At 35.1% G+C, this 72,089-nt stretch overlaps 2 protein-coding genes and 1 long non-coding RNA gene across 6 annotated transcripts; 2 read left to right on the top strand and 1 right to left on the bottom strand.

Moving 5' to 3' along the window:
• The first annotated feature begins 3,673 nt into the window (after positions 1 to 3,673).
• LOC103489742 (uncharacterized) lies at positions 3,674 to 6,813 on the top strand. Its single transcript, XR_537680.3, has 2 exons — positions 3,674 to 3,857; positions 6,046 to 6,813. It is a non-coding gene; the product is annotated as an uncharacterized LOC103489742 (long non-coding RNA).
• Positions 6,814 to 32,931: 26,118 nt separating this feature from the next.
• On the top strand, positions 32,932 to 49,012 carry LOC103489741 (uncharacterized). Of its 2 annotated transcripts, none has more exons than XM_008449039.3 (13): positions 32,932 to 33,681; positions 35,803 to 35,977; positions 37,612 to 37,695; positions 37,778 to 38,019; positions 38,126 to 38,342; positions 39,130 to 39,209; positions 39,453 to 39,537; positions 46,407 to 46,538; positions 46,636 to 46,749; positions 46,843 to 46,890; positions 47,534 to 47,618; positions 48,308 to 48,364; positions 48,454 to 49,012. In XM_008449039.3, the coding sequence occupies exons 1-13, from the start codon at positions 33,458 to 33,460 to the stop codon at positions 48,582 to 48,584; spliced, it is 1,674 nt and encodes a 557-aa protein (XP_008447261.1). In that variant the 5' UTR covers positions 32,932 to 33,457; the 3' UTR covers positions 48,585 to 49,012. The 2 variants fall into 2 exon arrangements, with proteins under 2 accessions (XP_008447261.1, XP_008447260.1); XM_008449038.3 differs by having other exon boundaries at positions 47,531 to 47,618.
• A 4,805-nt stretch (positions 49,013 to 53,817) lies between these two features.
• LOC103489740 (uncharacterized) lies at positions 53,818 to 71,116 on the bottom strand. 3 transcript variants are annotated; one of them, XM_008449034.3, is made up of 8 exons: positions 70,893 to 71,103; positions 70,730 to 70,803; positions 66,116 to 66,196; positions 63,601 to 63,693; positions 62,885 to 63,004; positions 55,390 to 55,461; positions 54,700 to 54,777; positions 53,818 to 54,220 (listed from the first exon to the last, which is right to left on the bottom strand). In XM_008449034.3, exons 1-8 carry the CDS (start codon positions 71,065 to 71,067, stop codon positions 54,029 to 54,031), a joined length of 885 nt encoding a protein of 294 aa, XP_008447256.1. In that variant the 5' UTR covers positions 71,068 to 71,103; the 3' UTR covers positions 53,818 to 54,028. The 3 variants fall into 3 exon arrangements, with proteins under 3 accessions (XP_008447256.1, XP_008447257.1, XP_008447259.1); XM_008449035.3 differs by lacking the exon at positions 55,390 to 55,461 and having other exon boundaries at positions 70,893 to 71,116; XM_008449037.3 differs by lacking the exons at positions 70,730 to 70,803; positions 70,893 to 71,103 and adding an exon at positions 69,187 to 69,386.
• Positions 71,117 to 72,089: the final 973 nt, after the last annotated feature.

Genomic DNA, 72,089 nt, shown 5'->3' with positions numbered 1-72,089 from the left:
GTTTTGAAGTCTACCTGGAAGAGGATCGAACTAATGCCACGGGTGTACTGACTACTCCTACCATTGACTTCGCTACCTTTAGCGCTCGATCCTCAAATCATGATAGTGACAAGAATAATGGGAAGTCAATTCCTGTGTGTGAGCACTGCAAGAAACAATGGCACACCAAGGATCAGTGTTGAAAACTCCACGATCGTCTCCCAGGAGGTAAGAAACGGTCCTCCAACGAGAAACATAACTCAAGACGTGCCTACACTAGTGAGACTACCCCTGCCAGCACTTCTCAATCAACTGATCCTACTGCGAGCCAATCCAAGACTCCAACTCTGGGTGGAATTGCTCAGTCAGGTATGCCTCAGTCCTTTGGACTTATTAGCGTTTATGGGAAGAATCCCTGGATCTTAAACTCGGGGGCTACAAATCACTTGACAGGTTCTTCAGAACACTTTATCCCGTATGTCCCGTGTACCGATAATGAAAAAATCCGAATAGCCGATGGCTTTCTAGCTCTAATCGCTGACAAAGGACAAATAGTTTCCTTTGACAGTTTTGCTCTCCAGAATGTAAATTGTCTTACAATTTGTTATCTATAAGCAAGATCACTCGTGAGTTGTATTGTCAAGCTATCTTCTTACCTGAATCAGTTTATTTTCAGGACATGAGCTCGGGGAGGACGATTGGCACTGCCCAACATAGCAGGGGACTTTACATCCTTGATGATGATACCTCTTGTAGTAGTTTGTCTAGGATTAGTTTACTGTCATCCTACTTTAGCACTTTAGAACAAGACTGTATGTTGTAGCATTTTCGACTGAGCCACCCAAACTTTACATATATGCAATATTATTTTCCCCACCTTTTTTCTAAACTTGATGTCTCTTCTCTATCTTGTGATGTGTGTATTTGAGCTCAACAACATCAGATCTCTTTTTTCTCACAATCATATAAACCTACACAACCGTTTATCCTCATCCATAGTGACGTTTGGGGTCCTTCCAAGGTCACCACCTCATCGGGAAAGCGGTGGTTTGTAACTTTCATCGATGACCATACCTTTCTTACCTGGGTCTACCTTATCACACATAAATCTAAGGTTTTATCCATTTTCTAAAACTTCTATCATACTATTGAAACACAATTTCATACAAAAATTGCAATTCTTTAGAGTGATAATGGTCGGGAATTCCAAAACCATAACCTTAGTGAATTTCTAGCCTCCAAGGGGATTGTTCACCAAACCTCGTGTGCCTACACTCCTCAACAAAATGGAGTGGCTGAACGAAAAAAACGTCACCTTGTGGAAGTAGCTTGTTCCCTTATGCTTTCCACTTCCCTTCCATCATACCTGTAGGGAGATGCTATTCTTACAGCCTCTCACTTAATCAATAGAATGCCTTCTCATATCCTCCATCTTTAGACTCTCTTAGATTGTCTTAAGGAGTCTTACCCCTCTACTTGTCTTATTTCTGAGGTTCCTCTTCGTGTGTTTGGGTGTACCGTTTATGTCCATAATTTTGGCTCTAATCAGACCAAATTTACCTCTCGGGCTCAGACTTGTGTGTTTGTTGGATATCCCCTTCACCAGTGCGGTTATAAATATTTTCACCCGCCGTCTAGGAAATACTTTGTCACTATGGATGTTACTTTTTGTGAGAACCGACCCTACTTTCCCGTTAGCCATCTTCAGGGGGAGAGTGTGAGTGAAGAGTCTAACAGCACCTTTGAATTTATTGAACCTACTCCTAATACCGTGTCTGATGTTGATACTCATCCCATAATCTTACCCACAAACCAAGTTCCCTGGAAAACATATTACAGGAGGAATCTCAGAAAGGAAGTTGGGTCCCCTACTAGTCAACCGTCGACTTCAGCCTAAGACTTCGAACCTTCTCGAGACTAAGGTATGGAAAACTCTACAGAACCTTGTACTAATAATATGATGAGTGAGAATGACAGGTCTGATCTTGATGTTCTTGAAAATATGGAAGAAAAGAACCGTGGTGATGAGACTGAGGTTAGAATAGAAACCAGTAATGATGAAGCAAAACAAGATCATACAAGGAAACTTAATGAGTATGATCTCTCTATTGACATTCTCATTGTTTTGAGAAAATGTACCAGATCCTGCACTAAACATCCCATTTGCAACTATGTTTCCTATGATAATCTCTCTCCACAGTTTAGAGCGTTTACAGCAAGCCTTGACTCTACCATAATACCGAAAAATATCTACACTACTCTAGAGTGTCCTGAATGGAAAAATGCTGTTATGGAAGAGATGAAGGCTCTTGAAAAGAATAGAACTTGGAAGATCTGTGCTCTACCCAAGGGACATAAAACTATAGGATGCAAATGGGTATTCTCTCTTAAATACAAAGCAGATGGTACACTTGATAGACACAAGGCAAGGTTAGTTGCGAAGGGATTTACTCAGACCTATTGTATTCACTATTCAAAAACCTTTTCTCCAGTTGCTAAGTTGAATACTGTTAGAGTCCTGTTATCTGTTGATGTGAACAAAGATTGACCTCTATACCAGCTGGATGTTAAGAATGCTTTTTTGAATGGAGACCTTGTGGAGGAAGTCTACATGAGCCCCCTGCCAGGATTTGAAGTCCAATTTGGTCAGTAGGTGTGTAAACTCCAGAAATCCCTATATGGTCTGAAACAGTCTCCTAGAGCATGGTTTGACAGATTCACTACCTTTGTCAAGTCCTAAGGGTACAGTCAAGGGCACTTTGACCATACTTTATTTACAAAGGTTTCCAAGATAGGGAAGATTGCTATTCTAATAGTTTATATGGATGACATTATTTTGACTGGAGATGATCAAACAGAAATCAGTCAACTAAAACAGAGAATGGGTGATAAATTTGAAATCAAGGATTTAGGAAATCTGAAATATTTCCTTGGAATGGACGTGGTCAAATCTAAAGAAGGTATCTTCGTGTTTCAGAGAAAATACACCCTTGATCTACTAACCGAGATAGGTATGTTGGGATGTCGTCTTGCTGATACTTCAAGTTCAAGTTGATAAAGAACGATATCAGCGCCTTATAGGTAAATTAATTTACTTATCTCATACTCGTCCTAATATTTCCTTTGCTGTGAGTGTTGTCAGCCAGTTTATGCAGGCTCATTTTGAGATACTTGAAAAATACACCTGGTAAAGGGTTGATGTTTAGAAAAACAAATAGAAAGACCATTGAGGTATATACTGAGTCGGATCAATTTTGAGGAGTAAGACGCAAAGTGTTGGCCCCAAAAATGATAATAAAATCGCTATTAGTATTGCTAACAACCCCTATCTCCTCCCTCCTTCCAAAACTTAGGTGCCTTAAAGGCCCAAACCCATTTATCAATATATGAAGAAGTCTCCACATTCCAAAATAATCAATGTGGGAATGCTTGAGAGGATAAAATAATATTATTTTTTCTTTTCACAAAATTTTCACACCACCAGAATTGTACATATTATAATAGTTCATTACATCCCAAATTGCGAGGGAAGAAAAAATTGTCATAAAACGTCAAAATTCGCGTTTTTGGCAGTAAAAAACGTTGTTTTCGGATTTTAGTTCTATGTGACAGTTATTTATTGTCATAAAAATCTAGAAAATTAAATAACTAAATTTATTTTATTAAAATAAAAAATTTCCCCAAATTTCACTTTCCCCTCTCGTTTTCTCACACAAACCCTTTCACTCTGCCCTTTCATTTTCTCACGCACGGCTGATGCTCCACCACGACGGTCGAAGCTCCACCACGAACGTTGGGCTTTGTGTGATTCTATCATTATCTCTGCTGATGGATTCTGTGGTGACCGACTTTTTTCTCAAACAACGGTTTATTGCAAGGTATTCTATAGACATTTTTCCTTTCTTCCTTCCTTCGATACTCTACTTCGACAATAAAGTTTGGTCTCATAGATGCTAATTTTCTACTTCTAGCTGATCTATTTTATCTTTCAATCTCATAATCTGCTCTTCTATGTTCAGAACTTGTTTCTTTAAATTCATAAGCTTTGATTTTGTTTATTTCTTTAAATTCTCCTATGGTCTGGCTTCTCAATGCACTACGCCATTTTCCGAACAACCCCATTTTACCGGAGCTTGAATTGAAATTAGGGGAAATTTTGAAGGAGTGATAGTTGGGGAGCATAATGTTTTAGGGCTTCAAGTTTGGGTTTAGGTTTGGTGGGTAATTGTGAGTTTGAAAATTCTTGAAGGAAGAGATGGTGAGAAGAAATTGCAGGAGATAAGATTGAGATTATGCTAGGCCTCCGGTAACACAAGTTTATCATAGGAAGAGAAAGAAGGGCAGGAAGGACATTTCAGAGTAGACAAAAGGGTAGTTGAATTGGTCAATGGTCCCCGGGGGGCACGTGGCAGTAGGGGAGGATGGATATATGGTGAAACAGTAGCTAGGGTTGGGATTATGAAAAAGAAGAATGTTTTGAGTGGACTTCCTAGTTCATTGGAAGGGAGAGAACAACCTCCAGACTTGGCTGAACTTTATTTTTGTGAAGGACCCATTTTGTATTGAATGCTCTCCACTATATATATATAAACTCTATTTGATCTGAGTATATCTATTCTTGTTGCTATTATTATTGTCGTGTGTATGTTGTTGGAGTGTATCTGTGTGTATTGGTGTGTGTTGTGCATTATATACGTTGACAGGAAAGAGGAAGTCTAACAGATTAGTAATCATGTTTGAATTTGGAAACCATGTAATTGCGCCGATTTATTTCTATTTTGAGAAGAAATTGGAAACCAAAGCCATAAACTTATTTTATATGGTCTCATTTAAGATTTGAATTTTTGACATGTTGGTTGAAATTAAAGATCTCATTCATGTTCTAATTAACTATTTAACTATGTTGGAACTAGTTTTACATATCTGGTTTATGGTTATTCCTTTTTAAAAAAGTTAAGTCTAAAATGGTGTACTTCTAAAGAACAAGTCCTTCCATTCTACAAAACTATTTTTCCCTTCAAAAAAAAAAACAAAAAACAAAGTCTTCCACATTAATAAAAAGCCTTCCTCACATACTGTAGAGCAGTAAGATCCACACAAAGACTTTAGACCAGTCTATCATTTAGTTGTATTTGTTCAATTTTGATATTAGTTTGGAGAGAGTTTCCTTTGTGTTGTGGCTTGACAGGTAACTGATTTGTTTGTGTATTGTAGAATATTACCAAAGTTGATTATGAAAGAGAGGTATGCTTTTTTTTCTTTTTTGTATTGTAAAATATTAACTTGCATCCGTTGGATTTGGCTTCAGTATGCTCTTATTTCTTAGTAAGCTTGGAACGTATACATATCTTTCTTGCTAGCTTCTGATTATTAACCAAACCAAGACTGTTTGAACAACTAGACCGTCTATGCTATATTTTTAATTAGTCTATCAGTTAGTTATTAGATGATTCTTCAGATCTTGTGTCAGAATGATTTGATATACCTATGAAAAATTGAATCATTAATTTCTTTATGAATTCTTAACGAGTGGTATTGTGCCATGTTAGTTATTATATTAAATTTACCCTCACCTACTAGCTTAAGCTTTTGGGTTGAATTTATAATTTAAGACTCCATCATCAAACATTGACGACATTCAACCACTAGATGAGCAAAAATTCCAAAAATTGAGGTGTATTTAATCCTCCAAGTGAACAGCAGGCAAAGAAAAAGGAAGAAAAGTAGAAAATACCTCCTTTTGGTTGATAGAATTCTGTCTTCTTGATTGCTAATTGCACTGCACTGAAGGAAAATATTTTGGAAATTGCACCATAAAATCTTCAATCAGGACTTTTGTTCTCCAAAAGAAAAAGGAAACTACAATGAAGAGGTTAACATCTAAATTGTCAATCACATCAACTGCGTTTCAAAACATGAGTCTATTCTTGAGAATTGTTCTATTTTGTTTGTTATTTTGCAGGCCTGTAGCACTTTCTGTTGGGTTTATTTCTTAGTATGTTTTGAAACCAGCTCTTGGTGTATTAATAGTAAGAGCATTTGGGATATCTACAATGTTCTATGCAGGATTTCTTCTTACAGCTTGTGTTGGAGGGGCTCAGTTGTCAAGTTATGCCAGTTTCTTGAGTAAAGGAGATATTGCCTCAAGTATTCTCCTTACCAGCTTCACCACCATCTCTTCCGTGCTTCTAACACCTTTATTGACTGGCATTCTGATTGGTTCGGTTGTTCCAGTTGATGTCATTGCCATGTCAAAGTCAATACTGTAGGTAATGGTACTTCAGTGAATGATTGTGTAGTAGATGTGATCCATGGATTTCAAACAACAAAGTCGAGCACGATTGTAGTACATACTTCTTTCGTTAATTTTGTTTAGTAAGGAATCATTTCGTAGATAAAAACTTTAGTTGATGTCTGAAATTATGAATGCAAAAAATTAGTGCAGAAAGATCTTGATATTTTGGGTTTCTCATTATTTAGGCATCTAATTGTACGAGGGAGTTGTTCTAGTCGTCATAGAAAGAAACGCTTCTTAGCAAATGAGTTAGTTAAACAGAAACTTCTTTTATGGAGGTTTCTTGTGTGTGTTCTTTTCCTTCTCTAATTCTCAATTAAGTTTTGTATCGTTATTTCACATATTTTCTTCTTGCTGAGTTGTAACTAAATTTTATCTCCTCTTGCTACGATCAAGAAATGTTGTCTTTTTAGATTTCAAGGCAGTCTGAATTTTACTGACAAAATCATAAATGTTTGGTTATTAATGTTCTGGCATTGTTATAGGTTGTTCTTCTTCCGGGTTGAAAATCCTAATGATAAGGTAAAATTTACATCTCTTTACTTAATATCCCATCTATTTTGATAGGCTTAGAGGCTCAGATGATCTTGGGTTAGAATCCACACCCTCAATCTTTAGCTTTAATCAATTGCCCTAAATCATTTTATAAAAGTGTCAAGGCATTTGACTATATAAGGCTTTTCAACTCTTCATTCACATGCAAACTATCTTCTGCCATAATATTACTTCCCTTACTGTTCAAGTGGGTCGTAGATAACACTTCTTTCTATAGTACATGAATAGTCTTGTTTGGGAGCTGTTGAAAATTATTTTAAAGCCTAAATATCAAAAGTAGAAGAGTTTGTTTGAGACAACTTTAAAAGGAAACAAAGGGAAGGATGTTCAAGAATATTTAGAATAAACTGATCACGGTAAGAAAACTAAGGAACTATGACTACGGTAAAACCAAGCTTTTTCTATGTTGTTGGTAAAGTGTTTTGGATGATTTTCAAAGTAATAGAACTTTTCAATTTTCATAATATATTTTGAATAAAACCGGCATGGTGATCCAATAGCAAATAGTAAATATTGTTATATGAAATTTGAAGTAATTACCCTACGGATCAAGGTCTTTGTAAGTAACCTAGAATACCCTTTATTATTATTAATATTGAAATCAAGATTAATAGAGATGTGGTAGCAAATGTCTATGAACGTTATAAAATTTGAACATTGACCATGATGCATTTATTGCATTTGTTGTTTGTTTCTATGGAAATGCGTATTATTTTTTTAACTTTCCTGCATTTCATTTGTTTCATACTATCTAGATGTGGGTAGAGTTCGATGCCAAGATTATAATATTTTAAAAAAATATTTATGCTGTCACTTTTATTTCTTCCTCTTGCAATTGCAAACGCTCTCACAGCAACGAGTATATGGTTAAGGATTGTGTAGTCTGTAAAGTTGGAATGCTATATAATCTATACCGACAATAAAGTTTTGTAAATCCATGTGACATGGTACCTTTTATTGATGAAAGTCTGGTTGTTCTTGGTTATAGTCTTTTTACTAGTAGGTTTATTTCTAACAATTCTCCCCATACTACCCCTTTAACATTCATAGTTCAATTAATATGCTTTGAAATCATCAGATAGATCTGTTAGATCTACTCAAATTTTACGTATGTGCTGGTCATCTACACCATGGTTGAATTATGTTGTTATTGATTTGGTTTCAACTCCCTAATTTATTTAGGCAGCATTTTTTGAAAAATAGTAGAGTATAATCAAGGACCCTTCAGTTACAACTGCAATTAATAATGTTAGTAATAACTAGTGAGACAGCAGAAGAGAATAACACATGAGACTTTGATAACCCAGTTCGACCAATATTGCCTATGTCTGGGGAGCTACGCACAGCTCAGATGAGTAATTTTATTGATAGTCACCATAAACATCAAAACATCAATATAGCTTATGTATACTTTTCAATACTATAACTATATGACATGTGTATTAACATCAGACTCCAGGCTCCCCCTGGAATAAAGACAACTCCCGCCAACAGCGTCTAATGGTCAGGCTTCCCCTGAACGTATGCGTGACTTTATTATTAATCAAACCAATCACAGATTCATTCTGTATATTACTCATTCGCAGAACTCTACTTTTGGTAGTCATGTTGTTTCAGAAGACATAACTCAAGCTACCTTTCGTTGCGGGCGCTTCAATGATAACCCGGAAGTTCCTTCTTAGTATAAGCAACAAGACTTTTCTCACTGTTTCTGCGCACCTTACCACAATCTTCAAAACTCATATATATACATATATATCCCGATATGTATAAGACTTGTATCTTTAATAAGATCCTTAAAGAATAGGAACTTATCATATTCTTGGAGATCATTAGAGAGATTCCCTAAATATAGGAGAATCAAATATTCATTGATTATCTTCTCTTTTAAGTATATCTTCTCTTTTAATTTAAAAGATATTCTTTTAGACAAAGAACACTTCAACACTTTTCATGATTTCTGCCCTTTTTCTATTTCTGCAAGTGCTTTGTATTTGCACTTCGCAACTTCAGTCATTTATGAGATCACCACTTGTGAATCTATTGCTTCAGGTGAGAAGGAAACTTTTGGTCACTGCTCATTAGGCTCAAATTTGAATGTTTCACATTTATGTAGCCTTCTACTTCTATATGAGATTGACAAGCTAGAATTATGAAATACCAATCGAAACTGACTTTAATGTAGTGAACTAATTTTGGCATAATATCAAAGATGGATTAAGAGATAGTTCAGGATAATTATAGATATCAACACTCTAATTGAAGTGATTCCAGTGATAAGAGAAAAAGTATTATTATAAAAATAAAAAATATATAATTTTGGTACTTTTAAAAGAATCATTCTCAGATTTGTCTGAAGATAATACGACGAACTCAGCCTTTTGTTTTAAGTGAAATATAGATCAATGTTTACGTTTGAAAATGTCTATATACTTCTAACGGGTTTGTTACATTTAATTTTGAGTGTTGTCATATCATTATCAACTATCATTATTGCCATTTTTCACCACTAGGAATAATAAATTTCTTGCACCCTAAATCCTATTTTGCTTACTTTCAATTTTTTAAATGGTTTCTATTCTACCACTACTAAAGTAAAACTAAAAGTTTCAATTTTTTAGTTAGTAAAGTCTTTCTATTTTGAAATTTGTATGTTTATAAAAGTACATTTTTAACTTTTTAATTTTGTATTAAAATTAAAATATCGTTTTGGCCTTCCTCAAATTCATTTAATTTTAGTCTCTGTATTTTCCATTGTCTAAATTTTAATATCTCTCGTATTTTCAATAAATAATAAACCTAATCTTTGTTGTAGAAAATAAGATATGTGAACATGTTTTCAAAATTTGTAGTAATAGTGTTATTAAATAACAAAAAAATTAATAATAATAATAGTAAACTAGCATTGAATATGTGAAGCTCAAACAAGGATAAAAGATACAATAGGATATGACAGATACGTCAATTTCTAAAAAAACTAGGTTACTAGTACGTTTGAAGATGTGTTCTTTATCTTTTAAAAATCTAGGATATAGGTAAGTTTAATATAAATATACTTAATGTAATTTACTAAATCTACAAAAATTCATAAAATGTCAAATTATTTTGAGGTCTTTTCAAAAATATAAAAAAGCGCCAAAATATTTACAGTCTATAGAACAATTCCAAAAATGGAAAAAGCCCAAAGGCCTACCGTGTAAAATATCAAAAATGCTCCGTCAACCATGCCGTAATATATTTGCAATCGTTTAGATTTAGTTATTGTTTGATACGTAATTGTTTAGATATGGCTACAATTTATACGCGATCGTTTAGATATTATTCAATATATACGCGATCGTTTAGATATGGTTCAATATATACGCGATCGTTTAGATATGGCTACAACGTGATTGTTTAGATATGGTTACAATTTGTACGCGATCGTTTAAATATGACTACAATTTATCTTTTCAATTCCATCGTTTAATTTTGTCACACGATCGTTTAGATTTGGGGACCCAAATCTAAATGATTTTTTTTTTAATTTTGGTAAACGATTTTTTTTAATTCTTTTGGTACACGATCGTTTAGATTTCTTTACACGATTGTTTAGATTTATTTACATGATTGTTTACTTTTTTACACGATCGTTTTCATTTGGCTACTCCAATCCAAATGATTTTTTTTCAAGATTTTTTATACACGATCTTTTATTTTTTTTACACATCATTTATTTTTTTAAAAATCGTTTACATTTGGCTACTTCAATCTAAATGATTTTTTTTTCAAGATTCTTTATACACAATCTTTTATTTTTTTTTTACACAATCGTTTACATTTAGCTACTCCAATATAAATGGTTTTTTTTTCAAGATTTTGTATACACGATATTTCAGATTTTTGCTATTTTGTTGTACAGTCTTATACACAGTTATTTAGATTTACTTATCCTAATGTAAATGCGTAAAAAAAAAGAAAAAAGAAGAAAAGTAGAAAGACGATGGAAAGAAATCGAAGCGAAAAAAACGAAGAGGAAAAGAAGAAAAACAATGGAAAGATTAAACGACATAAATAAAGAATTGAAAAATAAGAAAGATGATGGAAAGAAATCGCATAAAAGAAAAAGAGAAAAGAAGAAAGACGAAATCGTAGGCGAACACTGTAACGCCCCAAATTTTGAGGTAAGTTTTAACATTTTATGTTTTTTTTTTTCGGGAATTTAAAATTTTGGGTGTTAAATTTTGTTTGGTTTAGAAAAGAAAAGAAAAAGAAAATGAAGGGTATAAATTTTAATAATATGATATAATATAATATAATAATAATAATTTGATATAAATTATATTATATTATATTATATTATTATTATTATTATTATTATTATTATTATTATTATTATTATTTATTATTATTATTATTATTATATATATTAAAAAAAACCCTAAACCCATCTCCCTCCCGCGCCGCCAGCCCCCCTCATGCCTTTTTCTTCTTCTTCTCTCCACGAAGCCGACCGCCGCCCCAATCGTTTCTTTCTTCTTTCTCGACAACGTCAGCATACACGCCCTTCGTCCCAACATTTTCCTTCGTTCAGCTGACAGCATCGTCGTCCCCTCCTGTTCATTTCAGCATCTTTTCTCCGTCGCCGCCGTCCGCGCAGGCTGCGTCCTTTCTACACCGACAGTGTCGGACGATTGCGAGGGAGTCGGCCGTCTCTGCCTGCAGTCAGTCGTCCGTCAACTCTTCCATCTTCATCTTCTTCGTCCCAGAACCGCCGTCGCTATACCTCTCACTTTCGCCGCCGTGCGTCCCTCTTTCGGCTGTCGTCGCGTGAAGCAGAAAATAGTCGTTCGAGTGTGCACTGGTTACAAACGATCTAGTCGAGCCGAGTCAAGCAAGCCAAGCCGCGAGCTGAACCAAGCCACGCCGCGAGCTGAACCAAGCCGAGTCGAGCCGAGCCACTTAAGTCGTGTCTATTCGTGCCGAGTCCTGGTGAGTCTTGGTAAGGACAATGTAAGGAATTCCTAACGTTTTCAATAGTCAATGTGAGTTTAAATGTCAAATTAAAATGTTGAACTTATTGGTTGAGTTAACTGTTGATCCCCTGAAGGTGTTAGTAAGGTAACGCTCGGGTTCTGGAGTGTTACGGTAAGTGTAGTTGGAGCCAACTCCCCTCTTTTTGGGTAAGCCGGTAGATGTTGCTTTGGAACGTTTTGTAATGTGGATTTTTGGTGATGTCATTGTTAAACCCTAATGATTGTGTTTAGGTGGATTTGTTTGGATGTCGAATTGAACAATGATTTTACCTACAGTTCAGGTAAGGGATTTCTTACTACTGGACCTCAGACCGGAACTTGAAACGTAGTAACCCACATGGGAATTATACGATAGCAACTGTACTGAATTGATTGATGCATGTTTACCTAGAAAACATCACTTATACGCACTCTTGACTGATTAAAGGTGACGTGATCGTTAGTTGTAGCCTATGTACTTATTTACGTTAATGAGTTGTTCTGCTGATGGGCACTGAAGCCCTGATGTTCTGTGTATTATGGTTATGTTGAGGGGCTATGTTGTTAACTGGAATAGTAATGTCGATGGATTATGAAAATCTTAATGTTATGTAAAATTGAAGTCTGTTATCAGGATACTGGTTATGGAGTTATGTCGTGGAGGGACTAAGAGTTCGAAAATCTCATGTGTAGATTGTGTATACGCCGTTGAACTGTGCTGTAGACTGAATACGACTATTATGCATAATATAGACGTTATGCATAACATAGATTTCCTGTAGATGTGCTAGGGTTTGAACAGAGACGAAGTACCGTCAGGTGAATTTACAAAGTGATGATTTGACTAGTTGACTGGATTTAAGGCCCTAATTGTGGTTATCTTAGTTACAGGGGAATATGTGTCAAAATAGTCAATGCCTTGTTTCTGGGTATATCCTACTACCACTAATCTAGCCTTGTATCTTTCTATTGATCCATTTGGTTTTGTTTTTCTTTTGAAGATCCATTTACATCTAATTGGCTTGTTTCCCATAGGAAGGTCCACTAGGTCCCATGTATGATTCATGACCAGTGAGTCTAATTCACTATTAATGGCCTCTTTCCACATACTTAAATCTACAGAGTTTAGCGCTTCTTGGTAAGTTTTAGGATCCTCATCTATTAAGTACAAGTTTGTGAAGTTACGGTCAATTTCATCACGCCTTTCCACTATGAAAGTGCTTAGGAAATCTTGACCGAAACTTTTCTTAGTTCTCTGTCTTTTACTTCTCCTAAGTTCTAATTCACATCTTAGGTTTGAAGTATCAACAGTTTCAGAAATAGGTGTTTCACTAATGATTGAGGGGTTTTCAGGATCATGCATTCTTTTAGATAGGCTAGGAGCATACAATGATTGCTTTAACGGAAATACATGCTCAAAGAATTCTGCATCTCTAGATTCGTTTATAGTTTTGTCATTTAAACACATAAACCTATATGCAGCACTATTTTGAGCATACCCGATAAAAATGCAGTCAAAGGTTTTAGATCCTACAGTAGATTTCTTCAATGCAAGAAATGGTACCTTAGAAGCATCCCCAGACCTTCAGGTAGGAAAGATTTGGTGCATGTCCTTTCCAGAGTTCGTAGGGAGTTTTGTCTAGCCTTTTGTGGGGAATCCTATTAAGAACAATACACGCAGACAACACGGCTTCCCCCCACATATTATCAGATAGACCGGAGCTTAATAACATGGCATTCATCATTTCTTTAAGAGTTCTGTTTTTTCGTTCTGCTATGCCATTTTGTTGTGGTGAGTAAGGAGCAGTAAATTCATGGATGATACCATTTGACTCACAAAATTATTTAAGAGTTTTATCAGAATACTCACCACCTCTATCTGATCTTAATCTTTTTATCTTTTTTCCTAACTGATTCTTAGATTCTGCCTTGAATTTTGAAAACATACTACCAGCTTCATTTTTTGTTTTTATCAGGTATATCTTAGTGAATCTAGAGTAATCATCAACAAAGGATACATAGTAGTTTTTACCACCTCTACTAGTAGTGGTTCTAAAATCGGCTAGATCCGAGTGAATTAATTCTAACAGATCAGTAGTTCTATATTCAACTGGTTTGAAAGGCTTCTTATGGAATTTACTTTCTACACAAATGGGGCATTTACCAGTTTCATGCGACTTAGAAGTATTAATAAGTCTCAAGTCTTTAAGTTTTCTAATTGATGCAAAGTTCACATGTCCTAGTCTACCATGTCATAAGTTAGCAGATTCAATCACGTAAGCAGAACTAGAAGCATTTGCATTCATGGAAATTGTGTTTAGCACAAATAGACCATTAGACAGATACCCCTTACCGACAAAATCTCCATTTTTGGTGAGGACAACTTTGTCACCTTCTAGTACAATTTTAAGCCCGATCCGATTCAACAGACTCCCAGACACCAGGTTCCTACGTAGGGAAGGGACATATAGAACATTACTTAAAGATAAAGTTTTGTCAGAAGTTAACTTTAAAATAACCTTCTCTTTCCCGATTACTCCTGCAGTGGCTGAGTTTCCCATGAACACGCATTCTCCATCGGTAGTGTCTTCGTAGTCATGGAGAAGTTCATGATTGGTGCACAAGTTTCTCGAGGCTCCACTATCGAGAATCCAGTTCGTTTTATTTTCTATCAGATTGGCCTCTACTATGGCTGCTATGATCTCACTGTCTTGTTCTGCTAGATTGACTTGAGGTGTTGGTTTCTGACTTGGTCTCCCTTTCCTCTAGTTGCATTGATATGATTTGTGTCCTTCCTTTCCGCACACGTAACAGACCAGCTTTTTCTTCTTAATTTGTCCCCCATGAGTCTTGAACTGTCTCTTCTCTGAGTTTTTTCCTTTATGCCCTTTTTCCTGCTTGGTTCTGTCTCTGTTTACAATAGACGATTCGACTAAGTTAACATTAGCTGAATTTAAATTTTGGGAGGCTAACATATCTTTCAGTCTATTGGCTTCTTCCGTGCGCATGTGACTGATGAGTTCCTGGAGCTTTAGATCCTTCTTCTTGTGCTTGAGATGATTACGATAGTGATTCCAGGATGGAAGAAACTTTTCCAACAGGACATTTGCTTGAAGTATTTCGCACATCTTCATGCCTTCAAACAAGACGTTCGCCAACAGAACATTTGTTCCATGACTGGCTTGTCGTCAGTCATTTGGAATTGTAGCCATTTTCCAACCACATATTTCTTTCGTCCAGCCTCATCTCCTCCATACCGTGATTACAGGGTGCTCCAGATGTCCTTGGCAGATTTTTGGACTACGAACAGATCGAACATCGGGTCTGACATATGGTTTAACAGGTGTCCTCGAACGGTCTTGTTATCCTTTGCATATTTTTCAGGGTCGATCACTTGGTCCTTCTTTACTTGATCAGCGACATCGAAAGTAGTAGAAGGCCCCATAGATGATCCTGGATCAGAAGATGTTGAAGTGGTAGTTGGGGTGTCAGAGGACGGCAGATCTAGAGTGAGGACATAATCAACTTCTAGTTGCTCAAAGAAATTAACAACTTTTGCGACCAACGACGGTAGTTCGTTCCTTCAAGTAGCTCAAGTTTAGATAGGTTAGGTAGGATTTTGTTGGAGGTCTTGATCGACATGATTGCTTTCAGATTGTTAGAAGATAAGGTCGATCAGATATTTGCTGTGCCGTGACGAACCACTGCCCTGAAAGCAATTTCGACTGACTGTGGTGCTAATCGTAATGTCGTTTGCTCCCCAAGGTTAACACAGCTTCCCAGTACGAACGTGTACTTGTAAGTACAGGGAATAGAAACAAAGGTTTATGTAAATGCTCAGAACACAGGGCTAAGACGAGAGGGGAGGAAGAGAGGAGGCGATTGAAGCGAATACGTTTTCTGTGTGTTTTGATGGAATGAGTTATCTACAATTTATAGAGGGGCAAAGGAGGCAGTGCGTGGAGGAAAGCGTTTATTGGGAAGAAGAGGACGCGAGCGATCTTCACAAAAGTTTGGCAGAGAGTGAACGACTGAACACGTTTCACGAACGAACGTTTGAATTGCGCGAACGTGCGCCACGTACGTCTAATACCTTGACTGTCTCAATTGCCCGAGCCCGCCGGCCCCCCGTCCGACCAGACGATGGCGCGCGTGTGGGACAGGGTTATACTATCACCACTTACTTAGTTTGTAGTCCCCTTCAATGATAGAAGTTTATATTTCCTCATCTCACTTCAAGTTTTATCCATGTGGGACAAAGGCAAATAGCTTTGCTATTTAGGCCAAGCCCAATAAGTCATTTCCAATATGTTTCTATATTCATTGTATATATTTCATTGAATAGTTTATATTAATTGTTTTTACAAATAGATGGTAAGAAAGAAACAATAAGCATCATGTAGCAAATCAATAAAGTCTAAAGTAAAGACAAAAAAAAAAAAAACAAGAAAGAAAAAGAAATAAAGGTAACAAACTAGAATATGAATATCTGTCTGTATAGCATTATATATTTGTGTATCTTTTTCTGAATAGCGCTCTGTATTTGTAAATTTGTTAAAACTAGCCCTTATTTGAAACATATTGTTTATTATGTCTTTCAATAGGTAAAACACTATCCAAATAACATTATCATGGAAGATGAACAAAAAAAATCTTAGAATTTCTATATAGTACAGTTTAAAAACATTAAATCAGATCAAGTTCAAAATAGACCAAAGAATTTCTTTTCGAGTTTTGATGAACAATCCTTTTCGTCAGTTCCTTAACATTAAAATGACCAAAATACCAACACAATTCCTAAATTTTCTATTAAGAAAAACAATGTCATACAAAAAAAACTAATGTCCTTGCTTTCAACTTCAATGGACATATAGCAAAATTTGCTCTGGAAGAATTTTGTTTCATGATTGGACTAAAAGGTCACAAATTTCCAGAGTTAAAACTAGGAGAAAGAAAAGAAAATGGTCTGAAAAATTCCCTTTTCCGTCATGATGACTTTATAACAATAAGAGATATAGAAAGAACTTTCAAAGTGTTACGCAACGAGGAAGACTCGTTGAAAGAAAAACTAGTTAACCTCTATATATTAGAAGCGTTTTTATGTAACGATCCAACTCTTTATACTAAGCTGAGGTCATTACTAAAAAGAAACAATAACAGTAGACACTTTCTTGAAAGGAGGGAAACTAAATTTTCATTTAAAAACAGAATGTTGAGACACTGATACATATACGCGGAAGCAAAACTGAGTCCCAATGGCATGTCACGGATCCTTTTCTGCGCTCGTCAGCTTTCTTCTACCTTTACCTTCGCCTGAAATATTAAACATAGAAAGAGTAAGTATAAACATATACTTAGTAAGGGACCCACTACTAGTCCCGCTAGGTTTCTGTTAACTTCCTATTAGAGTCTTGAAAAGTGGTACCCCTGAACTGACACGTTCCCGAACACGTGCAATTTGTGATCCCGAAGGAACATATCTGGTCTTTGGTGAACCCAAAGGAACACCTAGGACAAACTGGTCTTTAGTGTACCCGAAGGAAACACTAAGACAATCGGGCTGCGAGCGATCCCGTCGAATCACTCGAATCATGTCTATGTTAATGTCAATGCCAGACTGGTGGTCCCCTCGGACTATGCAGTCCTAAAAAGGTGGTGATCTCGAAGGACACCCATGTGGGTACGACTCTAACAGACAAAGTTAACAGAACACCCTATCCATAGCATGTATCATGTCATAACATCATCGTAAACATGACATGAATATTAATCTTAACGTTCTTAATCATGTAATTAATATATCATGCATCAACATCAACAGTCATCAACATAATATCAGTCATCATCATCAATCATCCATATAATGACAATCATTATCAATAGCATCAAGTTATGCATTTTAGCTACCATCAATGCATAACCATAATTACATGCGGTTTCTTAAATTCAGTTCGAAGGTTTAGGGGGAGAAACTCTTACATGGAGATTTTAGCCAAACAAGGTAGTCCCTATCTAACAGTAAAAAATTCTCCAATTAACTGGAGTCTAATCATAAAAGAAAAACTCAGTATCTTAATTAATAAAATTAGCAATTGGCTAACATCCAAAAATTCTTCCAAATTAATTAAATTTCTAAAATTTGGGTTGAAACCAATTCAACCTTGATTGGGAAAAATCCAAGATTAATTCTAAGAAAATTAGCCAATTGAACTTTTAAAGAAACCCCCAAAAAGATCCAAAATTAAATTAATAAAATATTAATTTAATTTCATTGGCTTACCAAGGTTACTCAAATGGAAGTTGAAAAATCCTCTTATCCTTGATGGAAAAATTCATCACTTTAAATCCTCAAGCTTCCAAAAAGACCAATCTTAATTACAACTGGTGAGGCGGCGACAGCAGAGGGTTATGAATATGAAGAACCTTTTTCTTTTTCCTTTACTTTCTAACTTAAGCATTCCAATGCTATTTATTATTATTATTTCCTTTTCCTTTTAGGATATATATATATATATATATATATATATATATATATATATATATATATAAAATCTTAGGCATTTATAACCATTAATAATAATAATAATACTTCTTTATTATTATTAATTTTCTCTCACCAAAATCTACAATAAACATATATATTTATTTAAACCATTATAAATATATATCTTTTCTTGTCCAATCAAATCAATCATCCCTCTCCTCATGGATTATCTTCTTTTTCAAACAAATATAATTATATTTCAACATATAATTAACTTCACTTTTCCATATTAATTAAATATATATATATATATATATATCCATATATATATACTCAATTAATTCCAATTCCACCAAAACCAACTTTTCCCTCCAAAATCTCAATTTAACTTAAATTCTCAATTAATTTAATCAATCAAATCTTTTCTCATAAATCACTTATAACTTCCAACATGAATTATCTTAACCCAACCATAACAACTTCACTCCATAATCAAGATTTATCTTTCTACGGAATAAATTAATTATATTCCACAATAATTAATTATTATTTATCTTTATCTAAAATAATTAATTATCTTCCACAATAATTAATTATTATTTATCTTTCTTAAAAATAATTAATTATCTTCCACAATAATTAATTATTATTTATCTTTTTCCAAAATAATTAATTAACTTCCACAATAATTAATTATTATTTATCTTTCTCCAAAATAATTATCCTTTTACAAATAATTATATTTTCCTAAAATATAATTATTTTACCTTTTCTCCCATAATAAATATCCTTTCTTTAAAATACAATTATCTTTTCCTTAAATAATTATATTTCAACGAATATAATTATCTTTTCCTTTAGTATAATAATTATATATTTTTTCTACATATACATATAATTATTAAATTTCCGACAAACTTTCCACCCCATAATTTAATTAAATAACATCCATAATTATTTAATTTAATTCAACTTCAACAACACTAAAAATCCACAACTTTACTTAATTCTCCTAACTTACCATTTAATCCAAATCTCAACAAACACCATTCGAAAACTTGTAATTAATTAAATATTCATCAAACAAATATTTAATTAATTTCAATTCCCACAAAAACCAAATAATTATCATTAAATGAATTCAAAATAACGCCCAATAAATTAAATCTAATTAAATAAAATTAAGATAATTAACTCCAAAATTATCTTAATTTTTTGGGCGTTACATTTTAATTCCCAAGCAACAACACAACCACATAAATCTCCAACATCTAGACATATTGGATAATGAAGAAATCTTCAAAGACTATCCATGGGGAAGGTTATCATACATCCTAACATATCAATTCATGAAAAAAACATCCTACAATGACAAGGATGTTGTATACCTTCAAGGATTTCCCCTAACTTTAGTCTATTGAGCTTTTAAGACAAGACCAAGACTTTCCAATTTAGATGTTGGGTTTGGAAGAAAGCATGCAATTGAAGGGCCAACAATTGTAACATGGGAATGTTTGGAAACAAGTGACTAGAGGACTCTAAACATCAACATTTTTTAATCTGAGAATGTAAGTAAATCTAGAGAATGCTTTATATATGTCTATCTAGATAGACAATGAAAGATTTCTATCCATGTCTATCTTGAATAGACAATGATATAAATCTATCACTGTTTATCAATACATTTGCTATTTTTCACTAATAATCTAATATCATTTTATTTGTAGTTCTCTACGACACCACTAGACTCAACAGAAGAAGAGTCAAACAATTTTGAAATATTTCAAAGATATTGAGAAGCAGGATAGAAAAGAAAAGGCAAAGCAACGAAAGAAAAAAAAAAGAAAGAAATGGAAAAAACATAGAAACAAACAAAATCTTAAATGAAATAAGAGAAATAAAAAAATCAAGAAAAAATAGAAACATAACAATATTATTAAGACAAGAAATAAAAGAAATAAAAAACATGTTGACAATGGTTATGAGAAGCTTGAATGTTCCACCACCATCAGCCAAACTTTAAGAACAACATAATGAGAAAGAAATTGCATATACAAAAGTCGTGGAGAAAAATAGGCCAACTAATTGTAGCCTTTGTCTTCTTGATGAAGATGAAGAAGTTAATACAATGGTGAAGTATGCAACAACACATTGCTCTACGGTTAGTGCCTTATTCATTATGTACTCCTTTGTTTTGTTTAATGTTGCTTAATTTCTAAATAAAATACGATTATGTTGTTTCTTTTTCTTTACAGGAAACTGTCGTTTTGGAAACACAAAGTAGTTTAAAAACAATAGCAACTACAGATTTAGAAACACTCAAAACACAAATATTGTCGCAGGTTTAATTCTTTTCCAAATAATAAATATAATTTATCTCGTATAAACAAAGATAGAAGTCTAACTCTGTTTGGATGTGTTTTCTTCATGATGTCTCTGAACATTCTTACTTTATGTGCTTGCAAATAGATGAAGAAGAAGAAGAGAGCAACGAAATCATAAATTTATAAATACCAAAAACACAAGTGTTCACACAGGTTTTAATTTGTTTAATATACAACTGGTTTCACGATCGTTTATCAATGTTAAACGATTGTTTATATTTATTTTACAGGATCGTTTATATATTTCACACGACTGTTCATTTAGTTTACACACACTTTAATTTCTTTGCTATTCAACTAGTTTCATGATCGTGTATTTATGTTATACAATCGTTTATATATATTATACAATCGTGTATACATATTTAAACGATCTTTATATTGCACAGTGGTCTACATTTTCTTGCACAATCATTTTGACAACACATTCTCTTTTTAAATTCAGACAATTGAAGTTGAAGATGGAGAAAACGAAGAAGAAGCTGAAAATAGGAGGCAGGAAGAAAAAACAAAACGAAGCCAGATTCAATTGGGAAATATTGTAATCATTGAAGAAAAAAATAGAAAAATAAGATGACAAACAAGGGGAAGAAAATAAAAACTATACATCAAAAGGGAAACAAAAGTTGATTGAAGATGATGATGTTGATAATAAGGAAACAGAAGAAAAAATTGACATTGATAGTAGTGAAGAACATGCAGCACAAGAACTGGAAACAAAAGAAAAAAAGAAAAATTAAAGAAAAGCAAAAGGAAAATAATGGTGGTGAGCAAAAAAAAGACAAAAGTTTCAAAAATGATATGGAGACAACCAATCTCAATGGAGACAATCAATCTCAACACAAGAAGAAAACAACAAGAAAAACGAAAGAAGAATGTCAACTCAAGAATACATTGATTCCGCTCCATCCTTTAATCTAAAAATTTCTTAATATTTTAGAGATGATTTATAATATTTGTAAAGCTTTAAATCTTTAAATTTACCTTTTGAAAATTTCTTTATTTTATACTCGAGTAATTTGTATTCCATTTCATTCTTTATATCCTACACTATCCTGTAAAATGTATAACGAAGTCAATTACATTTATTACCACGATCGTTTAGATTCAACAACACTATTGTTTAAACGTATAACTACACCATATTACACAATCGTTTAAATAATATCCTTCACGATCGTGTAACTTGTATAGAAGCATCATTAATATGTAAATCTATAGCAACATATATTACCATCACGTAAATCATATAACCGGATCGTTTAGATAAACTAGCACGATCATGTATGTTTAATAAAATGATCGTTTGCATTTTTGTTAGATCAAATTTCTACAAACAATGCAATCATTTACATCTTTTAAAAGATCGTTTTGACATAGTTACACGATCGTTTATATATATTAAACAGTAAGCGTAAATGATCGTTTTGACATAGTTACACGATCGTTTTGTTGTTAAATTCTTACTCTCAAGCATTTAATAGTAAACAGTCTTAGAGAGAGACATATATTTCATAGAAGAAAATGCCCGGGATGGATATGAATTGGGCAAGAACAGGGCGCAGAATCAAGGGCATAATCGGGGAAGACTCAATAGGCATCCCATCTTGCTAGGGGAATTCTCAGTTCTGCCATGAAAAGAAAGGGACCACCTAGTCTCAGGGTAAGGCCACGAGATTGATCTCACCACGGGGAGGACGAGACTCTTATTCTTTCATAAGTTCAGTTCTTTATCTACTATCCAAAATCTTGGGAATTGCAAGCATTTCTTTCTAAGCTTATACACTTTTGATATCTGAGTATGATTAGGAGGTCATGAGAGAGAAGCAAGAAGAAGGAGAGGGGGACCGGGCCCTATCACTATGAAGTAGGGTGCGGAAGTCTATCCCGATAGGTTTGAGGTGAGTTTCATAGGTCTTCTTCCATTCTCCCTTTCATAGGAATAAGTCAAAGAATCTGAGTAGGATGAAGATGATCCCTTTCGGACTAGAAGAAAAGCTTTCTTATGAATCGTAGAAATCCCCTCTATTCGTCTTGGCCTCTCCTCTCGTGGTGTGGCAGCACAGGAAAACCCTGGTAGGAGGTTGACTAGTTTGAGTCTGTAATAATCAGCCTACGCCATTCAGACTCCTTTGGACCCTACTAAAGGAATGAAGGAGTCAGGAGGTCTTGAACCTACTAAAGGAATTCAGGAGTCAAAAGGACCCATAGGCAAGGTTTGAAGTAGAAGCAATGTCCTCCGGACCGCTCCTACTCCGTCTGATTCCATATGAAATTTAGAAGACTATAAAAAAAAGACCTACTTAAAGGAATGAAGGAGTCAAAAGGACGTATGCGAAGCGAAGCTTAACTGGACTCCTTCTCCGGGTTTGGAACGTGGAAGAGAAGGAAAGATCAGATCTTGAATGCTCAAAGGCCGACGGCCTGTGGATCTCGAAGGATTACAGGTAAAGGATCGACGAGAAAAAATTGCTTTTCCCCTCTTTGTCAATATGAAAATAGTGGTCCTTTTTCTTTATCAAGCTTAATCTATGGAATATTAGTGGTCTCATTGATAAGGACAGAATGAATGTCTTAAGCAAATTCTCTTTTATCCTTTTTTCCTTTCTCACTTGGCTATTTCTCGGCTTTTTTCCTTTTCAATCTTAGACAAAAGAAGACGGAGGTTCAGCTTGCTTCTGCTGAGTGGCGTGGATCACTGACTTCATCTTCTCATGAACCTCAATTTCAAAGAATGAAAATCAAAGAATTTGCGAAGGACTCTCTCCACTAACAAGAAAAAAATAGCTTTTATCATGAATCAGAAAATCTCTCTTTGATCCTTATTTAGTAGGTCAACTTGCACTCCTTCTAAGTGGCAGAATAAGGAATGAGCTTGAAAATTCTGAGATCTCCTACGGAGCCTTATCATTTTGAGTCGTCCGGAGGACTCAGAAATCCATATAAGAATAATGCACTCCTTCAAATATTATAATTCAGTCGTTTCGCCTCAAATTCTTTGACCCTCTCCTTATTATTTGGAGAGCTATTTCATAATACCACTCCTTAACAGTCGTTTCGCTTCGCACCTCCGGACGACTCCAAATAGAGGTTCGAAGAAACTCAACTGATAAGGAGAGGAGAGGGTCAAAGATGAAGAGAGGAGAAAGAAAGTCTTTAGTTTCAGGCTGTCCGCTACGCTTCCGCTCCTTATTCAAGTTCCAGGCAAGAAAAGAAAGGCAGGGATCTTCTTTGAATAAGGACTTATCCCTTATTTATCGCCCTTATTTTTTGAAATAACTCCACTAATTAAGCTAGCACGGACCGGTGAGAAGAAGCTCGACTAAAAAGGAGTCAATGAACAAGGGCGACTTAAAAGGAGTCAGGAGAGGCTCGACTGAAAGGCGAGGAGGTCGAAGAAAGATTCTCTTTTGCAATTCCGGACAGGTCCTCCGGACTCATGAAATATATGCCCCTTTCTGCGGACATACCATACCGTATTGCTTTCTTATTTACCGGATCATTCAACTGATCAACCGCTCCGTGAGAAGACCGATTGATAACAAGAAGAACCACTAGACTCAGACTATTACAAATATTCAGATGCGAAGGCAAGCGACTATTAAGGAGGGCAAAGAGGACAAAGGACCCTACTAAAACCCATTAATTCAAAGTCAAAGAATGAATCAAACTGACCTTGCCTTACGAAATCATGATCTTTCTTACCTCTTTTCTAAAGCAACTAAAACCTCTTGGTCTTTGACTCTCAAAATGGGGTTTACGGGGGGGTTCCATGTGTGTTCACATCTTTTCTTCTCATCTCACTTTGGGACTGAAAGACAAAAGCGAGTCGGCTTCTTTGCCCTTTCCTCCCTACTGTAGCAAGCAGCCAAAGACCTTGAATTGCTCGCTTCGCTTCCTAATTCCAAACTGAAAACTAAGGGGGAGATTCCAAACACAAAACTAAGGGGGTTTTTTAACCTCCGCTACATCTGCTTTTTGAGATTTCTACCCCGAGAAGGAAAGGAGTGTAGCGACTCTATCTTTTTGCGTAGTAGTTCCTTCCTTCTTCCTTCTTCCTGGTGGAGGCGCAAAGAATTTGTGGGGGGAGCCTCTTTCGGAGATGGAAAGATAACCCTTGGTGGAGCGAAGCGGAAAAGTCTGTCAATGTTCGCGATAGTGACCCTGGAGCGTAGCGACTCTATCTTTTTGCATAGTTCTTCCTTCCGCACTTTTCCTGGTGGAGGCACAAAGAATTTGCGAAGGGCAGGAAAGAAAGAAGGGGGAGCGAAGCGACTTAATCAGCTGTAGCTGTAGCAGTTTGAAAGGTAGAGAATGAGCCCGCTAAACCCAGAGAATGAAAGAAGCGTCTTTCAAGGCAAGAAAAGTATTTTATTCGTTTAAACTTTTATTCTCGAGATTGTTTAACGCTTCAATTTATCATTACTGGCTGATTAATTGTATTACGAATCTCTTTCTATATGGATTAAACAATTTGTTACATCAAGTAAACAATACTTTAACCTAGACTAGAGAATCGTGTATATTGGACTGAATGATACGATATATAGTCTAAACGATATTTAGTGTTTACATATTAATTTTAGGGTTTAGGGTTTAGTGTTTTATAAACGATCGTGTACATAACGAAAATATATTATGATCATTATTTTTAGGATGTTGTACCTGGTGACAAATAATTTCCTGTCTCTGTCTCATGCTAAGTGCATAAGATTGACACTCTTATTAAGGATAAACTGACCAAGGAACAGCTACAGATGTTCCATAAAACAATTTTTGGTACATTACTAAATGTCAACATGGTCTTCAACGACCAGTTGATCCGTCATTTCTTACTAAGGCAGATACTTGAAGAAGCCAATGCAAATGAAATCTATTTTTCTGTTTTGGGAAAAAATGTCTATTTCACCCAAAATAAATTCAACATCATAACCAGTTTGTGACCAACAAATGTAACATTGAATAAAAGTTATGACAATAAGCGCCTACAAAGCCTACTATTCGGATAACAAAACAAGAAGATAATAACGTGCTTGGAAGTTGAGAAATCTTTCAAAAAATTTGACATTATGAATGATGATGATTCTGTAAAGGTTGCCTTAGCCCTCTTTATTGAAACTGTGATGGTGCGAAAGGATAAAAGAACGCAGTTTGATATGGATGTTTTGGAAAAAGTAGATGATGAAGAAGTTTTGAGAACTTTGATTGGTCAACTTTCTTCTACACTCGTTTGATCAACAGTTTGAAAACAATTCTACAAGGGAAAAAAGAAGCATACGAGTTAAACAAGGCAAGAAGTTCAAAAGCAGTGGCATACTACAACATCAAAGGCTACGTACTTTCTTTTTAGGTGATTTTTATTTGTTTATATACTTTAGTTAAATACAAACTAAACATCAAAGATTAACATATTTGTTTGACTATTTTAGGTGTGAGCTTATGAAACACTCTCAACTGCAAGTGAACACCTAGCCACAAAAAACAGTTAGAGATTAATCCCTAGAATATTAAGATGAAATTGTACACAAGCTCCATCGTACAAAATGTTGCAGAAAAACATATTCAACAACAAAAATATAAGTAAAAGTTGTCGACAACCGTTTAAAAAAATTGCACAATCGTTTACATTTGAAACGTGATCTTATATCATTTTATAGACGATCATTTAGCTTAATGTAATATCGTTTATATTGAATACCATATCCAGTATCATTTGATTTTATAGACGATCGTTTACTAGTTTAGTTTGATATACAACGTATTAACAATTCTTTGATTATAACATTGCAAATTGTTGTTCAACCCAAACTAAAGCTATCAACCCAAGAGAAAGCTTTCATGGAGAGTTGAATTTGAAGGGATGATAACATGGAAATTGAGGACAATGAATCCATGCCAGATGTTAACAACAATGATATCAATACTCTTACTAATACTATGAACAATCAATCATCGGATCACAATGACTTGAATAACTTGCGATCAACCTCATCTCCACTGCTTTAGTACAATGAAAATGTTAGTGGGCTTAATTCTGTTGTGCAACCGTCACCACGAAGAAAAGAAAGACAAACAGTGGTTGACCAGTCTGAAATGAATCCAATAACCAACAAGAAACATTCCATATCCAATGACAAACCAGAACAAAGTCATTTAAAATCCTGCAAAAAAACTAAAAAATGACATCAATGAAGTTCGTAAAGGATTTATCCACACTAAGTTCTATAGTCTGTAGGATGGATACAACAATTAGAAACAGTCATTGGAGCTGTCTGAAATGAAGCACATGCCGGAGAGATTGGTCCAAGTAAACTTTGATTTCAGAAAGTATTTTGTTTATCAATTGATTAAATAAATTATCGTTTAACTGAAATATCTAATTGCCTATCACATTTCAATGATCGCTAATCACAGTAACACGATGTTTAGATAGGATACATCATCGTTTGCTTTTGTATACACGATCCTTTAGCAATCATTTTTTTTATTTTATTTTCATTTTTATTTATTTATTAGAATCAGAATTAAAATCAAGGGAATAATGATACTCATCACTTCCAAGATGATCTTCATGATGATTTTAATTATGACAATATGGACAAAAATAATGATCATCAGAATAGAGAAGATATGATCAGCAATGAGCAACTATATGTTGAAGAACAACATACTCAAGAACTTACCTTGGAAACTCAAAGGTTAACATTTCATTCATTATTTACTACTTTATATTGTTGAAAATTGTTTACATTCTAAATAAGTAACAATTGTATTTTCTTTTTCTCATTTTGTTTAGGGAGCAAAAAACAACATCACCTGAATATCAAGAGGAATCAGAAAGTGATATTAGCATAGACAGCAGGGATGTAGACTTGCTATTAACTATAAGAAATATATCAGATAATATAAATGCTCAAAGTCAAAAAGAAAAAGACCTGCCAGAAATGATTACTACTCTTCCACTTATGAGCCAACCACTTCCACTTTGTGAGATATTACCATCAAGTACTCTCAAACATCTTGCAATAACTCCATTAGAACAAATTTTAAAAAATCACGAAGTGCCACCATCAATTTCAGATGTAAATGAAGAATGTCAACTGGTATGTATACATAACAACCATGTAGTCTTTTGAATTAAGAGTTTGTTTCTTATCTAATATTATGCATTGTAGGAAATACAAATAAGTGATCAAGCAGTTACTTTGGTTGAGATACAAAAAGAAAGTGAATCAGTAACTAAGGGACAAAGTTTAACAATTGACAATGTGAGCCATCTACTTTGGCTAAAGAAATATAATCTCAATTAGTATGTATACACAACAACGTTTATATATATAGATAGCAATCTGTTTGTGTTTATCTAAGACAAAAACAGAAAAATTGTTATCTTTATATATCGAATCGAAAAAAAATAGCAATCTTTCCCTAACTGTCCGAGATAAAAAAAATCTTACCAATAATCTTCTCGACTTTTCATGTTCTAAACACAAAACATTCTCAGCCCAAGACGTCAAACGACTCTTCATTGTAAAAGCATCTTTACATCGTTTTATTTCATAAAACCACTTTTGCATTACATCCCTAATTGAACTAAGCATCATAGCCACAGGTAGTTCTCTAAGATCTTTAAACTCTGAATTTACACTTTCTGCACAATTTGATGTCATCATTATATACCTTTGTCTATGTGAATATGCACGAAACCACTTCTCAAAACCAACACTACTAAGATAATCTCTGATATTTGGACAAACGGACTCCATGCATCTCATGTGGTACTCAAATTCATCAACGGTGTAAGTATAAGCACAACTAAAGAAATATTTATCAAATAGTGGATCCTTAAAATGGAGTTTCAAGTTACTTAAAAGATGTTTTGTGCACACATAATATTCAACATCAGGAAACACTCTTAAAACTCCTTTAGGGATGCTAAGATGTCTATCAGAAACAATGACTAAATTAGCCCGCTCTGAAAAACTACCTTGTATCTTCTCAAAAAAACCATGTCCATGATACATCATTTTCAGAATCTACAATAGCAAAAGCAAAAGGGAAGATTTGATTGTTACCATCTTGTGATGAGGTTGTTAATAGGATGCCACCACCAAACTTACACTTCAAAAATGTCCCATCAACAGAAATAATAGGTCTACAATATTTTCACCTCTCAATTGATGCACCAAAAGCCATAAAACAAAACTTAAAATGATCACTATCATCAATTTCTAAAGCAGTGCATGCTATAATAATTACAAACACATTTCTATCAACATAAACAAAACAGAATAGAAAGAATGTGAAAGATGTTAATATTAGTCTATCTAGATAGACTGTGATATTAATCTATCCACATCTATCTGCAAATGAATTTAAACTTGATATATAAAACTGATCATACCTGGGTTAGATTCAACCAATTTATCAAATAATCTTGGAGTCAATGCATACGATTCGACTACGGAACCGTGTAATATCTTTACCATATGTTCTTTCGCCCTCCAAGCTCTTTGGTAACTTATATTAACTCCAAGATTTGTACGAGCCTTATGCACAATCTCTTTAGGAATGGAATGATCAATAGACATGAATCTAAAATCATCTATCAAACAACTGCCAATTATTGTTGAAGAAGGTTGCAAGTGAGAACTTTGGGCAGTACTCAATGCACAATCATGGTGGGAAATGTGGCAGCTTATAATGCAATTATAAGCCACTAATTCCATTAATAATTAATGAATTAATTAGGTGTTGAGATTTCATGAAGTAAATTGCATGCAAAAAATTGTATTTTCGTAGCATCCACAAATCACTCTTCTTATAACAAGATGCCGGAATATACCATTTGCAGCCTTCTTGCAAACATCTAAATTCAAGAGACCTCAAATTTAATACTATAGTCCTAATTGAAAGTTGGTCTTCGTTGTTATTATGCAAAAACACTGTGAAAGTACTTCTTTACTTTCAAATAAACATTTTTCCTTCAAATCAGAATAATAAGAGATGTCTCTTATCAGAAGAAGAAGAACCTATATCCAGTGACATATCAACATTTTCCCGTACACTACTAGATGAAGAAAACATTCCCAAACAATTAACATTTACATGGACAATTAATGGATGTCTACTAGTTGCATTTTTAGCAAAAGCTAAATACCAAGCAACATCATTATCTTTTTTTATTGGCACCATAGTTTGAACATTGGTTTTATCAAAATCAAGTAAAACAGATAATTCTACTGATTCGTCCAATTCAATATGTTCATATGTCAAAGCAATCAATGAATTAAAGTTGACTCGCATATCTACCAAAATTTTGGACACTGAGTAATTCTCATAAACATTGCAGTCATTTCATTGACCTCCATAAAAAACAACAATAGTAATAAATATTCTAATATGGAAAAAAGAAAATATAATTAAGTATTTAATGGTGAAAGGAAGAATTAGATAGATATCTATCACATAGTAAGATAATAAAATGTACGAAACAATAAAAAATAAACACAATGCAAAAAATGAATAAACGATCGTGCAAAAAAGATAATAAATAATAAACGATCATTTAACAACAATAGACGATCATATAAAATAAATTAAACTATCGTATAGAATAAAATTAACGATCATTTAAAGACGCTGATCGTTTAAACCATCGTATTAACTTAGATACACAATCATTTAAAGACACTGATCATACAAAATATTGAAAATTTTCGTGTTCATAAAGATGAACAATCGCATTCATATAACAAAACAGTCGTCTCTATATTGATAAACAATGATGTTGATAGAGGTAAACAATTAAGTATTTCAATAAAAATTATCGTGAAAAACTTCAAACTATCGATCTCCATAATGAAATACACAATTCTTACGGTGATTCTTAAAAGTTCTAAACGAAAAAAAAAACTTTAAAATTCTTACAAACAACAAAAAAAAATGACATTCATACTAAAATATAAATTCTTAGTTCGACGTAAACAATCATCAAAATCTTCAACGATCTTCATAACGAAACACATGATGTCTTACATTAATACCTACATATTCTAAACGTTCTATCTTGACGTCGAAATATATAATTTTGAACAAAATTTTATAATCAATTAAATAGTTCAAACAAAAAACAATATTTAGAATATTCACTAAAACCAAAATCACTGAGACGATATTAACATAGTAATATAGATGATCTTGATTGTTCAAGATGACAAGAAGAGAAACGATGTTATCGAAGATGATGAATATGAGAGCGAATGTTGTCGAAAATTACGAAAAAGACAAAAAATAATCGAGATGAAAGATATATAAAAGATGAGATGAATAACTCGAAAACGACGATCATGAAAAAATCGGAAAGAAGAAGAACTATCAGATTTAAAAGATCATTATAAAAGAGCAAGGACAAATAAGGAATTCTAAAAAATTAATTTACCTTAATGAACTTATTATACGTGCCGTAAATAGTTTATATTCTTGTTATATCCATGAAAATTCTCCTTATTGAAAGTTTACAAAAGACTTTTTTCTTTCAATCTTTTTCCATAACTAATTGTGGCTACACCAATGCGATATTCGCCAACTTTGCTTTCAAATACAAATAGGTGTACTTGCACTTGCACTTTTACCATTTATGCCATAAAATATTTTCATTTTTAAACAATACTAATTATTATAAATAGTAGACTAAAGTCAATATAAAGTTTGGATATATATTTTTTCAATTTAGCTTCTCTTAATTTATAAAAGGAAAAAAACTTTCGATTTAGTCGTTTTATGTATGGTTATTTTTCAATTTAGTTAATCTTCATCTCATTATGAATGTTAAAATTAGTTATAATTTATTTACGCGTGATAATAATTAATAAATTAACAAATTTTTTAAAGGAGAATGTTAAATTAGTTAGTTAGTAATTAATAGATTTCTATCACTAACAGACTCTACGAAAGTCTATCACTGATATAAATTTTATTATATTTGCAATTTTTTAAAGTGTTGTTATACACTTGATGTTTGTTTCTAAAATTGCTATCCGTGACTCCTAATAAAAACAATTTTATTTAAAAAAAAAACTAACATGAGTGTTGAGAATGCGACCAAAGTCTCACATCTAATTAAATAAGGATATAATCATGGGTATATAAGTGACAATAATTATCTCTATTAGTATGAGACCTTTTAGGATGATATCAAAAGCAAAGTCATGAGGATGTAAGCTCAAAGTGAACAATATCGTACCACTGTATAAATATTTGGAAGTTGTCTATTGTCCTAACAAATGTTATTTGTGCTATCCCCTTAACTTGACTGTACCAATAGAATCCCAGGTGCAAATTAACAAAGATATAGTTGAATTTAAAAAATAAGAATTAGATGGATGAATGACTACTTGAAAGGAGACTTGAGTCACTTTATTCGAAGAGTATATTGTTGAGAATGTACGCCATAAGGGTGAGGATCCATTGTCCTTATGATCAATCGGTTATAGACTAAAGTTGAAACTTTAATGCCAGAGTCATGCTTACGTTGAGTAGAAAAGAGGATCCTCAAGCCAAGTATTGGAGTATTCATTTATATTCAATAAGATGAGGTCACACGAGAAAATTTGTCCCTTACCAACATATAATATCCTTATATATGTTGGAAGGCGTAATAAAAAAATGTTAGAGAGAGATATCGAAAGTTCTAAACATTTGAAAAATAAATGCAATGTGATATTTTTCTTCTACATGTCTTTTTAGTTTATCTATCTAGTAAGTGAAAAATCCATCACTCAATAATCTAGTAAATAATAGGGATGTCCACTTGTCATGGAAGAACCCACCTCAAATTAAATGGAAAGTTCCAACTAATATTTTAAGCATTAGTATTAAATATTTGTAGATGGTATATAATAAAGTTCAATCATCATCCATTAACTCAAATTTTTGGATCAATCGGTGATTTAAGATAGTATCAAAGCAAATTAATTCAAAACATCACGTATTCAGTTAATAAAATAATTAAATAACCTGATTTAAAAGATCAAATTATAAGTTATAGATTCGTAATTTTATTGACTTTATTGTAGAAGTCGATATTTTACGGTATTTTATAAATATTTTCGTTCATTTTTCAAAAATTTAAAATTAATTAGTAATAATTTTGATTCATATTTGTTAATTCTAATAATAATAATTCACCAATTAAATTGGCACCACCTTTGTAATAAATATATATCATCGTCGTCGATAATCGAACTCAAATTCAATGGAAGAGTTGAGAACCGAGTAAGAAGAAAAAGAAATGGAAATCAATGGTAATTCAATTCCGTAAAGAGAGATCATTTCGGAGGAAGTCATTGGAATTTCTTCATGATCAGCTGTAATTGAAGGGCACAACGAAAATGTTGGAATCCTTCTCTGGATCCTATTTTCCCCTTCATTTCTTCAGTTTACTCTCTATTTTTGTATCACGGTCATCCGAATTCTCAGCCCTCTTTCCGTTTTTCTTGAAATCTCTCATTCAACTCCTTTTCTTTGACATTGATTAACATTCCCGTTCTTTTTTTTCCCTTTCTTTTCTGTTCTGTTCTGTTCTTTACAACCCCTTTTCCGATGTTGGATTGTTTGTTGGTTTTTCAACGATTTTATAGTCGTTTCGAATTTTGGGGGTGGTTACGTTTTGGATATAGAATGATTTGATTTGATTTTTTTTTTTTTTTTTTTTTTTTTTTGGTTCTTGGGGTGATATATGGTTCTTGAGATTTCTGTTTGAGAAATGGATTCGGCGAGGAGTTGGTTTAATCAGCGTAGAGATAGGTTGAGGGGTTCTACGAAGAAGAAGGATAATAGTATGGGAGAGAATGAGGATTGTACTGCTACTGATCAAATGGATGAAGAAGCGCTTTCTAATATCACTAAGCAGAAGGTTGCTGCGGCAAAGCAGTATATTGAGAATCATTACAAGGAGCAAATGAAGAATCTGCAGGAGAGAAAAGAAAGGTATATAAATATATGTTTATATATGGTTGATTCCTGTTTTTTATTTTGGAAATTACAACATTTGTGAAGTAGTAGTAATGTTCGAGCAAAGTGTTTATTCATGTGAAACTTGTTATGCATTCAGCTAATGCATCTTCATGATTATGGGAATGTCTAATTTGTTTATGGCAAGTCATGAAGGTACAAACGAGTCACTGATGTTGGTCTTAATTCATTATAGTGGGAAATGTACATGAGAGACTACGATTCAAGCACATACAAAAAAAATAGCCCACCCCAACAAATAGGGCTTCCAATCCAAAAGAATAACATCTAACTAATTGCACCAAGTTTTAGTGGCAATCATCCATAAAGAGATGTTGAGAACCATTGTTTTCGCATAGAATTGTGCTCCACCCCTGTGAAAAATCTTAGTTCTCTTTCAAGCTAAATATACCTTGCTACTATAAAAAGAAAAGAAGTCTGCCAAAGAACTCTCCCTTTTTGCCTACAAGAAGCGGACAACACTACCTTCTCCATCATGGACCTACAATCTATATTATGCACAAAAGAGACCCCAAATGAACTGCACAAACGAGCAACTTCAAGACAAATTATCAATATCATCTGATGCTCAAATGCACCACTGTGGACCCAAACCTCGAAGAGTGTCTTTGAGTACGATACAAAGTGTTGACACACGGACCGGTGAAAATTTTGATCTTTTAAAGTAGAACATAGGAGCTTCTGCAGAAGAAGAGGGAGCGCATGAGGATTGGAAACAAAGAGCTACAGGCTGCAGCCACCAAGGTATTTGGGAGCCAAAACTGAGAGCTACAAAACCAAAGCCATGTGATGCAACTTCATTTCTTTCCTGGAAGTGTCAGCTCATTTCGAATTATTTCCCGGAAATTCTGGTTTTTCTTTTTGAACCATGTGCTAAATAGTAGCTCTAATTGCGTTGGCTTGGAATATCTTAGCCTTCCTTTTAAATTGATCTTCAACCAGCATTTGATGGATATAGCTACTCTGAAGTTGAAATTCCAGTGTAGGTTGAATGTCTTAAGAAGATCTATACCAACATATTAGACTATATTGGCAGGAAGAAGAAAAATGCTTCCGCATTGCTTCCCATTTTTACATAAAGCACAACCAAAGCATCATCTATTTCACACCTTTTTTATTTGAGAAGCGTTCTCAGCTTATTCCTCCATTCACTAGTCATGCTTCTTGAAAACATAGGAACCAATTGTTGAATCCTTTGACTTACAATGCTAAGTTTTATTCTTACTTCTTGAGACTATCAGAACTTATCAATGTTAATGACTTTTGAGATTGTATTCAACGTCTATAACAGCTATAGTTTTTTTAATACTGTTTTTAAGAAACTACTGCTGTATGCAAATGTTGTATTTATCATTAAAACCTTTATTATACCGTGGAATTGACATCATGTTATAAATCAGATCCTAAACAGTTGTCGAGGTCTCTATTGTCTTAAAAGCAGATTTGAGCTTTTAAGCATAATTTTACAATCTGATCCATGAAACAAAATATTTCTCACTTTTGAAATAGGGTATTTGCAGTTTGTTCTGCATATCATTTTCTAAAAACTATATCATAAACTTGTAGTTAGATAGCTATGTTCGCAAGCTAGTAATTTTTTATGCAAGATAAGATCTAATTTTTCTAAAGAACAGACCACCAAAAGAGTTAACTACTTAAAACAACTCAAAAAGTAGTTACTTTAACATTTGCTCGCTAGTTTTTATTTTAAGAAATGAATAGCTTTTGAACTCAACTTTATTAGTCTTGTTTTTTGTTATTTTTTCTTCATATACATAATTGAGTCATTCAGATACACCTACTGTCCATCTCTAGACTTTAGTAGAGAAATTCTTTTGCTAACCTGGAAAGCTTGCCTACTCTATAATTATCCATTAATTATCTCAAATTATTAATTATCCATTGTTCTTTATCATTACATACAGTATACAATTTAGATATAATAAATAACAAGAGTTGTTATTATACTTTATACCCATGATTTTTAACAAACATGTGAAACTACCAAGTTATAGGTTCTTGTTTGAGTAGGTTTCAAATGGATATAATATTTTGTTAATTTTTTTCTATGGACAGACGAAATATATTGGAAAAGAAGTTGGCTGATGCTGATGTATCTGAAGAAGATCAAAATAATCTACTGAAGTTTTTAGAGAAGAAGGAAACTGAATACATGCGCCTCCAAAGGCACAAAATGGGAGTTGATGATTTCGATTTACTGACAATTATTGGCAAAGGTGCTTTTGGGGAGGTATGCCTTACATTTTTATTTATGAATTTCCTTTTCTACACCTCTCAATCCCTCTTCTACCATTGAATTGAAATCATATCGGTTGAGGGATAGCTTCTGGTTGAAATTGTATACAATTCGTTCTCCATGACCACACTTTTAGGAACAAGATTAAACTGCATATTCAAATAGATCTTTAATTCCAATTGAAACAAAATTAATTGTTTGAATAACTAGAAAATCAAATGTGTCATAAAAGTAAAATTTTAATGAACAACTTGAGCCTATCCTGTTCATGTTATTTGGAATGAACTACTAGATTCCGTTTGTATATTTCTCCGTACTTTTCCTTTAGCTTTTATTCTTTGAATTATCTCTCTCTCTATTTTCTTTTGTAACAAACTAAAGAAAAAATATATATTGATGAAAGGAGGAGATGGGATATCCCTGTGAAGTCAAAGGATTATAAAAAAAGACTATCAATTGGCGAAAATATGAACAAGATCATAATTACAAGAATGTTTGGAGTAAGAATTTTAGATATAAGCTAAGAGTCTAATAGTCTTCCATAACTAATCAAGATTGTACACTCTCTTTGAAGACCCCCTGGTTTCTCTTGCTCCTTAGCTTCCACGTAGATTGATAATAAAGTTTAAAATAAAAGTTGGAGGATTAAAATAGAGGTTCATAGGTACAAAGTGGGAGGTGGATGAAAATTTAGGAACAAAATTTGAAGGTCTAAAAGAAGAACTAACATGAACGACGATGGGATTGACCTAATGATCACTGGGGTGTGTAAATGAGAATAAAATCAAACCTCATGTTACCCACCTACCTAAAATGTTAAAGTCCAATCTTGACGACCTATAAAGCACCAACACTTCCAAAAGTGTCAGTGTTGGAGACCCACACGCTCCGGCACGTGTCCAACATACTAGTTGGCATGTCTATTATTTTTTTTTTCTTTCTAACACGTTAGGACACACCAAGGACAATTCATATGCAAATTATGTTTTTTAAAAAAATAATGAAACAAGACACTATTAGCAACCTATTTGAGGGGCATTTTAAGCCAATTTAAATTAACTGTTCTACCCTACTTTTTCAAAATTGAGTTTTTACACGTTCTCCATAGTAACAACACACTTCACCCTCAAAACTCAACCCACAACCTTTTTCAGAATAATAAAGACCCACAAACGTTGACATCTTATCTTATTTTTCTTACTGTTTTTTTTTTCTCCTCTTCTCATTTCTGTTATTATTTCCTTCCGTTATTATCTTTTCATTATTTTTTCCATTTTTGTTTTTTCTTACTTTTTGTTAAATATATGCGCACATATTTTACAATATGTCTAATTATGCACACATATATTCATTTTTGTAATAAGTAAATAAATAAATAATGTGTTTCCAACGATGACCTACTTTTTTGTAAATTGGTGTGTCGCTGTGTCGATGTCGTATCGTGCGTCAGTGTCTATGCTTCTTAGTTGATAACTAAATATTGTAGAGTCAAATCAGTTAAATGAAACTAAAGAACGTAGGAAAAAAGATTAAAGTTAAGAACCAAACCTTTTCTTAAATCACATTTGTTTGTGTACTCACTATTTTGAGGGTAACTTCTTAAGTATATTATTTTCCTGATGTTGTAGGTTCGTGTTTGTAGAGAGAAGACTACAGGTCAGGTGTATGCTATGAAAAAGCTTAAAAAATCAGAGATGCTTCGAAGGGGCCAGGTAATTTGTGGTGGCCTGCCCCATGTAGTATTCCAGAACTTATTATTCTGCATGCTTATGAGCACTTTTCGAGATCTTTCAGGTGGAACATGTGAGAGCTGAAAGAAATCTGCTTGCTGAAGTCGACAGCAATTGTATTGTGAAACTCTATTGTTCGTTTCAAGATGATGAGTTTCTTTATCTTATTATGGAGTACCTACCTGGTGGAGATATGATGACTTTATTGATGAGAAAGGATACTTTGACAGAAGATGAAGCGAGGTTTTATGTTGGGGAGATAGTTTTGGCTATTGAATCTATTCATAAGCACAATTACATTCATAGGTCTGTTGATTTTTATGCTAAGTGCGCTAACTCAATTTGATACATATCCTGAATTATTCCGTTTAAACTTAAATTTTAAGCTAATTCTGTTGTTTCTGTATCACAGAGATATTAAGCCTGACAACTTGCTGCTTGATAAATTTGGGCACTTGAGACTCTCAGATTTTGGATTATGCAAACCATTAGATTGCAGTATACTCCGAGAACAAGATTTTGATGTAGTGAATACCCGTACGGGAGCTGGGCAAAATGATGAACGCAATGCAACTCCTCGTACTCAACAAGAACAACTACAACATTGGCAGAAGAATCGAAGAATGCTTGTACGTTTTCTCCTACCAAAGTTTGATTCTTTTTCTTTTTGATGGCATGTGTTAAGTAAACTTATATTTATGAAGGGATTTGTTTCGTGGTTGGCTGTTTGCTTATTCCAATGCTTTGCTATTAAATGGTGTTCTGGTAAATTTCTTAGATTAAATATCTGTAATGGTGCCTTGGCCACAAGGAATTCTTTTATAACCATAGCGTAGCTCTAATCCTTCAAGATTGGAAAGTTGTGCTTCACTAGCTAGTATTTCCCTTTGGGAAGAGGCCTCTCATTTCCCTATCCCTTGGGTGTTTTTGTTTACTCCTTTCTCAATCAGGTCATTCCATTAAAGAATTGTTGAAATTTGTTAACAAAAACTTGATATATCATTAAGTTTTTGTTATATTAATACATTTGGACAAGTGGACATGTTACTTGAATGGTACTGACACATGAAACCAAAATCCCCCAGAGATAAATTTCAATAGACCCATCAACGAAATTTGTTTGTTTCAAGTGACATGTCTAAGGGTAGGCTTATGTGTCCAAAACATGTTAATAAAACAGTAATTTAATGACATGCCAACTTTTTGTTAACATATTTTAACAAATTTCTTTTTCTAACAGCATCTAATTGGGATTTTAATATATATTAAGGTTAAAATTGAAAATTTTAAAAGAATACCTAAAAGATTAGGAACCATTTGGTAGGTTTAGTTCCTTTTTTTAAAAGAAAAAACCTAGTTCATTGTTTAGGTGCACTGCATTTCTTCTCTTATCTTATGGTATATTTGGAATTCCAGGCTTATTCAACAGTTGGAACCCCAGATTATATTGCTCCAGAGGTTTTGTTGAAGAAGGGTTATGGCATGGAATGTGACTGGTAATTCTAAACTATTATATATCTATTTAGGGTGAATGTAACAATTTTTATGCCAATGATCTTTTAATATCTCAACTGCAAAAGAGATGAGGTTCTTTCATGTGACGTCCATTTGATTGCAATTAGATTTGCAACATTGTATTGACATGATGTTTTTTTCTACTACCACGGCGACATTCTGGAGATAGTTTTATTGGTAGTCTTTTACAATTTTGTGACTTTTTTTCTTTGTCCAAATGTTAGGTGGTCACTTGGAGCTATTATGTATGAAATGCTTGTTGGTTACCCACCTTTTTACTCTGATGATCCAATGTCAACTTGTCGGAAGGTAACTTTCCTCTCCAATTGTGAATTGTTTTCTGGAATTTATATCTTTGTAGTTTGTCTCCATTATATCTTGTGGTTGTTTAATGTGAAGAAAAAAATATGATTTTTTAGATGCTCGGTTCTGTACTGTAGTCATAAGAACGGTATTTCAGCAGTTAAACAATTTGGTCAAGTTCACAACAAGACACTGTTTCATTCAACTTCCATCTTTGCATTTGAAACTGATTTTGACACGGAAGTGGTCATTAATTTGTTAGACCCCCAGTTATTCATCAATACCAGAGGAGGAATAGAAAACAGTAAAGAATATGTAGAAGTCAGTTGTTATAGGGGGACCACATTTCTGTTAGAATTGTTTGTTACAAAGGAGGACCACCTGAAGGTTATAAATAGGGAGAGGAGAGAGGGATGAGGGGAGGGGAATTTTCATGAAGTAGTGGGCACTGTAGCTCTAGAGAGAGAGTCTTCAGTGATAGTCCTTTTCGTGTATGAATTACATATCGTAATTCTGTGAGTTTCTTCATTTACATTTCAATGATAGTTCTTTTCGTATATGAATTACATATCGTAATTCGTTGAATTTCTTCGTTTACATTTCAGCGATAGTCCTTTTCGTATATGAATTACATATCGCAATTCGTTGAGTTTCGTCGTTTACATTGTATTCAGCCGTTTTCATTTAAATAAAATTGTTAGTTCTGCCCTAAGAAATTCAGTGTTGGATTGAGATCCAACATATTGGTATCAGAGCCTACAATCCTGGGGAAACCAAAGAAAATGGCAAAGAAGCATGAGGAGCGGTTTGAATCATTGGAACAAGAAGTTTCGGAGATGAAGAAGGACTTACAGAAACTGCTGGTGGTAGAAGAAAAGTTGTCGTCGATCATGAAGACAATCGAACGTTTGAACGTGCAAAACGAAAAGCAACAACAACAGAATCAAACGTTGATGAAGAACTTGGATAAACTGAGCTCGAAGGCTGATACACAGCAGCCACAGTACCAGGTAGATTATGAAATATATGGATAGCGTTGTTAATGAAAAGTCTGGTACGACTTCCGAAATGGAAGGATCGTCGAGTAAAATGAAAGGAATAGTGCGTAATGATGAAACCAAGAAAAAAGCGAAAGACGAAGAAGAAGATAAAAATGTTGAAGGAAATAAGTTTAAAAAGGTAGAAATGTCGGTGTTTACGGGAAATGATCCGGACTCATGGTTATTCCGAGCCAATCGTTATTTCCAGATTCATAAGTTAACCGACGCCGAGAAGATGACTATTTCGGTTATAAGCTTTGGCGGCCCGGCACTTGATTGGTTTCGTTCTCAGGAGCAACGAAATAAGTTCACGGATTGGTCGAATTTAAAAAGCAGGTTGTTAGAGAGGTTTCGGTCAATTTGCGAAGGATCTTTATATGGAAGATTTTTCGCCATTAAACAAACGACGACGGTTGAAGAGTATCAAAATTTATTCGATCGACTGGTGGCGCCACTCTCCGATTTATCCGATAAAGTTTTAGAGGAAACCTTTATGAACGGCCTCTTTCCGTGGATACGAGCAGAGGTAGAGTACTCTAAACCGGTGGGCTTACCACAGATGATGCGACTGGCATTGAAGGCCGAAATCAGAGAGATTATTGGAAGAGAAGCCATTTCCGGAGGAAAATATCTTTATAAACCGAATGCTGCTGTGATTGGGAACGATGGAAAGAATACCCAGCCAACACCAATGAGAACCATTACTTTGCAAAGTACTGCGAACGGCGAAGCCAAAAAGGAAGGACCGAACAAACGACTATCTGATGCAGAGTTTAAGGCCAAAAGGGAGAAGGGACTCTATTTTAAATGCGACGAAAAGTACTATTTTGGGCATAAGTGCAAGGAACCTGAAGTAAGAGAGTTGAGAATGTTTGTGGTGCACGAAAATAATGTGGAGGAAGAAATCATAGAAGAAGAATGTGCGCAGCCGAAAGAGTTGAATATGTTCGAGTTAGAGGGAGAAGTTAATGTAGTGGTAGAGTTATCTATCAACTCCGCGGTTGGTCTAACCTACCCAGGAACTATGAAAGTAAGAAGAAAGCTGAAAGGAGAAGAAATAGTAGTACTAATTGATTGTGGGGCAACTCATAATTTCATCTCAGAAAAGTTGGTGAAGGAGATGAAACTGCATACCAAGAAAACGTCCCACTATGGTATGATCCTCGGCTCTGGGACTGCCATTGAAGGGAAAGGAGTCTGTGAGAATGTTGAACTCACCTTAAATGAGTGGAAGGTGGTAGCAGATTTCTTACCTTTGGAGTTAGGAGGGGTGGACGCAATTTTAGGGATGCAGTGGTTGTATTCTCTAGGTGTTACTGAGACAGATTGGAGGAATCTAACCATGACCTTCTTCCATGATGGAAAGAAAATAATCATCAAGGGAGATCCGAGCTTGACAAAAACCAGAATGGGGTTAAAGTCAATGATGAAGGCATGGACAGAAGCTGATCAAGGTTATTTAGTTGAATGTAGAGCACTAGAAGGAGGGGTAATGTTGACTGAAGAAAGCGTAGAAACAGGGAATAATGTGGTGCCCGCTGATGTGCAGAATGTATTGGGGAAATTCAACGATGTATTTGAATCGTCGGAGTCATTATCACCAAGGTGATCAATAGAGCATCAGATTCATTTGAAAACAGGAACTAATCCAGTTAACGTCAGGCCATATCGATATGCTTTTCATCAAAAAGCAGAGATGGAGAAGCTGGTTGATGAAATGTTGTCATCTGGAATTATACAGTCGAGTTCCAGTCCTTATTCCAGCCCAGTACTACTTGTCAAAAAAAATGGCAGCTGGAGGTTTTGTGTGGATTACCGCTCGCTCAACAACGTTACCATACCAGATAAGTTTCCTATCCCAGTTATAGAGGAGTTATTTGATGAAATTTGAATGGTGCAAACCTGTTTTCTAAAATTGATTTAAAGGCTAGATACCATCAAATCAGAATGCATGAGGATGTGAAAAAAACTGCATTTAGGACACATGAGGGACACTATGAATTTTTAGTGATGCCCTTCGGGTTAACAAATGCGCCAGCTACATTCCAGTCTCTTATGAACTCTATTTTTCGAGATTATCTGAGGAAATTTGTTCTGGTATTTTTTTATGACATTTTGATATATAGCAGAGGTATGGAGGAACATATATATCATTTAGAATTGGTATTTGAAGTGTTACGTGAACATAAACTCTATGCTAATAAGAAGAAGTGTAGTTTTGCATTTTAGAGAGTAGAATATCTTGGCCATATCGTTTCAGGTAAGGAGTAGAGGCTGACCCGGAAAAGATCAAATCTATTAAAAAATGGCCAGTGCCTTCAAATGTGCAGGAACTGAGCGGATTTTTGGGGCTCACTGGTTATTATCGGAGATTTGTACAGAATGATGGGTCCATTGCTGCTCCGTTAACTCAATTGTTGAAGTTAGGGGCTTTTAAATGGAGTGATGAAGCTCAAATGGCCTTTGAACAACCGAAGGAAGCCATGATGACATTGTCGGTGTTGGCTTTGCCAAATTTTAATCTTCCATTTGAACTGGAAACTGATGCATTTGGCCATGGTATGGGAGCAGTTTCAATGCAAAAGAAAAGACCCATTGCCTATTTCAGTCACACTTTAGCATTACGAGACCGAGCCAAACCTGTATATGAGAGAGAACTGATGGCGGTAGTCCTAGTTGTTCAGCGTTGGCGGCCGTATTTGCTGGGAAGGCCATTTGTTGTCAAAACTGATCAGCGAACAACGGGTAATTCAACCCAATATCAGAAATGGATTGCGAAATTATTTGGATACTCATTTGAAGTCGAATACAGGTCCAGTCTGGAAAATAAGGCAGTTGATGCTTTATCTCGAGTACCTTCTGTGGTGCATCTAAACTAACTAACAACTTCGGCATTAATTGATTTAAAGATCATCAAAGAAGAAGTAGAGAAGGATGATCACTTGAGCCAGATTATTCAACGAATTAAAGAAGGGAAAGAAGTCCAGAAATATGCACTGCAGCACGATATGCTTCAGTATAAGGGAAGGTAGTTATTGCTAAGAAGTCATCGTTGATTCCTACTATCCTTCGTACATACCATGATTCGGTGTTTAGGGGTCACTCAGGATTCTTGCGGACTTATAAACGATTAACAGGTGAGTTATTTTGGCAAGGAATGAAGGGAGATGTGCAGAAATATTATGAAGAATGTGTTGTATGTCAGCGAAATAAATCCTTATCTCTATCACCAGCAGGGTTGCTAACACCATTGGACATTCTCAGCAGGATTTGGGATGACATATCAATGGATTTTATAGAAGGGTTACCAAAGGCAGCTGGTTTTGAAGTGATTTTCGTGGTGGTGGATCGTTTCAGTAAGTATGGCCACTTTCTCACGTTGAAACACCCTTTTGATGCCAAGACTGTGACAGAATTATTTGTGAAAGAAGTGGTTCGACTACATGGGTTTCCTCAATCGATTGTATTGGATCGTGACAAAATCTTCTTGAGCCATTTTTGGAAGGAGTTATTCAGGTTGGCTGGAACGAAGTTAAATAGAAATACAGCTTACCATCCCCAAACGGATGGGCAAACCGAGGTGGTCAATCGATCCATGGAGGCTTATTTACGTTGTTTTTGTGGAGAGAGGCCAAAGAAGTGGAATAAATGGATCCATTGGGCGGAGTATTGGTATAATACAACATACCAGCGGGCTCTTGGAGTTTCTCCGTTCCAGGCTGTATACGGCAGAACTCCTTCTCCTTTGGTGTTTTATGGAGACCTCAGCACCACTAATTCTACACTTAATGATCAGCTGCGGCAAAGGGATATAGCCTTGGGAGCTCTGAAAGAGCATTTGAGAGTGGCTCAGGAAAAGATGAAAACGTATGCTGATCTTAAGAGAAGACATATAGAATTTGAAGAAGGTGATATGGTTTATTTGAAATTGAGGCCATATAGACAAGTTTCTATGAGAAAAAGGAGAAATGAGAAGCTGTTGCCTAAATATTTTGGGCCCTATAAAATCTTAAAAAGAATCGGAACTATGGCATATAAGCTGGAGTTGCCACCATCAGCAATGATTTATCCGGTATTTCACATTTCCCAGTTGAAACGAGCCTTCGGAAACTGTCAGAATCCGCAAGACCTGGCCCCGTATATGACAGAAAACCATGAATGGCTAGCGGTTCCTGAAGAAGCCTATGGGTATCATAAAAATGCTAAAGGAGAATGGGAGGTATTGATGAGTTGGAAAGGATTGCCCAGCCATGAAGCTACGTGGGAGAAGTATGATGATTTTCAGCAATCTTTTCCGGATTTTCACCTTGAAGACAAGGTGAAACTGGAGCGGGAATGTAATGTTAGACCCCCAGTTATTCATCAATACCAGATGAGGAATAGAAAACAGTAAAGAATATGTAGAAGTCGGTTGTTATAGGGGGGACCACATTTCTGTTAGAATTGTTTGTTACAAGGGGGGACCACCTGAAGGTTATAAATAGGGAGAGGAGAGAGGGATGAGGGGAGGGGAATTTTCATGAAGTAGTGGGCACCGTAGCTCTAGAGAGAGAGTCTTCAGTGATAGTCCTTTTCGTATATGAATTACATATCGTAATTCGTTAAGTTTCTTCATTTACATTTCAGTGATAGTTCTTTTCGTATATGAATTACATATCGTAATTCGTTGAGTTTCTTCGTTTACATTTCAGCGATAGTCCTTTTCGTATATGAATTACATATCGCAATTCGTTGAGTTTCGTCGTTTACATTGTATTCAGCCGTTTTCATTTCAATAAAATTGTTAGTTCTGCCCTAAGAAATTCAGTGTTGGATTGAGATCCAACATAATTTTCTCCTGATGAATTCGTATTTATCCTTTTCTTTGCAACGTCTATGAAACTTATATATTACTATTAGTTTGTTGGTGAAGTCCTCCTATGTAACTCATCTGAGATCGACTCTTTTTCATTTGCAAAGTCCATGAAACTGTGATATTTTCTTGTACAATGAAATTGCTGGTGATGCAATACTCTGATTCTTTTTGTTTTCCAGCAAAACATGCCAATGGTCCCTGATACTTTATGTAATTCTTAATGTTGTCTTTAATCTTTTAAACACAGAATTTTATGCTTATTGATTTAAAATTCTCAATTAGGTGATCCCATTAAAAAATAAATTCCCGGATTTTATCAAGTTATTCTTTTATCTTTCGTTTTTGGACATGTGGGCCTGCCATTTAAACATACCATTCGGAAGAAATTGATTCTGTTCATGGGAGGATTAAGTTTTGCTAATGAGTGGATTATCTTTCAAAAGTCAAATAGCTTCTGTTGACTTGTCCATGGATAGGACGCATGCTTATAAAACAACAATCCAACCTTACATCAACTTTTTGTTAACAAATTTTAACCTTTTTTTAATCGTAGGAACTAATGAAGAATTTCTAATGCATTGGAGAAAACGAGTTTTTAGGGATTAAGGACGAAATTGAGAATTCTGTAAAAGATTTGGAACCATTTTATATATCTAGCCTTCTTTTTCATCTCAATGCTACGAAAATATTGTAATGACTTGTTTCTTATGAAAAATGTTATCATGTTTATATATCATTTTTGTTAGACTTGAGGGTTAATATGACAGGAAGAAATATAGGGTTCTTAACTACCTGGTCATCGATTTCTTTGTATTGTCTATCTATTATCTTAACGAAGAGGTTTGTTTCTATTTTCAAGAAAATATCTGGTTGTTCCTATCTCTGGGCTTTATAATGGGAGGCATGACAATTCAAGTTTTTTATTTTTTTTAATTATTATTTTTATTATTTTTCTTCTTTCTCATTGTTACCCTTTCCAGATAGTGAACTGGAGAACTCATTTGAAGTTCCCTGACGAGGCAAAGCTATCCCTCTTGGCAAAAGATCTCATTAGTAAACTACTATGTAATGTTAACCAGAGGCTCGGTACAAATGGCGCGGATGAAATTAAGGTATTGTGTATGGTGTGTCCATTTCTTAATTTCAGTTGGTTTAATTTGAAAATTTTATAATAATCTAAAGGTTCCTGCCTGCCAATTTATCATCTAGGTTCATCCGTGGTTTGAAGGCACTGAATGGGATAGGTTATACCAAATGGAAGCTGCATTTGTTCCTGAGGTTAAAGATGAGCTAGACACTCAAAATTTTGAAAAGTTTGAAGAGGTAGCATGATGTTCCACCATCTTGGTTAATTTGTCAGAGCACGTTGTTTGGACATTCTCTCATTTACTTTTTCTTCATCTTTTCTATATCTAGTCTGACTCGCAAAGCAGTTCTTCATCTAAAACTGGTCCATGGAGAAAGGTAACACTCTTTTAAGTATTGGTTATTTATATAGCCTTCTTATATGCATTCTTATTTGCCCGTAATTTCACTGAGATTTAGATAATCATCGTTCATCCTTGTTAAACAACCTTTGGAGAAATAAAAAGTCTTGTTCCTTTTAATAAATAAATAAATAAATATGCAACCTTGGGAGAAGAGAATGTATTACCTTAACAGATATATATGTATAATGTTTTATCAACTGTTTACCTGTTATGCGCCCAAGTCTATCGAACTTGATGACATATCCATCAAAGGATTTATGGTTCTCTCGCTAAGAAAATTTATAGAGAGTAGTTATGTTTAGGGCGGGGCCGCACAGTGATTGAAGAAGCTACTGATCTCCCAAATAACAATAATAATAGTTTTGATGGATGCAAATAGATTATTTTGCATAAAGTGAACAGAAAGGTACAATATGTAAAGAGGCACAATGAGGTGTTGGCTTCTAAATATATATCCCAAGAATAACAAAAGCAAATCTTTGATTTCCCAAAGTTCCTGCTAAAGTACCAAACCAAATATTGCTTTCGTAGTAAGATATGTCGATATGATCTTTTAAATTCACCTAGCTGTTCTTATTGTCGTTGTCTAATTCCCTTTTTGATTTGTTTTGTAGCAGATGCTCTCATCGAAGGACATCAACTTTGTTGGATACACTTATAAAAACTTTGAAATTGTCAACGATTATCAATTGCCTGGGATGGGTATGTCCTCCAGTTTGAATTATTTACTTTCTGGCTTACGGAAAAAAAAAAAGAGAATTATTTTGGCTTGACAAGCAGATCTTGCCAAGAAAAAGCATATCTTGCCCATTAAACCCATGATCTTTTAATTAGATCAACCATCTCTTAAATAGGATTGGTTACCATTACATGAATCTTTAACTTGATCAGTCACCTTCTATAGTTTGTTAGTTGTTGCAACTAGCCCACTTTATTAGTAATTTGTATTGATGTAGATATATTTGCAGTCTTAATGCAAAAAAATTGATCACCTTTTCAGGGATATATTGACATCAATACTAACAGGAGACTCCTGTTACAACACTTAACAATCTACCCACAGGGTGATTAATCAAATATTCATGTGTGTAATAGAAACAATCTTCTTTGTTTAGGGAGGTGATTGATCAAAAATTATAAATTCATGGGCCTAATTGAAACAAACTTCATAGTAATTTTCCTTTTGTATGTGCATGCATGCATGCGAGACAGATTTCAATCACACTTCAATTTGACAATGTTTTCAAGAAATCTCTCAACTTCCCTCTCCTTCCACTAGTTATACCTCAAACATTGTAAAATGACACATATTTGCTCCAAGTTCTAGTTTGGCATGTTCTGAAAAGGGAGATCACTCACGGAAATAATTGATTATATCTCTTAACGTGTAGCTGAATTGAAGAAGAAATGTAGCAAACCAAAAAGACCGTCAATAAAATCACTCTTTGGTAATGTTCCAACGTTTTCCTCTTTCACTCATTATTAACACAACTTATGTAATTCTGCCTGACTGATTTGAATTTACCATTTCGAACAGATGGCGAATCGGAGGGAGGTGACGCATCTGATACACCTAGTCATAGTCACCAGCAAACTGGAGGTAGCTTTTCGAACTCAATGACATCTCCTAAACTGGATGATGTTGATATGAGGAAAGAGTCGCTGTAACGTGTCGATTCTCTTCAGTATTATCAGATGAAACAGCAGGAGCTCTGATTCACTAGCTAATATCACCAGTTGGAATTTTTGAGTATACATAGGTTCTATTTAGGATGGTGCATTCTGCATCCAAATTCCTTGACCGACTTCGGTTTAACAGAAAATTAAATTCAAGCAACAAAGGAGGCGGAGTCTTCGTCCATGGTAAGCATAGGTGAATAACAGATCTAAAAAAAGGAGAAAAACAGAGCTGAATAGTTTTTTACCATTCTTCACCATTGAAGTCTATTGTTCTTTTTTCTTGTCTTGTTCTTTTTTTTCCCACATCTAATTTGGTGGGTTTATATAAAAAAATTGTTGTACAAAAGACACCAAACCAATAGTATTTACACGAGTATTTCAGTGTATATAAAATATAGACAAAGCAACTTGTTTCATTCTGTTTGATTGTTTCTTGGTCTATGAATTATTTAATCAATTTATCTAAGAGTCAGTCGGATTAATGATCCAAGAATGAGAGAAAAATGTCAAAGGACAATTTTTGAAAAAAAAATGGACTTTTGCTAATGTCAAATTTGAGTGAAATTGCTAAAATACACTCGCGCGTACAAGAAAAAGCACTCTCACTCGTCTCACCAAAGTCGTCGTCGCTTTTGCTTACTCTTGCTCAAATCGGTATCACTCTTGCTAAAAAACAGTGTAGATTTCACTCAAATTTGGTGTCGTTCGTCTCACTAGTTTTGTCCATCTCATTGTGCCACTCTCTATTCTCGCACTCTTGCCGCTCTCTCTTGTTGGAATTTGTGTCCTAAAACTCATACTTTGTTATTTGATTCAATAAAATTTATTATTGAATGCTATAATCTTAAAACCAATAATTTTTAAGGTCCCGAGGCTATTTACTAATTTGTCATATATACTTGAACTTTATGTGGAGACATAAACATGGATTAAGTTCAAGTTAATAGCCCAAATAGTCTATAGTGTATAAATAAGGTTGGGCACCTTATTCTGATAAACACTATGGATGTGGCCCCGCTCCGTAGTTAGTACAAACGATGTAATCCTAAATCGTTCATGTAGAGACATGAGAGTGGAGGCGTCCTATATGCAAATGGTTTGCATAAGATTGGAACTTGATCTTAATCCTGAGCTAACTATTTCATTTATGATGACCTAGGTAACTTAATCTTAATCCTGAGCTAACTATGAACTTCTGTTCATTCGGTAGTATCCTTAGATCTGCATAGGTGAGGGCAACTCAACATCGCTGGCCCAGTAAGCCTCCCATTTCAAGGGTAAGACCGAGTGGATAGCAAGGGACATAGGGTGCAAGATGGAATTGACTCCTACCCACTTCTGGGATAGTAGATAGGTTGTTCCCTTAAGGACTGAATCCAAGTCTTGAACAAGGGGTCCCACTTTCTCATTGGCCCGAGAAGGATTCTGGTTTATAGGTTGGACCTTAAACCAATTGTTCGATAGTGGATCAGTGGGTCTTAAGGAGCCAGATGTAATCTCGGGGGTAAAACGGTATTTTGACCCGCCAAGATTACGAACAACCTGTGAATGATCGACTTACTTATCATGATTATATCAAGTAGATAGAAATATATCTATAGTGAGGGGAGTGCAGCTAAGAGTCTTTAGTGGAATGACTCTTTAGTTAACGAATGTTGATTAACTTTGGTCTAAAAGAGTTTAGCCAGTTAATCTTGAATCGTTGGAGCCCATGATCTATAGGTCCATTAGGTTCTCCTACTAGCTCATATGGATTCAACTAAGAACAAGTATGTTGAAGTAATTCGAATTGTTCGAATAAAGATAAGAGAGAGAAACCGACAAATATATAAGATATAAGTCGGTAGAAATAAACTTTAAGTTTTGTATTTAAATATGATTTAAATATGAATATAGATTCATATTTAAAAGCTTGAAAAATTTAGAAATAGTCAAAGTTGTAAAAGTCAACATGTTGACTTTTAACTTTGACCAAATTTATATTCAAATATGATTTGAATTTTAGAAAAATGACTATGGATTCATACTCGAGAGGTTAGAATTAGTCAAGACGAAAAAAATAGTAAAAAGTCAACGAATTGACTTTTAATTAGGAAAAGTCAAAGTTTGACTTTGACTTAAGTTGGTCAAATGACCAAAATGCCCATTTGGCTAATTACTTTATTAATAACAGTTAATGGGAAATGTGGCAAATTATTATGAATTTGAAGCCACTAATTTCATTAAAGAGTTAATGAATTGATTAGGTGTTGATAAGATATGAAATAATTTACATGCAAATTTGCATGTAAATTTCATATAAAACTTCTCATTACCGAATGAGAAAAGAATGAGGTTTTCTCTAGAAAAACACCTAAACGATTGACTCCCATCTCTCTCTAAAATTCTCTTCGCATAACCGAGTCCCACAACTCCGTTCTTGGTCCTGAGCATAGTAGGTCAGCTTGATGGTTGTCCTTGTTCGTGATTTTCAGGAAGAGAAGAAGTTTTGGACCAAAGAAGAAGTTGAGAACTACAAAGGTAAGAACATCGTTTACCTTCCTCTCTCTTCGTTTAGGTTCATCGCATGGTAGATGCATGTTAACTTCTAAATCGTTTAGATGCATATAGAGTAAAGCATGATCTATACCTTCCGGTGCTGCATGTCTCTAGTGCTTTGTTTTTTCCATCATCTCTTACACACTCTCACTAGCTCTCTCTCACTCTTCATCGCTCTTTTTTACCAGAGTTGGTCACGCTGGAGTTGCTTGTGTGGACTCGTCGTGCCAGAGAAGAAGATGTAGAGGAAGAAAAAAAAAGGGAGAAAACGTACGAAAATGAAAAGAAAAGACAATATTGTAACTTTACACAATAATGACATCAGCAAAGGGGCATTTTACTCTTTTTTTTCAAAAACCAAGACATTTGCTATTTTTGGCCTTTAAAATGGATCAAATATCTAATTAAATCATTAAATTTCTTCTTCAACTGCCTTAACATTTAGAACTTTTATTAAAGAAAATCAATTCGTATAAACAATAATATCCTTCATATTCACATGAAGGGATCAATAAAGACCATTGATGAAGGGCTTAGGAAAACTAACTAAGACATGATGGCTACAAGATGCTCAGTGAACACATATATTATGTTTAGTAGATAAAGAGAAAATGTGTACATGATAGTTATTATTAGATATTCTATTAACTCAAAAGAGACCAAAATTGTGGTATAAATCAAAATTTTGAATTACTGTTTTCTTTCAAGAGAGATCGAAAGATAACTTAAGTCAAAAGTGAGCATGACCAACAAAAAGTGTTGGTGACCAAGCTAGATTCAATATTGAAAATTGTGACGGGTGAAAAATATATAAGTTTACAAAACCTAACGATGGTTTTCTAAATATTGAAATATATCAAATTATTTAAATCTAACTTTTGTTTATTTATAATTTAAATTTCACTTTGCCTTAAATGTCAATCATTGTTGTGTCATAGTGAAGATCTGCCTTTCGAAAGCAAAATTCAATTGCATATATCGGTTGCTCTCCAAAGTTAACACAACTTTCCAACTTAATCGTGCACTCGCCAGAGTAAGAAACGGAAACAAGAAAAATATTGCATAGAGAAAAAACAAAAGTTTGACGAGGAAAAGAAATACTCACACCAAAATCTTTTTCTCAAATATATAGAAAAAATAACGATTTTATATCTAAATTTTATTTTAGATCTATAACGGTTAGTGTATTAAAACATAACATATAATCATAAAACAATTACAATATTTGTAACCATCAAAATAATAACAATTATCATATTTTCTCTTGAAATGTTAACTGTAAATCATTACAAAGATAGTCATTCCTAACAATGTTAATGTGTACGTATGATATACTACATATTAGTATACAATTAACGATCATTTGGTTGATATAAATTGATCTCAGTTGTGAGTATTTAAAATTTTTATTTGGTTTTAATAGTATATCTTAGTTGTGTGAAGTTGACAATAAATATTTTAACTCTAAGATGGACTTAACGATAATTACATTTTTTTTCTTTCAAGGTCGAAGGTACAACCCCATCTTGAGTGTGTCTTGCAAAATAAGTACCAATAGTTTATGCAATTTGTTCTATCTTCTAGATTTTCATATGACTTTGACAACATATAGAATACATTTAGGTCAATAGGATAACGAATATGCTTCATATTTCGTTTGTATTATATCGAGAGAGAAGCATATCAATAATATTGTCTAAGTATATAGCATTCAATATGATATACGTAAGAACCAAAATGGCTAGGTTTTAAGTATATCATCAACCTTTCAAATGTATATTATTACTATTTTAAAATGCATTCCGTTTAACGTATCAATAGTATAATATTGATATTTCAATTGTACATCAAAGAATCAAAATGAAATGAGAAAAAGAAAATCAATGATTCTGAAATCCTAAAAAAAAAAATGAGAAGATACCCCAAATGTTATTCTAAGTATTCAAGTGGGGTCATTTGAATGTTCACATACAATTGAACTTAAGGTAGACCCACATAAACTAAAACGTTCACAAATTCAATAGTTCTCATTTCGATAATGATAAAAATAACAAAGATTAAGAACACACATCCTTCCTCTTTAAGTCTTAACTACCCTTTGTGATAATGGCTTATGAATTATGAACACTTTTTATCTGTCATGTTGATGATGCTTAGCTTCCATTTGAGCCTCTGCGAAGTTAAAGATACAAATACTTGAAACATCCAATAGAAAGTGAAACTTTAAATTCCATCAAAAGTATTGGTAGTATCAATTTTAATTACAAACTTTTAATTTCATCCGATGTTGAAATTAGTACCTCTTGAAAGTCATAATTCATAACTATTTCAGAAAATTGTCGATGGCATCGAGCAGTAAATCATATGAAATTCAACTAACACACTAAAACATGTCACAAAAATGTCCAACCTCTAACATGAAATTACTTGAAACTAGCCACGAAATGAAACAAAACAAAAAATATTAATCCCGGTAACAAAGTAGTAGTAATAATAAATAAATAAATGAAAACATTTGAACAAACAAAAGAGAAATTATTGTAATTGAAAAAACGGATATATTTTGTAAATATTTTTGCTCATTCTACTACATTTGGAAACATCCCAACAAAAGAACTACTACTTAGGATCGCCCAACACAATTGGAATAATGGATATCGGCCAAAATTAGACTAAATTGAACTTTTCTCTGAATTCTAGTATATTATATATTAAAGACTATTCAAGTGATAGATCTTTTTTTTCTTTGAAAGGACATAAAAATTTTCATTGATTTAATGAAAGGAAAGTAGCGCCCCAAATACAAGAAAGTTTGAAGTAATAGCAAATTACTTAGTTAATAAACAAGTGGGGGAGGAAAGCAAACAGAAGCATATGATTCAGTCCTCCTGATTTTAATCTTTCGATAACTGAACAAGTAAGCCTGTCGGTGACTGCACAGTTCGGAGGTAACCGGAGCCAATTAAATCTCGTATATGAAATCTCATATCAAGTGAAGAAAAGCGAAGACGCTTTTTCTGCAAAGATGTCATCATCATTTCTTTGTATTTGGTACGTTTCAGCAAAGAAACGAGTTCCTTTCTACCCTGAATTAAGAAAAAGAAGAAAAGAGCACAAATACATCAGTACATCATATTTAGTGAAAGTCAAGTCAGAATTTTCAACAAAATTCAAGGATAAAGTTGCACATAATCTTATTATATTCAAGTAAGGTCGTATAAGTCACAATTTTCATTAAATTTTAGAACTTATTCATACATCCAAACCATAAGTTAGATGAAAGACGTAATTTCACGAGAAAGTTCTCTATTTATTCCCTCTAGATACAAGTACTTGTTAAATAAGTTTCGATCCTTTTCCAATTAATAGATCTATCCTTCACCAATTCCCATGATACCTTACACTCGAGTTTTTATCGGTGTGAATCAACAACCGCCCAATCAACTGTCAATATTAATAAATATACAAGTGTCTCCAATTTTAGATTGGGCGCCACCCTACGTAACATATTGCGGAAATACAAACAAATTGTGAAGAAAGTTCAATAGGAAATTATTTCAGATACCTGAGAAATGTCTTTCAGTACAGAACCAATACTTGGAATTGCAAACCAATACACGTTTGGATCTATAAGTTGGCGATTCTGGAAAGAAAAGTAGAAGTGAAAATGGCTCAACATAACTGAAAATACTTAGAAGCAAGCAAATTTTGAGTTTTCATTAAATGTTCTATTTGATCAAATAAATAAGGGCCAGTGATCTACGTTAAAACAGCCATAAAAGACCATATACGGAAAGGAAGTCTTGTTCTTAAAGGTAACCTAAAAATATAAAAAAACAAAGAAATGTACGGTTCCTGATGGGAGAACAATGGACTCAAAGGCAGACCATCTCAAGTGTGACCCCGTGAACTTTTGAAGATCTTATAATTATATTATACATGCAACCTAAAATGTTTAGTGCAATGATCAGCTGAGATTGATAGAATAAGAAATGAGCATTTGGTGCAGGGGCCTAGCGAATGCAAGTGAACAAGAGCTAATCAGCAACATATCAAAAACATAATTTATGGGGCACGGGGACCCTACATGATGCAACAAGCTTTCTCTCTATTTCAGGTCATCTCTAATGGTCGTCTCTAATACACATCCTTCATCGAGATAGAAGAACTAAATCCTTGTTATCTCAACTCTAACCATATACTTGCTCTTTTCCACATTAAAGGAAGTTTTAATGAGAATCTCAAAATTACTTACTAAGAGTCCAGTGTTCATCAGGAGGGAGATATCTTCATCTTTAATCTTTCCCCCAAGAGATAAGAGAGTGCACTGCAGCAAGAAAATAACCAGTCGAGTTTCTTTTTCTCTACACAAGGGAAAATTTTAAGCCCTAGTTCAAAATTTTCATGAGGAATTAGAATTTACAGGTCAAGTATCCTGCTCAGCAGAATGATATTGATATGCTCTCTTTAGAAGAACAGAAATTCAATGTAGTTAAATTGAAATTATTGTGTTTCTTATTATCAATTTGTGTTTCTCGTAAAAGATAAGGTTTATTGGAAGAAGAAGAATAAGTCAAGAACCTAAAGCCATAAACCTTTTGTAAACATAAACCTTTTGTTTATTGGAAGAAGAAGAATGAGTCAAGAAACGAAAGCCATAAACCTTTTGTTTCTTGGAAGAAAAGAATAAGTCAAGAACCTAAAGCCAAGGGGATTGCCAATAAGTTCTATTAGCTAATAAAAAATGGATAATAATTACTGTTAGAATTAGTAGGGCTTTGCCCTTAGAGTATTTTTGGAAAGAATAATATAGAAGATTTTATTTCCTAAATCTTTTCCTTTCTTACTCCTATTGTACTCTATTTATTCTCTCCCTTTGTATCTATTGTATTCATTCATAAGAGAAATAATAAAAACTAAAGTATCGTGGTTTTTCTCCTGGCTCTCGGGTTTCCACGTAAGCCTCGTGTCGTTGTTAATTGCTTTTAATATGGTATAAGAGCAAAGCAATAACGAAACCTTAGAAAATAACCTAGGAGAAACCCAGATCGAAACTGAACCCGTCACTGCCACCGCCGCCGCCGTGGACACCGCCGCCATGGAGAAACTGCTCCAAAACCTACAGAAATCGCCGATCTACCCAACGGGAGTAGTTTCGCAGCCGTACGAGCCACCGTCTGACCAGAAAATGCCTCATGCGCCGCTCCTGTCCGGCGCGTGGGCCCGCGCGCCATCGTCTTTTCATCTCACCGCCCAGCCTATTCCCCTCTACGCGTCATCGGATGTCCAACCGTCATACCCTTCCGGCCATCCGCATCCTTAGGCGCCGCCTATGAACTCCGGACAGCAACCCTCAACTGTAAATCTGTCAAATCTGCACAGTAAGCATCCGCTGTATGTTGACTCTTTACAACAACCGTTGTTTTCTGGTAACGGGATTGGTCAACCCCAGAATAGATCGGACATTGAAGCAGGCGAGTCTTCGACGCAATCCAAACCAACCGAGTTGCCGATGTATTCCAAGAACCCGGTAACTTCGTTCCGTAATTTACCATCAAATTATATAACTGACTCTTTGGGTTCGTCTACAGGAGATTTTTCAGGTGAGAAATTAAATGGGCAAAATTATTTCTCTTGGTCCCAATCAATAAAGATGTTCCTCGAAGGTCGCCACCAGTTCGGCTTCTTATATAGAGAGACTGTACGTCCTCCACCGGGAGACGCCTTGGAACGACTCTGGAAAGGGGAGGACCCACTTATTCGGTCCATGCTGATTAATAGTATGGCAAATCGGCAAGCCTCTACTATATGCAGCCACAACAAAAGATTTATGAGATACAACTCAGACCCTTTACTCGAAACGACATAATGCTTCTCAGTTGTATACACTGCGAAAACATGTCCATAATTGCAAATAAGGGACCCTGGACGTGACTACCTATTTTAACAAGCTTTCTCTCCTCTGGCAAGAGATGGATTTGTGCAGAGAGACAGTTTGGGACACACCAAATGACGGTACACAATATGCTAAACTTGAAGAGGCTGATCGTGTTTATGACTTCCTTGCAGGACTTAATCCCAAATTTGGTACTGTTTATGGTCGTATACTCAGACGAAGACCTCTTCCCTCCCTAATGGAAGTGCGTTTTGAAGTCTACCTGGAAGAGGATCGCACTAATGCCATGGGTGTATTGACTGCCCCTACCATTAACTCCGCTGCCTTTAGCGCTCGGTCCTCAAATCATGATAGTGACAAGAATAATGGGAAGTCAATCCCTGTGTGTGAGCACTGCAAGAAACAATAGCATACCAAACAACAGTGTTGGAAACTCCACGGTCGTCCCCCAGGAGGTAAGAAACGGTCCTCCAACGAGAAATAGAACTCAAGACGTGCCTACATTAGTGAGACTACCCTTGCCAGCACTTCTCAATCAACTAGTCCTACTGCGAGCCAGACCAAGACTCCGACTCTGGGTGCCATTGCTCAGTCAGGTATGCCTCAGTCCTTGGACTTATTAGCATTGATGGGAAGAATCCCTGGATCTTAGACTCGGGGGCTACAGATCACTTGACAGGTTCTTCGGAACACTTTATCTCGTATGCTCCGTGCGCCGGTAATGAAAAAATCCGAATAGCCGACGGCTTTCTAGCTCCGATTGCTGGCAAAGGACAAATAGTTCCCTTTGACGGTTTTGCTCTCCAGAATGTTTTGCATGTCCCTAAACTGTCTTACAATTTGTTATCTATAAGCAAGATCACTCGTGAGTTGCATTGTAAAGCTATCTTCTTACCCGAATCGGTTTACTTTTAGGACATGAGCTCGGGAAAGACGATTGGCACTGCCCGGCATAGCAGGGGACTTTACATCCTTGATGAAGATACCTCCTGCAGTAGTTTCTCTAGGGTTAGTTTACTGTCGTCCTACTTTAGCACTTCTGAACAAGATTGTATGTTGTGGCATTTTCGACTCGGCCACCCAAACTTTACATATATGCAATATTTATTTACCTACCTTTTTCTTAAACTTGATGTCTCTTCTCTATCTTGTGATGTGCGTATCCGGGCTAAACAACATCGGGTCTCTTTTCCCTCACAACCATATAAACCTTTCAAGGTCACCACCTCATCAGGAAAGCGGTGGTTTGTAACTTTCATCGATGACCATACCCGTCTTACCTAGGTCTACCTTATCACAGATAAATCTGAAGTTTCATCCATTTTCCAAAACTTCTATCATACTATTGAATCACAATTCCATACAAAAATTGCAATTCTTCAGAGTGATAATGGTCAGGAATTCCAAAACCATAACCTTAGTGAATTTCTAGCCTCCAAGGGGATTGTTCACCAAACCTCGTGTGCCTACACTCCTCAACAAAATGGAGTGGTCGAACGAAAAAAACGTCACCTTGTGGAAGTAGCCCGTTCCCTTATGCTTTCCACTTCCCTTCCATCATACCTGTAGGGAGATGCTATTCTTACAGCCGCTCTCTTAATCAATAGAATGTCTTCTTGTATCCTCCACCTTCAGACTCCCTTAGATTGTCTTAAGGAGTCTTACCCCTATACTCGTCTTGTTTCTGAGGTTCCTCTTCGTGTATTTGGGTGTACCGCTTATGTCCATAATTTTGGCCCTAATCAGATCAAATTTACCCCTCGGGCTCAAGCTTGTGTGTTTGTTGGGTATCCCCTTCACCAGCGCGGTTATAAATGCTTTCACCCGCCATCTAGGAAATACTTTGTCACTGTAGATGTTACTTTCTGTGAGAATAGACCCTACTTTCCTGTTAGCCATCTTCAGGAGGAGAGTGTGAGTGAAGAGTCTAACAGCACCTTTGAATTTATTGAACCTACTCCTAGTACCGTATCTGACGTTGATCCTCATCCCATAATCTTACCCACAAACCAAGTTCCCGGGAAAACATATTACAGGAGGAATCTCAAAAAGGAAGTTGGGTCCCCTACTAGTCAACCGCCGGCTCCAGTCCAAGACTTCAAACCTCCTCGAGACCAAGGTATGGAAAACCCTACAGAACCTTGTACTAATAATACGATGAGTGAGAATGACAGGTCTGATGTTGCTGTTCTTGAAAATATGGAAGAAAAGAACCGTAATGATGAGACTGAGGTTAGAATAGAAACCAGTAACAAAGAAGTTGAACAGGGTCATACAAGGAAACTTGATGAGTATGATCCCTCTCTTGACATTCTCATTGCTTTGAGAAAAGGTACCAGATCCTGCACTAAACATCCCATTTGCAACTATGTTTCCTATGATAATCTCTCTCCACAATTTAGAGCGTTTACAGCAAGCCTTGACTCTACTATAATACCGAAAAATATCTACACTGCTCTAGAGTGTCTTGAATGGAAAAATGTTGTTATGGAAGAGATGAAGGTTCTTGAAAAGAATAGAACTTGAGAGATCTGTGCTCTACCTAAGGGACATAAAACTGTAGGATGCAAATGGGTGTTCTCTCTTAAATACAAAGCAGATGGTACGCTTGATAGACACAAGGCAAGGTTAGTTGCAAAGGGATTTACTCAGACCTATGGTATTGACTATTCAGAAACCTTTTTTCCAGTTGCTAAGTTGAATACTGTTAGAGTCCTACTATCCGTTGCTGTGAACAAAGATTGGCCTCTATACCAACTGGATGTTAAGAATGCTTTTTTGAATGGAAACCTTGTGGAGGAAGTCTACATGAGCCCCCGCCAAGATTTGAAGCGCAATTTGGTCAGCAAGTGTGTAAACTCCAGAAATCCCTATATGGTCTAAAACAGTCTCCGAGAGCATGGTTTGACAGATTCACTACCTTAGTCAAGTCCCAAGGGTACAGTCAAGGGTACTCTGACCATACTTTATTTACAAATGTTTCCAAGACAGGGAAGATTGCTATTCTAATAGTTTATATGGATGACATTGTTTTGACTGGAGATGATCAAATAGAAATCAGTCAACTAAAGCAGAGAATGGGTGATGAATTTGAAATAAAGGATTTGGGAAATCTGAAATATTTCCTTGGAATAGAGGTGGCCAGATATAAAGAAGGTATCTCCGTGTCTCAGAGAAAATACACCCTTGATTTGCTAACCGAGACAGATATTTTGGGATGTCGTCCTGCTGATACTCCTATTGAATTCAACTGTAAACTAGGAAACTCTGATGATTAAGTTCCAGTTGATAAAGAACAATATTAGCGCCTTATCCCATACTCGTCCTGATATTTCATTTGTTGTGAGTGTTGCCAGCCAGTTTATGCAGGCTCCCTATGAGAAACATATGGAAGCTGTTAACAGAATTCTAAGATACTTGAAAAATACACCTAGTAAAGGGTTGAGATGTTTAGAAAAACAAATAGAAAGACCATTAAGGCATATACTGGCTTGGATTGGGCAGGATCTATTGTTGACAGAAAATCTACCTCCGGTTATTTTACCTTTGTTTGGGGCAATCTTGTAACTTGGAGGAGTAAGAAGCAAAGTGTTGAGGCCAGGAGCAGTGCTGAGGCTGAATACAGAGCTATGAGTTTGGGAATATGTGAGAAAATTTGGCTCCAGAAAGTCTTGTCAGATCTTCATCAGGGATGTGAGACACCATTGAAGCTTTTTTGTGATAATAAAGCCGCTATTAGTATTGCTAACAACTCAGTTCAACATGATAAAACTAAACAAGTTGAGATTGATTGCCATTTCATCAAAGAAAGACTTGACAATGGAAGCATATGCATTTTGTACATTCCTTCAAACCAACAGGTTGCTGATGTTCTCACCAAGGGGCTTCTTATACTACACTTCAACCTTTGTGTTAGCAAGTTGGGACTCATTGATATTTACGTCCCAACTTGAGGGGGAATGTTAGAATTAGTAGAGTTTTGCCCTAAGAGTATTTTTGGAAAGAATAATATAGAAGATTTTATTTCCTAAATCTTTTCCTTTCTTACTCCTATTGTACTCTATTTATTCTCTCCCTTTGTACCTATTGTATTCATTCATAAGAGAAATAATAAAAACTAAAGTATCGTGGTTTTTCTTCCGATTCTCGGGTTTCCACGTAAGCCTCGTGTTGTTGTTAATTGCTTTCAATAATTACAAAAACTTTTACGACCCGAGCTCCAAGGAGAAGCTTTCTAGCATAAAGAGCGCAAAGCCACAACTTTTAGCTTTCTGTTGGAATATGTGGTCCATGACAAATGCTCTAACCAATCGCTCACCAAGGCATGAACCTAAATTAAAGTTGTCCAGTACAAAGTTAACTGCAGTATGAAGAGTATATTACACAGACCCAAGAAATTTATTGGTCAGCGAACAAATTGCATGACTCCCTATTACAATATTACTAAAAACGAGAGCCTCAGGCTGAAGTACAGATTCAAAACCACAGAACTCCACCTTGCTTTGGAAGGAGACACAGCACAGAGGTTAAAAATATGACCAGCCATCCTTGGTTGTCAAAGATCGAAATAATTTCTATCAAACCCGCAGTGGCAGAGAATAGTCACTATGAAGGAATAGCAACTGGTTGTTTTATTCTGAAACATATAGAGAGACACCAGTTCAGCTGGAACATGATGGCTGTTTATCTAATTCGGATTAGTATTAACTTATCAGTGGTAAGCCAATTCCAAATAAAATCCAAAGACAAACTATTTACTTTCTACAAGGGCTCGAAAATTTTGGGAAAGCACTATCCTCAACTGTGGTTCATGAAATGGAGTAATGAGGGCTCATCTGCTATAGAAGCCACCATGATATCCTTAACACCAGAATCTCTAATCTACTATGTTTGAGTGGCAAGCATTTAAAAGGGAATTCATTAGGCCAAGCCACTCTTCTACCTTTCAGTCAGATAAATTTCTGCAAAATCATTCGCTTGCTTGTTTGAAGAAGGGCATACAAAAGCTGTCACGAAGGATGTTTGGCTAAAAAGGTCTGGGGACATAGCTGAGCTGAGGGAGAGTGTTGCGATTGCAACAGAACATCCTATGAAAAGTAAACTATATTGCATTTTCTCACTGTAGATGAGATGTTCCACATATCTTGAGCACCAGATATTTGTTCCCAAGAAGTCCTCCTAGTACTTAACAAAATTTGTTAACATAGTGTCATGCAGCACCAAGTTAGACAAGACTTGCAACAAATTGAAGAAAAAGACTTCAAATTCAACTCAAAGAAGCAAGTTGCAGAATCTGACTTCTCAATGAACACCAGAAACTCTAGGTTTTCCTTGGTTTCCAGGATCAAACCAAATTTTTTGCTTGTACTTGGTGCACTCATCGCATATTAATCACACATATAATTATGATCATGGTGCATATTACCGTCAATCAGGCTTATTTTTTGCATCCTCCCGGTTATTTGGCATTTCCTTGTTGAAGTAATCCAACGCCTTCTTACTTCCAGTTCTGCAGTCCTCAATCAAGTAATCCAACACCTTACTACCAGTTTTGCTTTCCTACTTAAGTTTTCATACCAAACAAATAATGTTGAATTTTCCACCAAGCCCCATATTGCTGCAGAGACCTAAACAGTCCCAATAACTCCTTATATGATCAAGCTACGTGTACAGCTTAGTTAAGTATATGACTTTCACATTTTTATCTCCATCTACTATTTTGAATATATGAATGTAAAATGCAACATCTAGCATCACATCCTTTCATATTAGCATAAATCTATTTCCATTTTGAAACAAACTATTGAAACAGCCCATAGAATTTAGAGTCTATAGAGAGTATACATTTACTCACAAGCTCCTGATGTCCAATACTAGGTTCCAATTTGCAATCAATAACATGCGTCTTAAACCATAGAAAAATCTCCTTGCCACGTTTCATCCTTTCTTCAAATCTTGATATCGCATGGTCAATCTGTATAGACATAGTTAAATACAGAAAGGAAAAAGGAGACAAAGACAGAGAACTTGAAAATTATGACAGAAATTAAATGCATCATTGAGTAACAAACAAATTCACAAGCTAATATTTGAAACGGAATATATTAAAACAAATCCCTTAAAATTATAATGGATAAGAAATTGCAAAAAGTACAAAACTCAAAGAGGAAGGTAATCATACATCCTCATACAAAGGCACTTAGAAAAGGCGCACCAATTGGCAATCATAAAAATTTATTTAAAAAATGGATAATTGAAAAAAAAAATGTTCAAGACATGCCAAACCCATCAATTCCTTAACTTTACTCTTCCCTTCATAAATTCTACGTTTCTTTTTCAACAGATGTTCCCAACAGAAAGCTTTGGACACACCTAACCAAATGATAATCAATGTTCAAGCAAATCAAGAAGGCTGTAACCATTTGGACCAAGTCCAAGAGAAAGCCAAGGACCAATCAACCCCTCAAATGTCCACACACATATTACAAGCAATCAAATGTCCCATGAAAAAGTATCAGGCATAAGTTATAAAATGAAACTTTATATACTTACATACTAAATAAAACTAACCTGCTTCAGATAGTCATCCAAAAACATTATTGCATGATCATCTTGTCCAGTATTTAGTTTGAATACCCGCACTACTTTTTCTCGTTTTAGACACTGCATAAAACAAAATCTATAAACAAAGATCACCATAAACCAAATACAAAATGCTTTTGAAAAATTATAAAATTGAGGTAAGAAAAAGTACAACTGAAAATGATATTGAGAAGGTAATCCTGCACAGCACATTTTTCTATAAGAATCCTACGCATAATCAGACAAGAGAATCTTCGCATTTACACCAGCAGAAATTGAGCTAGTTTGGTTTGCACTGCAATCACCTTGGAAGACCTGATATTAGCCAGTCCCTCAGTCGCAGGAATGTTTTAGAAAGACTTGTTGCAATGGCGTAAGTTCCCCAGCCAAATGGATGGGCAACTTTCAGGACTCTCATTCTGGACTTCTAAAAAAGAAAATGTTCAGCTAAAAGCTCCCAGAAAGAAAACAGGGTCATAGGAGATATTAAGTATGCTGAAGCTCTTAAGCCAATTTCAGGAATGGAGGACCTTTAAATACTTCTTCACTGAGGCTCAAACTAAAAGGCTCAAGAGGAGGTGAGAAAATTAAATTTGAAGGAAATGCTGATGGTGACAATTTCCATGATGACTGGTAAAGGATTGTTGAAAACTTGAAACACAAACAATACAGATTCAAACGCAGGAGTCTTTCATCATAAATCCATTCCAACTGGATAAGGCCCTTCTTAAATGCCCTTCCAAGGAGACAGCTCACATGCTTGCGATGAATAGGGATGGGTTACTTTCACCTCATTCTCACTATAAACAGCGTTATGGGAGGCAAAAGAACATGACAAAAATAATTTGGTCTCTTCTTATGGAGGGTGGCCTAAATTCAGAAACATTGTGGAGATTGGAAGTCTTTAAGACTACACGGGACCTTTTCGAAGATTTTATATGGGTATTCTGAAAATAATTCTACCCTTATCAATTGTGTGAAATTTGCCATAATGGTTGAAGAGAAATTATGGTGCATTATCCCTGCCGAAGTAAAGCTAGTAGATGAAGATCAATGCTCTGTGGCACAAGGAGTGGAATGTCAAGACGGGAACCTCTCAATAGACCAAGTAGCTAAAATTCATGGTTGTTTTTACACTAGAAAATACACTTCTACAACATAAGAGAAGAACCTGGCCCTAGTCCAGTGGACAATTGGCTGATCCAAGGTAATAGAAAATTGCCCAACAATCGAAGTACAAGAGATCAAAAAGGAAAAGATTGTTGGGAGTTGTTTGGCTGGAGCCCTATTTTGGTTTCTTGCTAGTGGAAGAAATAAAATGATTTTTTAAGATATGTTCTCAAATCATCTTTTGTAATTATAGGCCTATAATTATTACTAGATGTTAGAAGGCAAATCTTTTGTAGCTTGTTTGGGAGGGGTTCTGCCCCCAAAGGCCCTAGGCTTATTCTTTCTCTCTTGAATATATTTTTGGTTTCTTAGGTGTTGCTCGAGCGTCATCTCACATGCACCAAAAACAAATCTTCCACTTTCCATCGTCAGAGGTTAATGCATGGAGAAGACTTATAAACTTAGAAAATGATTTTGGATAAGAACCCTGATTTTTTTGGAGGCAAGTTGTGCCCTTTTGCAAGCCCCTTCTCAATCAAACAAGTCAGATCATCAGAGATAGGTTCATCCTCATTTTAAATAATCAGTTTTCTCCTTGCCTAATTCCAATGTAAAATTTTTTAGAGGTTCTCCTACCCAAACTCTATTCGCTTCATCAAGAAAGAAGAGTGTCTCAGATCTCGACTCTCCTTTTAGTGTGAGCAGCGAGGAAGCCAAACATATGCCAAAGACAGCAGAGAAGGATGACCAGTTGATTAAGGATCCTTCAGAATTTGATCTCAATACCTTGTTTCAGACAGAGAAGGATCTAATTGCTGAGAAACAGACCTCTTTATTTTCTTCACAAGCTCAGCACTGGGAAATTCCAGATCACTTGAAGTCTATTGTTGAGAAATGTGGAATTATTTTGGTTTGAGTCGTGTTAGTGGATCACAAGAGGTTGACGGAAGCTTCTATTATTTGACCCTCTAACGTTCTTCCCAAATATTCTGGTTCTAGTCACTCACTCAAAGATTAAGGACTACTTAGTAGGCATATTTTTTCATCAACAAGCTGCTTGGCAATTTGCTCTCCCTTGCTGTTCTCCTCCCATCCATTTTGAAGTTTTTAGTCTGCAATCTTCAGCTGTTCTTGGGCTTCTTGTGGAAATTTTTTTTAAGTTTGCTTTGTTCTTATTTTTCTTCTGTTTTGCTCAGGGTTTCGCTTGTGTTTTTTTTTTCTATTGTTCAATTCGTCTGTACTTTTGTTTGTGATCACTCTTTTCACTCTTAGTATAATTATCATGTACTTTGTGCATTGGTCTCTTTTATTAATTCATTAAATAAAGAGAATCATATCCATTTAAAAAAATACCTAGAAATTACAGAGTAAAAGATAGGAAAGAAGTACAGACCTCTAGTTCCCTGTCTACTTCTGTTCGGTCTTTCAAACTACTATACAACTGTGATTGCAAAATGAATGGCTGAATTGACACCTGAAAACAAGGAAAAGTAAATAAACACCACGTGTAATAAGCTACTTATGTTCAATGGGCTTGGATCGAATTGATGTCTTCCAAACTAAGATGCAAATGCTTCATAGAATGCAGAGCAAGGCAGAAAACAGGGCACAGACCAATTTCATAACGACAGACTAATAAATAACTAGTGGCTAAGAGTATCTGCTGCACATTGACATGAACTTTTCTTTCTCATGTTCATCAGTAATTAAGTTATGTTGATTCTGCCTCAGCCTTCTACAACTCTACAAGTTCCACCAATGAAGATTAAAAGAGAAGAATAATAGAGAGCATGACACTATTACACGCATAAATTTTTCTTTGTAGAATTTTCTCATAGGATTTTTCTCTAAATTTTCTGCCACTATGTCCTTCATTTCCCACAACTGAGAGAACACTGATTATAGGTTGTTGTCATGCTAGTAACATGCACATGGCTTCGTGAGGAGGTCTTCCAACCATACAAGGAGTTTTTATCAGCCAACACCAAAACATGGCAACTCAAAGATCCATTCACTTGATCTTCGGTTAAACTTAAAATAGAGCTTAGACCAAGTTCAATTGATAACCAAGCACTAAAATATTAATGATCTCTCCTCTGGAAACCAAACAGCAATCTTCAACTTCCATCTCCCTCTACATCACCAACTCCCACAACATGAACCTTGTTATGGGTTTTATTCAATGGATGAAACCCATTAACACTCAGCCCAACTAGAGATCAAAATGTATCACCATTCTGTCAGTCCATCAATAACAACCAGTAGAAAAAGATTTTTCTGTTTTATGTTTGATCCATGTCTTCAAGTATGTTGCCATTACTTTGTAACACCTTGTTATTTCATTCTAAATTTCTAACTGCAGAGCAATGTCTGTAGTACCCTCTTCAAATTTTACTAGTTCACTTGCCATTACTCCATCAACATCATAGATACAAGCAATATTGTTGCCTATTTGAAGTACGATACCAATTTATAATTATTTCATAATTATCTTCCACTCTATTATATCTCTAGAACTATACAGAGTCTTACAGTTGAACCATGAGATACCTATCCTAAGTGCAGACTTGTCATTAAGCAACTACATCGGTTTACCTTTTTTTAATAGGAACAAAACTTTTCATTGATAAAAAGGAAAAGAGGCTAATGCTTGAAATACAATGAGACATAAAAAGCAAGATAAAGCAAAGACAACAAAATACAGCCAAATGCTGGACTTTCCTAGAAAAAAAAAATAGAATCAAACACAACCCATAATGGAACAAATTGACTCTTCAGACGAAAACTCCAAACACCACTTAAACTGAAACTCTAAGAACACCAACTACATCGGCCTACTACGTTCATATCTTCCCAATTGTGAGATACCTAATACTTGAGGGTATGTTCTGACTACTTTGATATCTTCCCAATTGTTCTGCTTAAACCAGTGGCTTAGAATATAGCTGTCCCATTTACATTGTCAGCTAAAGTAAAACACTTTCTTTAGTGAGGTTCTTTTTTGGAGCTTGTTTTTTTTTATGCTCTTGTAATCTTTCATTTTTTCTCAATGAAAGTTGTCGTTTCTATCAAAAAAATTGTCAGCTAAAGTAACATAAGGTCATAAACAACCCTATTGAATTGCACTTTGTGTAAAAGATATACGAAATGCCTTACAAACTTTCATTTCTAGTGTAGAACTATTGTGGCCTCTAACCACCAACTAACATGAAGCCTCAAGTAAGCTTCTATTAGCCGTTTATCACTCAAGTAACCTCCATCATCAAGTTAACAATGGAATGTTTCTTTATCCAAAAAAAACCCTTCATCAGGATTACTTATAGAGAAGAGATTCAACTTAATACCTGGATTTTTTTATTTTTTTTTTGAACAAGAGACAAATACCTGGAATATATTTGATAATCGATCCTATGCAACAACAATCTGCAGCATTTATTTATCTTCAAACTAATCTCCAATATGTATTCCATAAGTTGCATTCTCACTCCTCAATTTCACATTTTCATTAAAACCTATACTTCAAGGTCATAACGTATCTTGATTTTAGATCACAAGATAGATGTTGCACTGTCAGTTGCCCAATATAATATGTAGTATGTAAGCCATATGTCAATGTGTTAGACCTCCAAAATTATTTACATATAGTAGGAGAAAGAAGAAGGAGAAGTCAGAAGCTACGGGGTAATTCTGATGTATCTCGGGACAGAATGTCTCTGCTCGGGGCGTTCTGGGGGAGGAATGGCTTTGGCTCGATGAGATCTCGGGGTAGCATTGCTTTGGCTCAGGCAATCTCAGGGTAGAATGTATCTTTACAGTTTCTTGAGTCTTATGGTTAATGTTATCTTTACAGTTGTTGAGTCTTACAGTTATTTAGGAAGGACAGGGTAGTTTAAAGGGGTTGAGAGGAGTCTGTGGGGGGGGGGGGGGGGAAGTTATTTTAGTGTGTAGGCTGTTCATCCTTGAGAGGGGGATAACAGAGTGGTTTTTCTCGTTTTTCTTACTGTATTTTGTGTGTTATTTCCAGATTGATACTCTATCAATCTTACTTTGAATTTTAACTTCTTTTATCAAATTGAATAAAAAACATTACACTAGTTTCTATTTCAATGACTCAACGTGAACGCTTATGAGACAAGTTTCCACAAAGTTTCCTTTGAGTTGTTCTTTTGCTTCTTTAATTTACTATCATCACCTTCATCCTTCTTTTTTTATCATAACAACTACTTTCATCGAGAAAGAATGAAAGAATACAAGGCATAAAAAACAAGCCCACCAAAGCACCTTCATCCTTCTTACAGCAAGGGAAGCATTTGGCATCTTTCTTGCTAATCCATCTATTATTGCTACAGTTTTCAAAGTTGTGGTTGAAACTTTTGTTCCCTCAAAATTCAATGTTAATTTGAACTAGCACTCTATATACTTTGTACCATTTTTGTAAATACTTCAATGGAGAAAAAGAAGTACCTTCTCCAAACACTTCAAGTCTTCATCCATCAGACATCTGTCTTCCCCAATATTAGGTTTAGCTATTCACTAGAAAAACATTTAATTGATCTAATCTTCAAAAAAACAACCTTAGTGTCAATTGAGATCAACATCAAGAACCTTGCTTGTATACTTACTGTTAGAAATTTGAAATGTTCACATAATCCTTAATTTTCCTTCTACATAAGCAGTAATAACAATGACATAAGCAAGAGAAGAAACATAAAATGAGAATAAAACCCACAAAAAGTTATATAAATTTACCCTTAACTAATTAAATTCTATCTCCTTCAGACTCTGTAGGTTCAACAAAAAACACCAAATTTCTTTTTCTTTTTACAAATCAAACTCTCTTGCAGAAATAATAAGAGCAAAGGGGCCTACAGAAAAAACACCTCATAGAAAAGCAGAGAGAGCCCCAAACTAAGAAAATAGCTCCTAGCTCCAATCCAACAAATCAAACCAAAATCATAATTACAAAAAAAACTAAAACAAAGGCCCACAAGAAGGCATTAAACCAGCCCCTCCTAAACCTTCTCACTGGACGTCTCAACCTCTCTAATGATCCTATTCTTCCTCTCTAGCCTAATACTCCAAACATTAGCAAAAACAAAACTCACTTGCCACATCACATGGTCTTTCTCATGGAAAACCGAAGACAAGAAAACCTCCTCAATCATGGAGAAACAATCTCTCCTCCAATCCATACGTAAACCAAAAGTCCTCAACCATCTGCTCCAGATCAACGCAACTGCGCAAAAAGACAATCCCATAGAAGGTTGTGAATGTAATATATCTCACCTTCATATACAATAGAAATTGCACACATTCCTGCAATAGTATTTCTCACCTTTGAAAATATGACCCAAATTCTTTCAACTTTCAGTCAACTAATAAGTGATGACTAGAGCCCCAAAACCTTCACAGATCGCTAACAACTCGCCTTTTCTTAAATCCCCCATTTGCTCTCAAGTTGTACCTAGATTAAAACTTTGTTTATAGGTTCGAAATCATGCACTCGTGCCTGGGCCATATATCATAGGATCTGTCTCTTTTTCAATGTAGTCCAAAAGACCTTTGTGCCACAGCGCCCATATGTCTTCAAAGATTCTTTCGTTTGAATCTAGACCAGACATCGGACTTGAACTCGGTTAGTTTGAGGATTGAACTTCATAATCCTAACAAGCACCACAATCCATAGGCAAATATGGTTCTCTCCATCAAATGGGTCCATAACAAAACCAAAAAAGGAAATTCCTATCAAATTCCTCCTCAACTGGAAACCTCCCACGGACATGGAGGTGGAACAACCCCGAGCCTCTCATATCCAACACTTCGCATTCACTGGCAAAAAAAACCCACTAGCTACAATTTTAAACTACTCGATTAAACAAGTTGAATAGCCCCATTACACATATATCTGGCTCTCACTACTTAAAGTCTCCATGAAAGGAACAATAACATACTCGTCTTGAGAAACCAATATAAAGACACAAATCAAATGAAATTAAAGAACTTGAACCTTGTCAATGGTGGGAAACTGAGCTCGCATCATATGAAGCGCCGCCAAAGTATCGTTAAATGTAAGACAGTCCTCTGCATTGAAGTAAACATAACAAACTGTATCAATCAATCAGCAATTGGGCGAATAAAATGATAAAAAGAAAATAGCCAGAAAGTAGTACCCAAAGAGAAATTTTCAGTATTGTCCCCACCATCGTCTTCAATTTCGGCCTCTCTTCGGCGTTTCTTCGCTTTAGATGATTCTGAAGGACTACTCATTGCGGCGGAATTGGAATATGCAACAATGAGAGAGAATCGAGGATGCTCCTCAGTTTCTCTCGAGTTTTGTTGAGTCATGCATCATCCCCTTGTCCAATTCCCTCCAATTCTAACCGTTCAACCCATTATTTACATTTTGGAGTTTTTTGGGAAATTGCCAAAAATAGGTTAAATAAAGAGCTTTAAATGAATTTTGGGACAAGTTTTCAAAAGAAAGACTTTTAGGACAATTTGGGTGTGAATGGATAAAAATGTCCTTCCTTTCCTTTCCCTCTTCCACGTTTGCTTTCCCTTCTCTCCACGATCGATTCCTTCTCTTTCGCGTATAGTTCCCTTTCCCTTCTCTTTTCTTTCACGTAGAACACCTGAACCTACTCCGCCCTTCGTCGGTCGTTGTCCAGTGCATTTCGTCGCTCCTCTTCGGACCATTCAATCAACTTCGATCGTTTTCTCTTATTTTGGTGAGTTTCATGTCTAACCGATTTTCAATTTATCTGCTGTAAGTAAATGTTTGGTTGGGGTATTTGGTGCTATTTTCATCCGTAATTGTCTGGTTTTTGGAATTGGACTTATTTGCCGTAAATTAGTTTAGTCAAAGTTTGGTTTTAGGTTCTTAGAAAGTTCAATGGGTAGTGAAAAATGAATTGAACTAGAGGATGAGGATTTAGTTGGATCAAATAGAGGAGGAGTAAGCAATAGGAATAGAAGGAATGAAGGTTTTTTTTTTATCTCGCACGTATTTTTCTTTATCTCGCATGTATCTCGCACGTTCCAAACTTTCACTATTTATTTCAAAATCAACTTGGTACACCTCCTAATCCATTTAGAGCTATTTTTTGCATGTTTAGTAACTCTCTTAGACCCTCATGCTTTATCTCGCACGTATCTCGCACGTTCCAAACTTTCACTATTTATTTCAAAATCAACTTGGTACACCTCCTAATCCATTCTTTGCATGTTTAGTAACTCTCTTAAGCCCTCATGCTTTATCTCGCACGTATCTCGCACACATCTCGCATGTATCTCGCACGTTCCAAACTTTCACTATTTATTTCAAAATCAAATTGGTACACCTCTTAATCCATGTAGATCTATTCTTT

Source organism: Cucumis melo, chromosome 1, assembly GCF_025177605.1.
Source record: "Cucumis melo cultivar AY chromosome 1, USDA_Cmelo_AY_1.0, whole genome shotgun sequence".
Lineage (NCBI taxonomy): Eukaryota > Viridiplantae > Streptophyta > Magnoliopsida > Cucurbitales > Cucurbitaceae > Cucumis > Cucumis melo.
The sequence above is the reverse complement of the archived record's forward strand: the minus strand, read 5'-3'. Positions and strand labels throughout refer to the sequence as shown.

Coding starts and splice junctions, on each gene's coding strand:
- LOC103489741 (XM_008449038.3), top strand. CDS start 33,458: ATGGATTCGGCGAGGAGTTGGTTTAATCAGCGTAGAGATAGGTTGAGG. Junction 38,343..39,129: donor AGAAGAATCGAAGAATGCTT/GTACGTTTTCTC, acceptor TTGGAATTCCAG/GCTTATTCAACAGTTGGAAC. Junction 39,210..39,452: donor TATGGCATGGAATGTGACTG/GTAATTCTAAAC, acceptor TCCAAATGTTAG/GTGGTCACTTGGAGCTATTA.
- LOC103489740 (XM_008449034.3), bottom strand. CDS start 71,067: ATGACTCAACAAAACTCGAGAGAAACTGAGGAGCATCCTCGATTCTCT. Junction 63,005..63,600: donor TGGATGACTATCTGAAGCAG/GTTAGTTTTATT, acceptor ATGTCTATACAG/ATTGACCATGCGATATCAAG. Junction 54,221..54,699: donor TACTGAAAGACATTTCTCAG/GTATCTGAAATA, acceptor TTCTTAATTCAG/GGTAGAAAGGAACTCGTTTC.